This window comes from Pelodiscus sinensis, chromosome 12 (genome assembly GCF_049634645.1).
Source record: "Pelodiscus sinensis isolate JC-2024 chromosome 12, ASM4963464v1, whole genome shotgun sequence".
NCBI classification, from domain to species: Eukaryota; Metazoa; Chordata; order Testudines; family Trionychidae; genus Pelodiscus; species Pelodiscus sinensis.
The window spans coordinates 30,378,683-30,450,589 of NC_134722.1; the positions used below are offsets into that span (position 1 = coordinate 30,378,683).

A 71,907-nucleotide genomic window follows, 5' to 3' on the forward strand; every position below is an offset into this window, starting at 1 on the left:
ACTTTGTTATAGAAGATGCACGCCGGCACATTTTTCCTCTGACTGCACCATCGGGGTCAGGGACGTGGACATGGACAGACCAATGTGCATCATGGAGGATGTAGCCCATCCTTTGCTGATGAACCCCCACACGTGTAGTCCTGAAATTTTGTAACTAATAAGTCAGTTAGTTATAATGAATGTATGTTATAGCAAAAGGTTTGAATTAAACTTAAATACAAGATGTAGTTCTCAGACAGGCCAGGCAGCTTTGTTAAATTAGCTCCAGCTCTGTTTGATGTTAGCATGTTCTGATGTTAAAGTGAAGGATGGAATATTTGTAATGAATAGTGATGTCAGCATTAGATAAAACCTTGGAGTAGACAGAAAGAAGTTTAATGTTGAAAAACTTTGTAACTTTGTTAAAGTGACTAGAAGTACCCCTTTGTTCTATGCTGCAATTCTGTAAACGTATTGTTTGTGTGAATGAGAGAGAGAATATTTTAGGAGAGATGTGTGAAGGCCACTCCATGCTCAAATGGTCAGAGGAGGGGCTGGAGACTCAGAAGCACCAAATAATTATCAACTAAGCTAAAGCACACTGAAGACGCAAATTGGACATAGGCAGATTGACCAACCCTGAAGTTAGTGGGTCAGCAGCATATGGATATCAAATGACTGAGAACAATTTCTTCCTGATAAACACATGTAGGAAGATTGAGTGTGATTCTGAATGACTGATAAAGGCCTGACAAGGCAAAATGCATAAACTTGCATGGAAGGAAAATCCTATAAAGGATGGGGTGTCTTGTATGGTTCTTCAGGTTCCCGTCCTGCCAAGTGGAGCACCAGTTCAGACTGACAAGAACCGGGCTCCTTCCTCGCACCCGAACTATCTGGCCAATAGGTTGGGCCGAGCAACAGACAGGTAACTATTCCATCAGCAGGATGTGTGTGTGTGTATGTGTGTGTGCGCGCGCGCATGTGCATGTGAGAGTGAAGGCATATGCTACTTTGTTATATTATCACTAAATGTGGCCTGTTGCCTTATCCTCCTGGAAAAGATCCCGTGTGCTTCTTTTAAGCATAACACCCCACCATCCGGACCCCACCAAGGAAAGTTTCAATGGCAGGCTCAGCAGGGTCTGCATCATGGTGGAGGACACCTTTGGCCATTTGAAGAGAGGTTCTACTGTCTCCTCACTCACCTGGGTGAAGTCCTGGGAGGAGGGTACTGGCTTCAGGGACAGGATGACCTCCTGGCTGGTGCATCATGTCCACGCTGGCCTCATCTTCCTCCTCAACTTTCTCTTTCTACTTGTCCACTGTCCCACCCTCTGAGATGCTGATGATGGGTGTCTCCATCCAGAGTCCAGAACAAGGAGGGAGAGGAAGGGACTGACTCGCCTCCCTCCTAGGATGCAGTGAAGCTGCTGCACTCCAGAGCAGGAGCTCCACTCCCTCGCCTTTGTGTAGGCCTGCCTGGGTTCTTTAACTTTCATGCACACCTGCTCCTGGGTGTGCATGCGGTTCTTTTGGCCCAGGCTGTTGGCCATCTGGCTGTAGATGTCCTCATTCCTGTGCCTGGTGTGGAGATCCTGGAGTTTTGCCTCCTCTCCCCAGACCTCAATAAGATCCAGGATCTCTGCACCAGAATAGCATGGTGCCCGCCTCTTCCACCCTCGGGCAGGGTCTCGGGAGCTGGCTGCTGGCTCAATTGCAGCCATGAAGGGCTCGCTGGAAGTATGGGGGTCTGCCATGGCACCACAAATGTGTCCTGCTGCATTGCTCAGTGCTGGCATGGCCTTCCTTCTGCCACAAGCAGTTTCCCCTGAAAGAGGTAGCCTGAAGAGGAAGGGGAACTATAGAGTTATGATGGGTGTGGGCAGAGCGGCCACCAGCTCAGCTGTGAGAAGCCCTAGAGGCCACTTCTTCTGAAATAACCACAGCTTCACCATCTACACACACACACACACACACACACTTTCAAAATAGCTATATTGAAATAGGCATTATTCCTCATGAAATGAGGATTTATTATTCCAGAATAAGAAGCCTGTTATTTTAAAAATTATTTCAAAATAATGGGTTTGCTGTGTAAACGTTCACCTTGTTATTTTGAAATAATGCTGCAGTGTAGACATGCCCACAGATGGCAAGATACCTTAAATTGATGTTCCTGCTTTTATTATTTTCAGAATCTGCCATTTGGTCTAAGATCTACCACTGAAGTGTAAATACACTATATGCAGAATATGAAAGCAAACATTTGAGTGATTACTTATAAGTGAAGTAATATTAAGAAGACAAGATATCAAACAGTTTAAGTATTAAGCCACTAATTTACATAATTTCATTCATGATAGACCTGAGAATGAAAATCCCTTTTCCCCCCCAAACACATTCCTTAAATGCAGTGTTATAGTAATAGTAAGTAGTATAAAAGGTTGCAAAAATAAAGCAATACCAAAGAAAAATATGCAATAAAATATTTACTTTTACAAACATCAGAAAGTGTACAATACACTGATTAATACTAAAAAAGCATACGGACTTTGCGTTCACACCATTTAGCTTATCTACAGCCTTAAAAAATAAATCAAGCAACATGCAACATAACTAATTTTGTGTGACAAGTGGAAATACCATGCAGGATCTTCATGCAGTTTTTCCATTTTAAAAAGCACTCATGGTTAACTACAAGCTTTTTTTTAAACTAAGCAAAAAAAAAAAAAAAAAAAAGTAGTTTGTACAAAAGGCCCATAAACTTAGTGACTACTACAAATAATTTCCATAAAACTCTTTGGGGACAAATGATAGAATTAGTGAAATATTTAAGAAGAAGGAGTTACTCACCTTGTGCAGTAACGATGGTTCTTTGAGATGCATGTCCCAGGGGTGCTCCACTGTAGTTGTCGACCTTGTCCTGGTGCCGCAGATCGGAGATCTTTTCCAGCCGTAGTCTGCCGGACTGCACATTCGCAATGGGCATCTCGTGCCTTTCGCACCACCTGTGTGTGCATGCTCTTACTCCCGCCACTTCCTTCTGATCCTCTATGGTCTGAAAAACATAAGAAACAAGGTACTCTGAAGAGAGGAGGAGGGCACCCACGGGCCATGCATCTCGAAGAACCATCGTTACTGCACAAGGTGAGTAACTTCTTCTTCGAGCAGTGTACCATGGGTGCTCCACTGTAGGTGAATTCACAACAGTTGCTTGTGTAACGGAGGACGGATTTTGAACTATTGTGCTGCAGCAGTGGAGAGGACAGGTGAGGCAACCGCTGTATTGGCTATAAGGAGATTGGGTATGGCGTAATGTTTAGCGAATGTGAAGCCGGAGGACCATGTAGCTGACCTGCAAATGTCTTGTAAGGGGATCCCTATGATGAAGGCAGTTGATGTTGCCATCGCTCGCATTGAGCGGGCCTCCGGCGTGTGAGGAAGAGGCTTATTATGGAAGGTCATTTTATACAGGAGACGATGATTGTGGAAACACGTTGCGCCAATAAAGGATGGCCCCTAGAGCGCTTTGCTGTGGACACTAGGAGGCTTCTGAGATTTGTGAAAGCATCTTGTCCTATCGATGCAGAACGCCAACACTCGACGGACATCCAAGGTATGGAGGCATGCCTGTTGTGCTGAGGAGTGGAGTTTGGGATAGAACATGGGAAGAACAATTGGTTCATTTATGTGGAATTCCAAATTTACTGTCAGTAGAAAGGCAGGCTAAGGACACAGTATCACTCCTTTAGGGGTAAATATTGTGTAGGGCGGTGACGCTGAGAGGGCAGACAACTCCCTGACCCTTCAGGCTCAGGTTATTGCCAACAGAAAAATGACTTTAATTGTTACGGTGTGTAGATCGCACGTCACCAGAGGCTCGAAGGGGGGTTGCATTAGGGCACTCAAAAGTAGCTCCAGGTTCCAAGGGTACGTGGGCTGCCTGTGGTGTGGGAAAACGTTAGCCAACCCTTTCATAAATCTTTTAGTCATTGGATGGGAAAAACACAGAATAGCCATCCACCTAGTGTCAGAAAGCAGTGATAGCCACTATATGCACCTTGAGGGAGGAGCAGGTGAGGCCAGAATTTTTACGATATAAAAGATAGTACAAAATGTGATGAATAGGTGCTGAATATGGATCTAAGGCTGTGTCAAAACACCATGAAGAAAAGCAGCTCCACTTATGGAGGTAAGTAGTCCATGTATTACGTTTTCTGCTATGTAGCAGAATGTGTTTGACAGCTTGAGAACCTATCATTTCTGTTTGTTGGAACCAGCCAGGTACCAGGCTGTCAGAGCAAGATGGTCGAGTTGAGGATGCATCAATCGCCCGTGGTTCTGCGTCAGCAAGTCATAGCATCTGGGTAGGTGATATGGAGAGTGGATCGACATGTGAGACAGGTAAGGGAATCACGTCTGTCGTGGCCAGAAGGGGGCTATTAGTATTATTGTGGCTCCCTCGATTGCTATTTTCTCTAAAACTCTTGGAATGAGGGGAGTAGGCGGGAAGGCGTACCGAAGATGGTAACTCCAATCACATAGGAAGGCGTCCCCCATGGAGTTCCGTCTGATCCTGGCTCTCGAGCAGTATCAAGGACATTTCATGTTGCAATGCGTGGCAAAGAGATCTACTGATGGGAACCCCCAGTGATCAAATATGGGATGGAGTACCTCTGGGTGTAGCTCCCATTTGTAGTTAGTGGAGAAATGTCTGCTTAGTGCATCAGCGGTGGAGTTCTGTTCACTAGGGAGGTATGCTACGATGAGCGTAATATTGTGCTGATTGCACCAATTCCATAAATGTATTGCTTCAGCGCAAAGTGAGAACAGGCTCCTCCCTGTCTGGTTACATAGTATACCGTGGTTGTATTGTCAGTAAGGACTCAAATAACTCGACCACGGATCAGAGGGAGGAAGTACCGACATGTGTTGAAGACCGCCTGCAACTCGAGGAGGTTGATGTGTAGTAGTGATTCTTGGGGGTACCATAGTCCTTGGGTTTGTTGGTCCTGTAGATGGTGTCAGCCAACGGTCAGGGCAGTGAGTGGTGTGTGTGTGTGTGTACTATACACCCAAGACTTCAACTGCTGAGACCGGGGTCCCTTGCAGTGGGCAGCCTGGAAGAGGCTGAAAGGCGCCCCAATAAGTGTACAGGGAGAGCTTATTACGCTTCAGATTTCAGCTGCTAGAATTTCATAATTCCTTCGCAGCGGGCAGCCTCGGGGAGACTGAGAAGCGCCCCAACTGAATTTTGCCACCTGGGTGTGACACAAATCCAAACGCCCAGGCTCTCCCTATATCTGTCCCTTTATGACTGGCTGAAGTTCTTTTAAATTGTGCTTGGTTCTATTACAGCAACTGAAGGAGTCAGGTTAAAGCTTAAACAGTTACAGGTTTATTTGAGGAAGCTTATAAATCATGTGGTTGCAATGGCTATTGTTCTATTTCTTAACTGCTGGCAAATTAGATAGATAGATAGATAGATAGATAGATAGATAGATAGATAGATAGATAGATAGATAGATAGATAGATCTTTAAAAAAATGGTTACAAGGAAAATAAAGATAGGAAATAGAAAATAATGGTACCAAATGACAGTTTAATCTTTAAAGAGCTCTATTCTATGCATGCACTAAAACAAAAGGACACATACAGGTACAATTTTTACCCCTTTCTGCGTCACTCGGTCCCAGCGTGTCAGGCCAGGATCGGTCCCTCAATTCCTCGGAAAGACGAAAATACGAGGTGGGCGTCCCCGTGGACCTCGGGAGGTCAAACACCTAACCCGACCAGCAGGTAAATGGTAGTTTGACACTCAAAGTGAGTGTGTGCTGGGCCCATCTTATATACCCATTGGGTCACGTATTTTCTCTTTCTTATCTGTAATGCCAATTGATGCTGGTCTGTCTGCTGTGAGACCAGTTCTCACAAGGAAGTTGTGAACTTAATTTACACTTGTAAGAGAGAATTGAGATGATTAAATTTTGAAGTACTGGACATTGTTTTCTCAGTGGGAAATTCCTCTTCCTGGGACTGTGTGTTCGAATCAACATAGGTGCCAGCTGACACTTCTTGCAGCCTCGAGCTTAGCTTATTTCCTTAATCGTTACTCAGAGTCAGAAACTTGCATATCCTGGTCAAAGCAGATCAAAGCTTAATGGCTATGCTGATCTTCTTATTGTTCCTTCTCTGCTCTGTATACAGACGACATCTCAGAGGGCAAGCAAGATTGTTTGAGAAAGGGTTGGGCTGCCTGGCTGCAGATGGGTGTCCCAACCTTGGAGTGATGCATAGGGGGTAAGTTGCATTGTTGGTTGAGGGCGATGAAAGAGAATCCAATTGTCCATCCAATTGTCAGAGATGGTCCACCAGAGCAATGATTTTCTTACGTGAGAAGGTATCGTAACTCTCCTGTGGACGTCTTAGCTGTTTGGGATATATATCGTAGCCATCCAATGCTGAAGACATCGGAAGCGTAATCTTGCGCATGCTACAACATACTTTGTGGACGCCATATGGCCATGAGCTACAGGCAGGTGAGTACAGGTGTCCTGGGACTGGCAGAGAAAACTTGTACTAAGTCCTGGATCTCCTGGAATCTGTTCATGGGTAAGAACGCACACACCTTGGTCGAGTTGAGGCGTGCGCCAATGAACTCTATCAATTGTTGCGGTATCATGAACGACTTCGGGACATTGAATATAAGCCCAAGTGTCCCAAATACACATCTCGTGGTGTTGGTGGCGTGAAGCGCTTTGGTGAACAAAGGTGCTCTCATTAGGCAGTCGTCGAGATAGGGGAATATAATGATTCCCAGTTTTCACAGGTATGCTGTGACTACTGCCAGTGTCTTTGAGAAGACCCTGGGAGCCGACGAGAGACCAAAAGGCAGGACCTTGTACTGGAAATGGTCTTTGCCTATTTGGAAACTTAGGAATCGTCTGTGGGCCGGGTGAATGGCCACATGAAAGTAGGAATCCTGTAGATTCGGGGACGTGAACCAATCTCCGCTGTGCAGTGCTAGTATGATAGTCGCCAGGGTCACCATCTTGAAGCGTTGTTTACGAAGGTACTGATTTAAAAGTCAAAGGTCCAGAATGGGTCTCTAGCCTCCCGACTTCTTCCGGGTCAAGAAATAGTGGGAATAAAAGCCTCTGCCACCTTCTCTATTGCTCCGATGGTCAGGAGACGAAGTGCTTCTTGTTTTAAGAGAGGCTTGTGAGATGGGTCCCTGAAGAGGAACGGGGTGGGAAGAGGCAATGAAATGAAGGGGATGGTGTGGGAGGGGTGGGAGGAGGCAATGAAATGAAGGAGATGGTGTAACCTAATGCAATCAGCTGTAGGACTCATCTGTCGGTGATAATATGGTCCCATTGGCGGTGGAATGGCCTTAGATGGTGATGGAACAGTGTATTGGCAGCGCAAGTATGGTTGTCTAGCGGTGTGGTCCGCAGTCCATCGACTGAGACATCAAACTTGCTGTCTGGTGTTTTGCTGGCCAGATGCTTTGGGTTGAGGTCACCTTCTCTGCTGTCTCTGTCTGTTGCGTTGGTGGTCCTGCTGTCTATAGTGGGTCATTGGATGCGAGCACGGTCTCTCCCTCTGGTAGGGTGTGTACCTCTTGTGCTAGTAAGGCGGGGTGTACATGCCTAGAGTTTTCAGTGTGATTCTCAAGTCCTTGCCCGAATGGAGAACTTGATCCATCTTTTCTGCAGGAAGCCTGTCAAAGGGGAGATCTTTGACTTTGGACAGGAGGTCCTTTGGTACTGCTGCTTGTTGCAGCCATGATGTCCAATGCATGACCACCGAGGTGGCGGTGGTCTGCGCTGCAGTGTATGCTGCATCAAGGGCTATGTGCAGGGCTGTTCTGGAAGCTGCATACCCTTCTTGTACCACCGCCTTGAGAACGTCGCGTTTGTTGTCTGGCAAGTGTTCAGTGAGTGGAACCAGTTTTGAGTAATTATCAAAATTATAATTGGCCATCTGTAGGGTTAATGTCGCGAAAGAGTAGACTTTTTGGCTGAAGAGATCCAGGCGCTTACTCTCCTTGTCTCCGCTGTTGGCTTTGAGCTGCGGAGCTTTTGCCCTCTGCTGTGCTACATCCACAACGAGAGAATTTGGTTGTGGATGTGTGAAAAGGAATTCCATGCTTTTCGTGGGAATGAAATACTTTTTATCTGCTTTCTTGTTAATAGCAGGAGTTGATGCTGACATTTGCCATATGTCATCTGCTATTTCTAAAATTGTGTCATTGATTGGTAGTGCCACTTTGGATTGTTGTGATGGTGGGAGGTTTCTGAGAAGATGGTGCTGTTTCTGTTGTACCTCAGAAAGTTGAACCCGTCGGCTACCCTTTTGAACAACTCCTGAAATTGGCAGAGGTCATCAGTTGGTGATGCATCGCCTGGAAAGACTGTGTCATCTGGTGATGATGAAGGCTGGTTAGTGGGTGAGTGCCCCTGTGGTTCTTCACATTCGGATGACTGCTGTTGTTGCAGATCTCTATGAGGTGGCACGGACGGGTCAATTCCCATCGGGGTAGGTGGTCTTCTTGTGGTCAGAACAGATGAATGAGCCCTGGTACATGAAGGTTGAGACGGATGATGGGACGGTGATGGTAATGTGTCCTGGCAAGTGTGAGCGATATCTATCGTAACAGTAGGGCCTCGAAGAGCAATCGTAATAGTGCATGCTGTATGGGAACCTGGAGAAGTATCTGCGCCTATGTGTCCCATGGTGTCCTGAATAGTTGGAGACTGTAGGGGATCTACATGATCATGACTTTCCCCTTGAGTGTGTGGACAATGCTGGTGAGAGCTGGCGCCAATGGTGATAATAAGGTGAGGCATAAGGAGAATAATGACTTCGCCTTGTGGTGTGATGTCCCAGTGAGTGCCTTGACAAAAATGAATGAGCTGGAAATGGCGAAGGCGGTTCTGGAGAGAAGTGCATTTGCTGTGGGCTCTGAGAAGGTGTGGGTAACTTATGGGGCTTTTGGCGAGTCTTAATCTGCACCTGAGATTGCTCGGGTGAAGATGAACCCTGGGTTGAAATGTTCCTGGGTGCGGGCTGCACTGCAGCGTGAAGAGGTGGTGCCGCTAGTGAGCTGTACTGCGGTGCCGAGTGTGTTGGCAGTGCCAGCTGTGCTGGTAGTGCCGATGTCAGTTGGTGCACTTATGCCAGTTGTATGGCCGGTGCCAAGGTGGTTGTTGGCGCTGAGATGGCTGTTAGTTCTGATGCTTCTATTGGTGCCGGCTCAGGGCTCAGTGCCAGGTGAGCTACTGTCAACATTTTCGGTGCCACATGCCTCGATGACAGCGGATTCAGTGTCAATATGCTGCAGCCCTACTTCATTTTATTGGGTCCGTGCGTGGGAAACGTACCCAAGGTGCCTGGCTTATCCCCTGTGCTAACGTGCGTCAGTGGTAAGGAGCGTGAAGGAGAAGGCCTCCTCTTTGCATGGGTATGCTTAAGTGACGAGGGCCGGCGTCTACTGGTTTTCATGGGTTCCGTTAGGCAGGAGGAGACGGTCTCTTGTAATGCCTTGTAAACACGAGCATTTTAAGCCGCATCTCCCTGTCCCGTATAGCTCGCGCTGTAAGCTTAGAACAATGGGGACATTTCTGGGGGATGTGAAGACTAGGACTATAACAGAGTTTAAAGAGAAGCTAGATAATTTCATGGAAGTTAGGTCCATAAAAGGCTATTAGCCAGGGGATAGAAATGGTGTCCCTGACCTCTGTTTGTCAGAGGCTGGAGAAGGACGGCACGAGACAAATCACTTGACTATTGTCTGCAGTCCACCCCCTCTGGGGAACCTAGTGCTGGCCACTGTCGACAGACAGGCTACTGGGCTAGATGGACCTTTGGTCTGACCCCGTATGGCCATTCTTACGTTCTTATGTGTCCCTCGCTGAGGCACCGTATGCATAGAGCATGCCCCTCTGAGGAGGGTATTGGCTCACAGCATGCACCGCACTTTTTAAATCCAGGTGATCCCGGCATGACTCATCGGCGTCTCTTGTAGTCTACAGCGGACTAGACGTGTTTGAAATTAAAAAAACAATGACTAATGTGTCGCCTCAGAAAAACACTAACTATAACAATTTTTTTTTAAATAACTATATCAACTGGAACAGTAAAACTAAGGAGGATTACGACTATGTAAACAACTATTATAACTAACTAACTAACCACAATTTTTCTGTGTCTGTTCACTCCATCCACTGCTGGTCAGGAGGAACTGGCAGGAGCGGGATCACGCGCACGCAAACAGCATGAAAGGTACGACATGCGCATTGTGTATGCATGGTCCGGTGGACTACGGCTGGGAAAGATTTCTGATCCTCGGTACCGGGACAAGCCTGACCCCTACAATGGAGCACCCACAGTACACTGCTCGAAGAAAAAACCTATATTATAAAAGCATTAAAATGCTTATTTACCAAAATGTCAAGAGGCAATCATAAATAAAAGTGTTCATCTTCTCATAACAAGTACTATAATTAAAATATTAAGCTTCATTTACATTTTTCAGCATACACTTGTGAAGGTTTCATGGGTATAGACATAAATTTATTGCCTTGATAAGCTGAATAAAAGTAGTCAAGCTCCTGGTCTGCATGCCTTGCTTTTAAAATAGTTTGCAAAGAAAAAAAAAAGAAACTTGCCCTTTTCTTCTTTTTTATGAGCCACACATTTACCCTCTATGGGTGTGTCTAGACTACAGGATTTTGTCGACAAAAATAGACTTGTCGTCAACAAAATTATACCTGTATCTACACTACCGCTGAGTTCTGTCGACATAACGGCAGGCGGTAAACCTCATTCTACGAGGAATAACACCTTTTGTTGACAGAGTTCCGTCGACAGAAGGCGTTATTGCATGTACACTGTCCTTTGTGTCTACTCTCATGTCCACAAAGTGGCTTGCTTTGTCGACCGAACTGGACGTAGTCTAGATGCTCTTTGTCGACAGAAGCTTTGTTGACAAAGCCTCTGTCAACAAAAGTCTGTAGTCTAGACATACCCTATGATTGGGAGTTTGTGTACACACATCTTAAGAGGTTTTTTCGCCCCTAATGTAACAGAAACATTACAATTTTTGCTCTTTAAAAAAAGCTGCATCTCCTTTCTGCATTACAAGGAAGCAGCAAATGGGCACTAAAACACTTCCCCCTACCTTTTTCCAATTATAGTTAAACAACCTGTTCAGAACTAAACCAGCTGTGCTAATTCATGGATTAGTCTGACCGTAGACATGTATCAAGAAACAGCCATTTTACCAAATGATGCCTTTCCTCCTATACAAAGACAGCATCATGGCTCAGTGTTGGCTGCTATTACAAAGCTGCTGAAGCTATGGGAAAGTGTTACAAGCTAGTTTGTGTTTCTTCCCCTCTGCTAAAGCGCTCTCACAGAGTTCTGCAGAGGGGAATGAGACTAGCCCTAAATGCTAATGTCACTGAACCTTAAGGTTTCCCTTTGCTGTGCTGACTCACTGTGCAATAGAGCTGAGCCCTGCACCGCAGATGAGTGCAGAGCCCGGTGCCCTATACCAAGTCCAGCTACATCTCCAGCCAACCACTCAATACAGCCACTGAACTCCCCTGCATCCCTGCTCAGCCACCCTGACACACTAATAGAAGGCTTTTCCCGCCTCTTCAGCCATAATCTTGCTCTCCATCTACCGATTGTCCCTTCCACCCAGTCTGCCTCTAGGAATGATGCTACATGTAGAAAACTATCAAAAATAAAATCTCTAAATATCAGTTTAATTTAATGTGGGGCTGAAAAAGTGAACATACATTAATCCTAAAGGCTACTGCACCGTCTCACTAAGGGAAGAATGAGGCTTGTTTGAGAGCCTACATTGTGTATTTCTTCAGCGTAACAGAACGCGCTGGTTTTGGGAATCATTTCAACACGTATTAGGTGCATACTCATGTTTTACAGATATTTATGCTCAACTTTAACTCCCTGGTCATTTTTCTGTTTGGGAATTCATATAGAATCCTTGGGAACTAGTCCAAGGTATTGCATTCTCTCCCCTGCAGCCTTTGGATAATGCACATTTCTCTCCCCACATCCCACCTCCTGCTATCAACCATTCCTTACACTGTTATGCTGTCAAATAATTTGGTAAAAAACTAGCTGGTGGGGTCTATGCTTAGTCTCAGCTCATTCCAGCTGTTTTCTGATTGAGTTTACAAGAAAAGATCTTTTAGCTGCTAGTCCTGCAAACTCAGCCTGGAATGTGAAGGACCAGTTCTTTGGCTTTGCTTACATGGGGTGACACACAAAAATTCATCAGGCCTTAATTCTTCGTTTTCTTCTTTGAGAGGATATGGGGGCAGAAGGAATTTAGTTAAAAATTCTGCTTGCGATGTACAAATGGACTAGAATCCAGCATGCTCAACCCCAGCTCTAGTGAACGAGCAGCTATACAAGAATAAAATGCTTTGTAAAGAATGGGATTTAATAAGTTGGTAAGTGATTAGTCATGGTCTGTTTAACATTTTAAGCGATTAATTTAGCTCAGTTGAGGGCTTTATACCCAATTTCTTGTTTTCCAGAGTAGGTATGTTAGTTATGACAACAGCACCTGCCTGCAGACAACCAGCTGCTGCTCACAGCAACAGATGGCTGCTTGGGCATGCATGTGCATGTGTTTAATATAGCAACTGCTCCCTTCTCTCTTCACCTTGGGTGGGGGAGGAGAGGAGAAAGGGAGAAACCAGCATCATGACTCTTTTATGCCTCTCAAAATAAATGGGAAGCTGAGGGAAGGAAGTGATCTGCTTACTCACACTTGTCCAGCTGAGACTGCAGCAACTCTAGATGCCTGGTAGCCGTTAGATCAGCTAGTGCAAGAGAAGCCCCCAAAACCTCTCTCACTCTCTAGCCTGTGTGTAAATTCCAAATTCATAGTGAGGAGCTAGAAGATAGGTTTGGGAGTCTGACCTTTTTGTGTCAGCCCTTTAAAAACTGAAGTGTCCATAGCACACCCTAATGCCTTTCAAAGTGCTCACAGGTGGCTTCTCTTTTTCATGGATTTTGCAGGGCAGACCCATGGTTCTTGCTCCTCCCCCTCCAAGGTCTTCCAGCTGATGTTGCTATTACCAGAAACACTTCAGTCTAATGCTTTCAAAGACACTCCTGTATTGAGTTGCAAAAAAGAAAACGAATAAAGTGTCCTAGAAGGTGATCACATGTCCCAGTATTAAGGGCTTTGTCTTACATAGGCAAATATTATTCATCACCCTATCCCACAGAGACCTATTCAAAAAACAAAGAAAACATGGTCATTAAGTCACCAATATCTTCCCTTTTCAAAATGGGAGGTCAAGTAAACAAAGCAATAATATTTTCACCCAGACTCAGTGTTATTTGCAGAACAGGATCATTGCTGAACAAGAGACTTTTCTTTGTCAACAGGATGTTTTTACTACTTTCCTAGATGTACAATACTGAGTTCAGAAGCAGACAGGTATCCACTGGAAAACTAGTGAAAAAAAATCAAGACATACTACCAGAAAAGCTAATTAGAATATACAGGGGGGAAGGACAAGAAACTAAATACAGTTTTGTGGAACTATGATATTCAACAACTAAGGGTACATCTAACATTGCATGGCTATTTTGGGATACAGGTGGCATCCCAAAATAGCTACCCTGTGCCTACACAAGCCACCCGTTATTTCAAAATATTTTTCAAACTAACATTCCATGAGGGCTAAGGGATACCTCAAAATAGCACGTTATTTCAAAATTTGGTGCTGTGTAGATGTGCCAGATTTCAAATTAAGCTATTTTGAAACAGATTCGAAATAATATACGCAATTTGCACTACACAAATTGTGTATCTTATTTCAAGTTTAGGGTGCTGTGTAGATGCACCCTAAAGGACAGAAGTCAACTGAAGTCTTATTGGTGCTAGAAGTGTTTAACAATTCAAGCCCCCTGGTCCATACTAGCTTCAAGTTTACAGAGAGTAGATCTTCACTTGAGCACCAAATCAAGTTTATGGTTAAGATCTCCCGCCTTACTTGTTAAACAAAATTAAATATTATAAATCACTAGAAAGTACAAAGTAACAGTACTAAGCCAATCATTTCAGAGTATATTGTAAGGATGGAAAAATTCATATCCATTTATACCTTCAACATACAAACTTTCACAGTACCGGAGGAAGAATATTTATTAATTGGAAAAACTTGAAAGTGTATCAAATAAAAGTTAAAGCTATTATTCCTCTTTAAAAAAAAAAGAGTACAAGCTGCAGATTTGATGCAACAATCTGTAATTAGGTATCTGCGAGGTGATGCAAAGGTTTTTGAAAAAGCCTTCCAAAACCCATTGGTAGGCTTACAAATTTACCTGCAGCACTTGCACCCACCTCCATGGATTGCTTCAGTGCTTTGGGAAGTCAGCCTGCACTGGCCCTGGCAGACAAGTTATTTTTTGCCCTTCTACTAGGAAGCCTTTCATTTGTGCATTTCAATGATGAAGTCTCAGCTACCTACCATCAGAATTTAGAGCATGAATGATTGGCAAGTTGAGTCTATGTCCCTAGCCAAACCAGTAACAGAGCACATCAGGTCTGTCAGAGCAGTAACTCAACTCCACTTGCTAAGACTATGTTGTCATTGCAATCAATCCACCAAGGAAAAGAAAGGTCCTCCACCCAGGCACTTCTTGATACAGAATCCTAATGGAGACAAAGCAATGTAGATTATACCTTGATGCAGGAAGCTAAAGTAAACTCAAGGCCTTGTATCCACTATAATTTATATTATGATTGCTACCTAGATGAAAAAAATCCACATACTTTGACGTAAAGACATAGTTTCACTCCCATGGGCTTTCATGCCTGTAGGATCAGGCTCTTTATGAATACAAACTATATTCATCTTTAAACCCTTCTTTTAAGGAGAAGGAATTCTGTGATTAAGGCATTACACTGAGGTTCAGATCTATGTTCAAGTCCTAGCACTGAGACAGACTTCCAGGAAAGTCCTTCAATCTGTACTTAAGGTCCTCATCTTTAAAATGGAGACAATACTTCTGTACTTCACAAGGGTGAAGATACATATACAGTAAAAGTCCTTTTAACTAGCACTTCACCAACCAACAAGCTCAATAAACCAGCATTTCTGATCTGCACAGAAAGTCTAGTTTATAGTGCTATCAGTATGGGGCCAACAGTGGGCTGGTGTGTAGGAAGGACTGCAGGGTGCACTTTGGGAGGTAATTTGGGTCCTGGATGGTGCTTGGGGCAGAGATTGGAGCACAGAAGGTGATGGGGCTGCAGATGTGAGAGGGCGCTCACATCCACCAGCCCCCACAAGTAGCTCTCTGTCCTGGCTGTTGTTGACAGAGGCCTGGCTAGGCGGCTCTGCAAAACACAGTGCCTCCAACTTCCCATTTCTGCGTACTGACTCTGCAGCTTCCAGCCCATTGGCCAAGAACTACAGCCAATGGGAGCGGCAGAGCACAGCATCTACAGATGGAGGCAACATGACTCCCGGCCTGCAGAAGAGCTGCCTGGCCACGCCTCTGGTCGGAACAGCAGGGATGGGGAGCCGTTTGCAGGCACCACTAGAGATGGATATCCTCTGACCCAGCATTCTGAGGCCTCATGTACCCCACCTCCCTAACCCAGCCTATGCCCCACAGGTCATCTCCCATCAATCCCACACTCCAAACCCCTTTGTCTTCATTAACCGGCATCTTTAATTTACTGGGGTGCACACACATTCCCCCAGCATGCTGCATAAAATGGCTTTTACTGTATTAATGTTCAAAGCTCCATGTTAGCAGGCAGATAAACACACAGGTAGAAACTATATGGCCTACAGTTATTTCAGATGACCTGTGATAGCAGCTTGCTTACTGACAAGAGCTTTGAAACCCATAGCTATTCAGAAAAAACAAACAAGTTAGGGTAAGATTTGGTTAAAGAATAAGTTACAGGCAGACACACAATTTAGTTTTGAATAAAGGTTTGTTATCTGACAACTAGTTCTTAATTCAGGGTGATCAAAAAATTAGCTCACGTGGAGCCACCTCCTCCATCCCTTTGCTGCCTCCCACAGAGCCGGTTCAAGGGGCAAAGCCCATTGAAAAACCTGCTGCCCACTGGCACCAGCTTCACAGAGCTGCCTTCCCCCCATGCTGCTGCCACTCCCAGAGGCAGCAATGTGGAGGCAGCTGCACGGGGTACAGGGAGCTCCCTGGGAGTGAACTGGCTACCAACCCTGTCACCAGTGACTATAGAATAATTGTGTAACCAATAATATTGGGTGTGGTTACATGATTATTCAATTAAACGATATAGAAAATCCCTAGTTTGTGTTGCAGACTGTACTTTGCAGTGGCTTTGCTGAACGGAGACTTATAGGTGGGAACTTAACTAAAGTTAAATAAAAGTATTTGTTGAAAAGCAAATTATGACAGAGCTGACCCACTAAATTCTGTCTACTATGGTAAGAAAATTGTACTGTAGTTTTGCAAGGTTCTAATTGAGCAAATGCTCCGCACTCTGACATGGAGTAAAAACACTCAAAAGTCACTACAAATATGCCAGTGAAATGCCTACAAAAAGATTACAGAACTATTATGTTAATAAAACATGCACATTAGTCAGAGTCGCTTTAGCACAATGCGTTAAGACTTGAAAATCTTGCATCCATAGAAAGATTAAGAAACATTATAACACACATCTGACAAAGTTTACATAAAAGAAAGAATTCTCCAGGTTAATTCCTATTCTTAGAAAGGCACACCAATTCATAAAGTCATGTTTCTATCTGAAAAAGCATTTTTGTCATCATCACGAGTGATACTTATGATTAGTATATAACTGAAATGTTAAAGAAGTCTTTTCAGTTCTAACCTGCATATGTCCGAAATTTAGCTCCTGAGCTAGCTGATTGTTTTTACTGTATTGCTGTTTTTACTGTATTGCTATTTTCTCCTTTTGTTTGTGTTTTCTCCTGTTTGTTTGTTTGTGTTTTTCATAAAGGTGAGAAAAAATAAACCCACAACTAAAAAACAAAAACATGGGGATAGTATTGTAATTCAGAACTTACACACTAGGTGGGTAACTGGATGCTGAACAGTTTTTGGCAAGTCAGTTATTTTCTGAGACAACTTACATGGAGAATGGCTGTACACAATTTTTTAAAACGTTTTACAAAATGGAACTGCATAGCAGTAAATTAAGGAGTTAAATCTGGTACATTACTGGTTTGTGTAGAACATTAATGTCCTTAATTGTACCTGGCAGAGTACAATTAGTACAGCATTTTTCTTAATCCTTTCACATTTTATCATTAACTTTAAGTTACAATAGAAATTGAAAGACTCACATTCCAACACATTAAAGACATAAGATATCACAGCATAATATAGTAATCAACACAAGCTCTCATTTCAAAAATATTAGAAGTCAGCTAAGCAAGTGACATACTGAATAAGAGTTGAGATATGGCCATGGTGTATTCACCTTTGCTCAAAGATGCAAGGAGAGTAGAAGCAACACTTCTGTATTAGTGAAAAATACAAAATCCTAACAATCTATGGACAGCTCACATTTAAAAAAAAAAAAAAAAAAAAAAAAAAAACACACACCTATCTACGCCTTCCCAGCACCATACTGATATTACGTCTGACTGGGTCTACTTATCTTTCTAAAATAATTATATGGAAGATTTAGGCAAAACTTAACCACAAAAGAATCAGTGATGAGTTGTATAAAACAAGTAGTTTATTTTGTGACAATATTTATTTAAACAACTTCTAATTTATACGATCATGAATCTACAACACTGACTTTCCACAAATACATATTGTGTTTGAACAGAAGAGCCTCCTGAAATTTAAAAAAGTTCCCATAGGAATGTGTATAACAGAAAATGAGATACATTGAAGTTTCTCTGGGTGTACAGACACTAGCAATACAAGTTTTTCATGCTCTCTGCCATCTTGGAAGAGGAATGCCACCATCATGTTTAGTGTGTTCCATTATTAGTCATGGCTTCTCTGATGTCTTCTCAGTTAAGCAAAGGCTTTGGTTTAGTTGCCCGTTGGTGCTGCACAGGTTTAACATGAACAGCTGTTACAAAAATAAAAATAAAAAGAGTAAGTCTGTTTTCTAAGTTACTGTAAAGAACTTCAGAGGGGTAGATGCATTAGTCTGTAACCGGAAAAACTTAACAATGAATCGTTAAGCCGCCAATTGGTTAGGACTAGCCCTGCCTCTAACTTTCCCACTACTAAGGCATCTGCTCTCAGATTTAAGATCAACTGTTCATACCCTTGAAGTCACATCAGACTCCAGGCTAAAAATCTCAGCCAAAAACCACTTCTTCCACATGTGACTCGTCAGAAGAGATTGCACCCCAACCCTTTGAATATGGCCACAGAGATCAATATATTGATCTTGCTTTATTATTTACATTCCTATACAGGAACAAAACCCACTCCTGAATGAAAAGGCTCTAACACAGGGGTGGGCAAAAGGGCCTCCGCGGGCCAAATCCAGCCCGCCAAGCGGGTTGATCTGGCCCAAGGAGGCCCTGCTGCTTCCCCGCTCCCAGACCTCAGGAAAGAGGCTTCACATGCTCCCCCCAACCTTAGGCCCTGATTGGCCTGGGAAGCGCAAAGCCTCTTCCTGCCCTACCCCCACCCTGTGAGGAGCATGTGGCACTCTGAAGTGCCGTATGCTGCTCGCAGGGCGGGAGGAGACACCACACGCTCCCCCGCCCCCAAGCCCTGATTGGCCTGGGAGCAGGAGAAGAGCGCAAAGAGTACATATTTAAAAGGAATCTCTACTATGGCATCTTTTAAAAGTTTCCACGCGGCTTGTGTAGTGCTTGCTTTTGGCATTATACCTTTTAATTTCTCTTCAACTAACTTCATTTTTGTGTAGCTCCCCTTTCTGAAATTAACATCTACCATGATGGTGGACTTCTGCAGCGTCTTCACTGCTCCCAGAGATGTTAAATTTTTGTGTTATGGTCACTATTACCAAGCAGTTCAGCTATATTGACTTCTTGGATCAGATCATGTGATCCACTTGGTACAAACAAATGGAAACGTTGTATTAAAACACAATCTAATTAGTACCAAGTTTTCCTGATTCTTTGTGTTGCTCTCACACTAATTTGCAATCATATATACAAAACAAACATATTCTTCATTAGCTTTTTAAAGGAAGATCATTGCATTTTTCATTGGAAATGTCAAATAAGTCTTTTAGTTAGGAGAGAAAATCTGGCTGGATAGCATCAGAAAGCTTTTAGCTACAAGTGTTATATAAACTACAGATTTAAACTTTTCCAAAAAAAGCAAAGTGACTGGTCTCAAAATATTAGTGATTCTAAGATTCTACAAAGCTTGCCCATTCTCACCAGGTGTTGGCAAAAGGCCAGGTTTTTCCCCAAGCAGTGGCCGTTTTGCAGGCAGATGCGGAGAGTATCCTAGAAGACCAGGTCTTTTAGCAGGTGCTGCTAGAAGAGGTGGAGGTTTACCCTTTGCACTGGATATCCCTGTTTGGAAATTAGAGGCTTTTTATTTTTAATAAGAACAACATATAATTTCTTTGAGCAAGATACCCACATTTTCTATGTAAACAGATTTTAAATAACAATATCTGATCATAACTTAAAGCAAGGTAAGAATTTGGTTGTGCCAGGAAAATGGGATATGCCTGGAATGGGATTGCTTCTCATAAAACCATACAGAAAAAGACTCACCAGGCATGTACAAAGGGGGTGGCTGGGGGTGTCCCCCCTCCTCTCTGGGACTGTCCCAGCCCTGAAACTCCCATCCCCTACACACCCTTGAGAGAGGTATGGGGAGAGGGGGTCTAAAGCTCCTTCGCCCAGATTTGCTAACTGTTCCCCCTCGTCAGGAGAAGAGCACAGTTTGCTGAATTCCTCACTCTGGATGGGGAGCGCAGGGCATAGGTGAACTGTGGATTAGCTCTTGCCCCCTGAAGGGACAGGAAGGGAAAGAGCCAGAAGACCTGGCATGAATCTTGGAAGGGAGGCCTGCCACCCCGTCACCCTCCTTCCCGCCCCACACAGTCACCTCCTCATCCACCAGCCTTGACTCCTGCACCCCTTACACCTCCAGCCTCCTGTCCTGAGCCCCTCCTTAAGGGCCCGAGCAACACCAGATAAGTGTGCTAGTCAAATATATTTGACAAAACCCTAGGCAGACTCAACTTCTTTAACATAGCACTTCAAGACACCAGTTGCAATGCAAATTTGTACCTAGCATCAGGCCTGTGGCTGAAGACTCAGATCATGTACGCATCAAATTATGAATATATAAAAATTCTGTCTAATGCTAACATTAAGCTAACCTGAATTCCCAATAACTGTTAATAAGCACCCCAATTTCAATTTAAAAACAACAAGCATTTAATTTTAAATTAACACAACATAGGCTTACGCAACAGTCTTAAGCATCTAGGGGTACATCTATGCTGCACACTTATATCGGAATTAGCTATTTCAGAAGAAATACTCTGAAATAGCATCTTTTGAAATAGCGCGTCTACATGACAGGGAATCCTTGAAATTAGTCCGAGGCAGGCTCCCCTAATGTGAATTCATTACATTGATTTAGAGCCCCCAGAAGCAGTAGGGAGTAATTACTTTGAATGGCCCTGGGGAGAAGCTATTTTGAAATAGAAGTAGTGGAACGTCCACACTACGGCTATTTCAAAATAATTTCAGAAGAGGTGTTATTCCTCATGGAATGAGGGTTCCAGAACTCAGAACTCGGAAGCCATCCATTATTTCGAATTTCTTTCAAAATAATGGATTTGCTGTATAGACGCTCACATTGTTATTTTGAAATAATGGACATTATTCCAAAATAAGGCTGTTGTACAGACGCACCCTAGGAGAATTCATTGTTGAAAACCTGAACTGCTCTCACTGTCCCAGATGCCCTTTAATATTCTATAAGCTTTTGTAAATTAAATTAATTCTTTCACTAGAGCTTAACTTTGGCAATTGACGGGGGGGGGGGGGGGGGGGGAAGAGAGGGAAAAAAGCCTTCCCAATGGAAAAAAGCTTTTGGTCAGGTGTTTGCCTCAATCCACATCAGCTTCAAAGGCTACAAGGACAGTAAGAGAATTTAATTAAGATTAAAAGCATGAAAGATCCTAACACCCTTAAGTATCTATGCTTCTATAATATTACAGAAGATTCATTTTTGACAGGAATAGAACAATTGTTTTTCTCTACCTTCCTATCACATCCTGGAAAGTTTGCTATAAAAGGCAATAAAGGTTAAAAACATCCAACTTGAACTATTGTGGCTTTTTTTATTTAATACTAAATTCAATATAAACTCCCATGGATTCAGTTTCTGGTACTATAGTTTCAAGCTCAAAGTAAAAAATCACTACATGTGCTTTTCACCAATGTGGAGACTCTAGGAACACAAGATGACCAGGGACAGTAGCCACAGACAATCACAAGTACGACGTTTTATCTGCACTACAAGTTTTATTAAAGCAATAAGTTACCTATGCATATATAAATCCCACAAAATCCATGCAATGACTAAGACTGTCGTCATACTCACACCCTAGATATTCTAGGGTCCAACGCACTTTTTAACAGATGATCATTGAGGGTCTTTCAACTTTTACCCAACCAGGAAACATCTTTTATAGAATTGTTCCACATGCATATCCATGAGGGTTTCAAACCTCTTTTTCCTTATATGTACATGAATATCTCATGAATATCAGGGTGCCCCATTTTACATAGATTATTTCTAAGTTCTTCTTACTCTCATTAGCATCTACACACAACATACAACTTGTGATCAGGACATGATGTTCCATGATGTTACAATCAGATATTTTATGGACTTGACCAATACACTGTAGTCTATTTCAGTTTGCTGTAACATCGCCTATTGTTGCATCTGCTGCAGTAATCTTGTGACCTTATGGCATTGGGTTATTCCTACATCACCCATTCATGTCAACGATTCTGAAGCGAATTACAGCCCTCAGCCTATAGGCCTTCCATTCCAGCCTTGTTTTACTTATCACACTTCTATAACTCTACAATTTAGGTCAATTTAGCATACATTGATTATACGTGAAGTACTATATGAACTGACCATAAAAACCAAATCACACCATAATGATACATGGATGACAAAATAAATTAATTGGCTACACTATTTAATTACCACCCTCAATATTTGTAAAGGAGCTAAAAAAATTAGTCAATCTCACTCACATTATTTTACTTTCCATAATGATTATAATATTGCTGTTACATTTTTATGAGCAAATCAGTCATGAAAAAGTTCAAAGTAGTAAATTAGGCTTCAAAATATAAAATTTGACACAGGAGGAAGTTACAACAATTGTTACTAACCCGGTGTTGGAAGAAGAGCTCCTGACGGCCTATCACCCAACAATGAAGGTTTAGCTGGAGAAAGGAGCGACTGGCCTAAAAGAACATTCCTGTTGGGTGTTGGCAGAAGAGGTGGAGGTTTACTTAAGGTATGTGTGGCAGTGCTTGTACTTGGCATCATGTTTCCTTGATACAATGAGTCTTCAACTTGAGTTGAAGGATCACTTCGTTCAACAAGGGCTAGTTTAAGAAAACAACAAACAACAACGTAAGTAATTCTTAAGAGCACAGCTTTATGAAGACTGCATAACCTATAATGGCAAGATTATTTCTAATTATCAACCCCTTAGCCTAGAGGTTCAAGAAGTCTCTGTAGGACTGCTCCTATGGATCCAGAGAACACCAGAATATCTTTCCAAAATACATGTTTTCTGCAATTTATGCAAGTTTGTTGGTTTGTTTTATCTGTTAAAATTGTTCTGCTGAATTTCTCTTGAATACTTTGCAAAATTTATATAATGGTTGAAATAATGTTTATCATCAAACCAGATGTGAAATTCTGCACAATGGCTTCTTCTATGTGACTTTAATTTAGAATGCTTTTATACGTGTATGTTATTATCAAAACTTAAAGGTGTAATGTTAAAAGAAGTGCTACAAAAATTTACTTGTAACAATGAAGCTTAAGGGAGAGTGATTACCCAGTAGGGGGCTTGGATATAAATATTTAAGTGTTGGATGTGTAACCATATCTAGAGGGAATATATATATGACTTTAGGATAAATATACACGTGCTTTAATATACATTGACATGTACAAGTGGGCTTTTGACCTTCATCTATATTAATAGACTATTTATGTGGAATGTACCTGAGAGCTAGATTTGTAACAGTTCGATTTAAAAATATGTGTAAAGCTGTATTTTTTTGGGGAAAAAAGCATGAATACCTTCAAGCTCATCTTTCCTCGTCTTCAGGTAGTCACTTACTGAGTTCAACTCCTCACGATATAAATATTTTCCCTCACTTAACAGAAAGAGGAGATGTCTAATGGCTAGAGGCACACTGTAACTCCCATTGAGCTCCCGTTCTATGTAGTCATCCGCCAGATCAGCTGCTTTGTGTGAAACTGCGGTACGCTCCTGCTGCTCACGCTCAGCAAAAATTTTCCCAAATGCTTTAACTACGAGAGCCAATGCATCCTCCATGGGCATATTACGGTGTACTACAGAGAAGAGAGATAGCTTGCTTTATCAGTCTTGTGTTCCCATCTACTTGACACATTTATAAAAAGACAAAAACAGTGCTATTAAGTCTGTGTGTAATTCAATAGGATGAAATTTAAATGGTTTCTGTTTCAGGATTAACAGGGTTACCCTGTAATTACAAAGGTTAGTTTGATTCAACACAACTATGTGCAATGTTACTTAACTACAAATTAAATTTAAAAAGTTGCCCAATTAAAAGATACTGCGCACTTGTCAACTTAATTTAAGCTTGGGCTATAAAGATTCTTGATTTTACCCTTGAACAGTAAAGTAAGAGGAAAAGTAGTATTAGCACAGACTTACTACTTGAATTCAAAACAAATTTTACCTGAATGGAGGAACAGGACAGTTAGATATTTTTAATTTAAAGAGAAAGTACCTTTATAATAATGTCTAGAACACTTGTGTTTTTGTTAAAAGGGAAAGATGTGACATATGAAGATAAATGTTTGAAAACCGAAGACTTAAAATAGATGGATTTTAACTTGATCCATCTATATAGCTGTAAGAGAAGAATGTGAACTGTAATCATGTTATTTATATATAATGCCTTACTATTACTTACTATGCTTAACAGCTTTTGTTGCCTATGTCATGCCATTTATGAAAAAAATTCAGGGCAGATGGATGTGTGTTTTGTGAATTATTGGAAATTAATTCAATGAAGTATTTACAAATCAACACATCTTAACTTGGTAAAAAAATCTGACCTAGAAGTGTAATGTGTCAGTATTAAATATTTTAACATGTTCAAAGAAAATTAAATTGCAGTTTTGAATGGGGACTATTTTAAGTGACATTTCTACATGAAGCTAAACTTACTTTTGATAGACTCATGAAGCATGATTACGGTGCAAGAGGAAAGTGCTACATTTGACTGTTCAACAAGAATACAAAATGGGGAACCATCATTTTTAACTTCTTGGAGGGCGCGTGTGAGACCCAACTCAGATGTAAGGTATATCATTTCCACCACAAGGCCATGATCCTGCAACCGATGGCCTATGACTGTTGCATATTCCCTTAAAGAAAAAAAAGAGGCTGGTTATTTTACAAATAAAAGTCTGTGTCATTGTTGTTGCCATGCTGTAGTTCATGTTTTGTATGTTCTCAGTTACAGGTAACAATTCTAGTTATGTGACGTGTAAGAAAGAAACAGTTTTCGTTCCACAAATGGAATGTTCCCTAAATCAGATAAGCTCTTTTAGATGACAAAAATGCAGATTAAGAAGTACATATACCAACAATTTTAGAAAAAAAGTCTCGGTGTTCTATTGTTTAGAAATGTGATCCTTTCATAGAGGGACATTTTTAATTGAGGATCCCTATGTGGTCATGTATTTAGTGCTATTTTTGGAAAGTATGTGCATATATTATTACACTAGTGATTGAAAGTATTTATATTTAGTTTTTATTTATTCTAATTCATCTATATATCACAGATAGTCAAATACATTCAATTAAAATTTGACTTTTTTTAGCATAAATTGTTATGACTGGTATTAGTGTAAGCCTTTTAATTGCATTAACTAGTTGGCTTTTTAAAAAGAAAAAAGTGTGAGGAAAAAAAGGAAAGGCGTTGAGAATTAGGCTTAAAGGGCATTTATGCTTAGCAAATGTATAGCACACATTATACTACATGTACTCTGCTCTATGTGTAACTTCTGAGGGCTTGTCTACATTAGCAAGTTATTGCATTGTAACTGTCTTGGTCAAGGGTGATAAAACACACATGCACACACACCCCTGAGCACAGCAAGTTACAGCACTATAAACAACAATGTAAACAGGCCCCTCGTGGAAGTGGTTTACCCAGAGCACGGGTGCTGTTACCACACTGTCATGCTTGGCAATGTAGACAAAACCTGAGTCTTATCTGTTTATTTTACAGTTGAAAGTTTATTAGTGTTAACACCAGGGAAGCAATAGGACAGGGGAAGCCTTGTTCATTCTGGCTTCATCAGAATTGTTAGCTTACATTCAATAACATAATATACATAAGAGAAAAACACAGATAACTTTGTACCATGTGGTACAGACTATTTTGGCAGTTAGGAAGATGTTACTTTAATATGTAAATTAAGTATTGATGTGAAAGCAAGTGAAGAAAAATGGAGAGCAAGATGTCAATTTTACACAGTTATTTTTAACTGAATCAAAAGTATACTTTTACAAACTGCTTACAGAATCAAGTGTTATCACTGCGCGATATAACCAGTATTATCTGGTGACTCAACAAGCCAATCTAAGTTGTTCCTTCAGACAAAGCTATAGTTATGGCAGTGTTTTCACCATAATTGCAAGTCTTTCCACTACTGAATACAGAACATCCATTTCACTGAGCACTGACTCTTGACATGTTATGCAGGGTACTGACAGTGCATTTGCCAAGTGCATTTGAAGTGATCACCTATTATAACATCTTTCAGATGGTGTCACGAATTAAGAGATGATGAAAACCTCTACTGTAATTCAAGTAACATCTGAATATCAAAAGACTAACATGTCAGATGGAGGGAAGAAAGAAAGGGGATTAAGGTAACATTTATAGCTACAGAATCCAATATTCAAAAGAGAGCAGCAGTATCAGCACTGCTTTAGACTGATGAATTTGTTGATTCACTTACTAGACGTTGTATAAAAGTGTAAAAAGTATAATAAATCATCCACAAGTAGTCTCTAAGGTGCTGAAAGACTATTCGTTGTTTAAGTTTTCCAAGTTTCCATGCAGTTAGTCCATTTGAAAACAAGCGTATTGGTAATTAATTTTGTACTAGACACTAAATATAAGTACATTTATTTTCTTATTGAAACAGAGGGAAGGGAGAAAGGAAATAAATAGCATTTAATTGGTGATACTGACCATTAATGAAACATCAATACTAAATTTAAGCTTTCTTGAACCAATCCTCCTTCCTCCCCTCAAATAAAATCTATTCTGAATGCATCAATGATTGCCAAGACCTCCATAATGAAGTTGATCCTGGTCATCTCTATGAGATGGACAATTGTGATATGAAAGTTAATAGTGTATGATAACCAAGAAGAAATCTCTCTGCATTCTACTTCATGTAATGTTCCTGTGTTGCCAAATATGTAATTTCAAGCCTTTATACAGTTGTTAGAAAATTACATTGAATCTTTAAATAGAAAGTGTAAGGTTTCACTATGCAGATTTCACTACTCACAAGGATTAATCTGGAAGAAAACAAAAGTTACTTAACATGAAAAAAGCCTAAAAGGTTTGCTTTCAGTTTAAAGGGAGGCTACACTTAAAATTTTTAGAACGGTTTAGTGTTTGTTTTTTTGCTGTAATCACCATTTAACAGACCAAAAGATTAAAGAAAAAACATACTTGAGTTTGTGCATTTGATAGTGCCTTATATTATAGCTAGTTCCCCTATTGTATATGTGGATCTTTCATTTGGCAGCTACAGAGAAAAATGTAAAATACTAAAAATTGTTGAGATGACTCAAGGACAGGTGTAGGATCTGAACTTACTTTTAACATTTTATATAGATTAGATTTCATGGTTTCTAAAAAAGTGTTTCTACTACTAAATGTTAAAATATAAGCAACAGTAAGAGTTAACTAAGAGTTAATTTGCTTTAGAAATATCTTAAAGTTCTTCTGTGTGCCCCCATGTATACTTAATATACTCACTGGCCTGGGAGATGCATAACAATTTTAAATACTTAAGCAAAAACTAAATAGAATTATGTTAAGGAACTTCAGAGAGAAAAAAGTAGGCTTAACATTCAAATATTACCTACATCCTCAGTTCTGAGAGAATATCATCGTCAACTGAGTATCTTAACTGAAAACATAAAACATCTCATTTTTTAATTAGAAACCTACGTTTGTTCCTTGCTGATGGCTACAATGATACAGTCAGAAGGTCTTTCTTTATCATACTCTTTTTGTATCTGCTGGTAAAACTGCATGTATAGCTTCTCCCTGCGACCATCCCTGGTATAGTCATCCTCTAAAATCAAAGAACAAATTGATTAAAAAGTAACAGTGACTGGTACCATTACTGGAGCATCAGGTTTCTTTCCCATTCTATTTCCACAATACTTAATTGAGAAGTCCACTAAAAACTGAATTGATCTTGGACACATAGCAAGACACAAGGAATGTGATTTAACTAGGAAGCAACTTAACTAACAACTGAGAATTATCCAGTAATAACTCATTTTTTGTATGTCACCCTTCCTTCCTAAATCTGTTCTACATGATAAAGACTGTCTTGAGACCTCTACTTCAAACCTGATCCCAGTCCACTGTTAGGATCCTATTACCACCCCTCATAAAACGCTGGGGAGGAAAGGGGGCTGATTTCTCACTCTATGAAGTATTTGGGGGCCCAACCCTATTCCACACCTTCTTTAGGTTACTTTCCCTAAATCTACTTCCAACTCTGGTTCATTAAAGAACCAGACTTCTATTAAAAAAGTACCTGCACTGGAAACACGCTACCAGGAGGAGACAGCAATTAGCTGGGCTACTTCCCCTCATCCCCAACCAGGTTCCCATATGTTAACAACTCCTTCCCTAATATTGGCCAAAAATATATTCAGTCTCTGTCAGGGTATTTCCTGAGGAGCCCAGATAACCCATTTTATTGTGTAAGTGTGATCAGTTCTGATTTACACATTTTCTAGCCTCATGAACATGCAGCAGCCTAGTGACTCTCTACTATAATCTCTGCTGAAAGACTTCAAATTGCAATTGCTCATAGGAAAAGGTTCTGCCCTCTCTTTGCCCTAGTTATTAAAGCAATCTTCTCACAAGATTCCCAAATTGTTTTTGCCTCGTCCTTTGTTACCAAAAATGGTAAGTAGATATCAGCTAATCTTGGAGCATGTGTCTTCTTCCATGCAGTTATCCCCTCACCACTGTGAGCCTTCTGGGCAACTGGCTTCCCACTTCTAAGCCCAGTGAACAATATTTGGGCCCACAGATCCAAACATCATCTCTTGTAACCCGCTTCCTTGATACAGAAAACTAGGTATGCAGCAAAACATAGAACATCCACACCAGCAGCCTCTACTTCTCAACTGGAGGCCTTGAATGCACATCAACCAACTGTATCCCTCAGACTCCTATTACTGTACCCGTTTCACTGCAGGAGTTGCAGCCCTGATGCTGAAAGAATGGCACCCAAATTCGCCAGCACACCACAAACTGGAATTTTCTGGAGCAACTCCTATCAACAGGAAGAAAGAGTGGCCCAGCATTAGCCAGTCTCAGCAATATGTAGGTCCTTAATGCTCTGACTGGGTAAGTCCCTGCCTTCCCATACTCTTGCATTACTATAAACTTTTTTGCCCCTCCCTGGTCCATTGACATTGTAAGAATCAAAACGACTGATTATTCCCCCAAATGTAAGTCCCCAAATTCCAAAGCTCTACCTGAAATACTGCCATGCTGATCTCGGCACAAGTGCTTCGATTAAATGCTTAAAAAACCCTCCTTGCGGCAGCTGCCTCGTTCAAATTTGCATACTGGTGATATTAACTTGTGATGAAGAATTCATACCACATTCCAAAGCATCTGAATAATGAAAGGCTTATCAGGGATGTGTTATAGGACCTGTGAGGTGAGACGACCCATCTGCAGCCTCCTAACTAAATATCTGCCACAACAATCCAGATAGCCCAATTTTCTACAGGCTGAGCCTCTCTAAACCAGCCTCTCTTGGCTGGCAACAGCCGTGCTCTGGCAGGACCGTGGATGTTCCAGGACCAGAAAGTCTTGGTGGAGTGCTGTTGGCTGGAGCCCAGTAGTGGGGGTGCCCTGTGGCAGGGAAACTGGGAGACCAATAGCAGGGCTGCTGCCTGGCAGCAAAACTGTCCAGGACACCAGGAGGCAGCAGGGCTACCACCTGATGGTGAAACCAGGAACTAGGAGTACGGCTGCCATCTGGCAGCAAAATCTGGAGGACCAGTAGTAAGGGAGCACAACCAGCAGCCTTGCAGCCCAATAGAGGGGCTGCCTGGTAGCAAAGCTGCCACAACAAAAAGCCCAGCAGCCGTGCTGCTGCCCAGCGGCGCAACTGGACCCTAGCAGCAGGGCTGCCATGCCAGGGCTGTCCGGCAGGGGGGAGCCATCTGAGAGGCTGGCAGATAGGCTGTGGCAGGGGCAGAGGGAAGAGGGGGGAAAAATCAGTGCCAGGGAAGAAGAAATGACTTCTCCTGGTCCAGCAAAATCCCTCGTTCAGGACTAGTCAGGTCCCAGATCAAGGAGGTCCAACTGGTACTACAACAGGTCGAGGCTGATAGACGGAGACCGTCATTGATGCCAGCCAATAGCATATCAGACACCACGTACTTCAGGAACTGGCCAAATCCATCTATCCCAAAAATGAATCAGTTCCCTAAATCCCTAAGCATTCATTGGGGTACTGATCTCCACATTAATCCAAACACAATCAGAAGCCAACGCTCCAAAAGGCCAGCATCATGTGCTCAGGCTCCTTGTTAGCTGTTAGTTCCAAGTCCCAAAATCCATTCATCTGAAATCAAGACAGCGTGGTCAATGCCATTATGAATTGCAGGGACATGTTAGCAGTAAATCAAATTTTACAAATTAAGCACTTCAGGACAAGTGCCCTCATCAACCTCGTAATTCTGAGCGATTTGGATTAGTGGGTGTCAAACTGTCACTATAGAATTTAACTTGTTTGTGAGCTCATGCCCTCCCCCGCAAGTCACTTCAACCAAAATAGGGGGAAACACCCAGTAATGTTATATACTTTACTAGCTCTCTGACTATAGGATTCCTAATTGCCTCCAAATACACTACCCATTCTGATTTAAAAAAAACACAACCTGGTGTCTCCAGTGAATGAGTGAATTTTCAGGTCTGACTATCTACCCCAGCTAGGCATCGAGGCAGCAAAAGACATTACTTTTTCCAAAAAGTAACACAATTGAAGTGATTTAGGAACTGAGCAGTTCCCATGCCCATAAATTCACCTTCATTTCTTTACACACACTTATAAAATGGCTGGGCTTAGCTATCCCTGACATGGCAACTGATGGCAGGGCACAAAATGCCAATCCATGGACTACCAGTCTGCATATAAAACCAAAAAAGGCAAAAAACAAACTGTAGTCCACACAATGTAATCTACTTGGTTCCTCTGTTCTTGTTAATCTGAAAATTCTGCCAGTTTATGCGCAGGAAGCCTAGAGATTCCAGTCTCTATATCTAACTTGATCCCTCAACAAGTCTTTAAGTGAGCACCCCTTTCTCTTCTGCTAGCAGTAATCACATGCACCAGCTAAGAGATGATCTACAGGCTGCCACGGTTTAGAATTTATCCTGCTGATAAATAAAGTGGCATCCAGGTAGTATGCTACTTGCTGTAAGCCTGATTCCCATACCACTGATCTCCAGCTTTGGGCTAAGGACAGTACTGAGCACCCCACTGATATGGCCATTTGAAAATAGAAGTTGACCTACCAAATAAAACCCCAGAAGTCTGAAATCTGAAGGTTTACCGGTAGCAGTTAAAAGCCAATCTAATGTTGCACTTCACTAATATTGCCCGGGGGCTGCAAGCCCTCATCATATCCACAATGAAACAAATGACAGAACTATGTAGCACTTTAAAGACTAACAAGATGGTTAATTAGGTGATGAGCTTTCGTGGGCCAGACCCACTTCCTCAGATCAATTTGTGGAATTTTCTTCCACAAATTGATCTGAGGAAGTGGGTCTGACCCACGAAAGCTTATCAACTAATAAACCATCTTGTCAGTCTTTAAAGTGCTACATAGTTCTGTCTTTTGTTTCAGCTAGACCAGACAAACACGGTTGCATCTCTATCACATATCCACAATGGTATCAAAAGAAGAGTAACATATTGAACATTACTCCCTGAACATTACTCCTGGTCTGTTGCATCATACATGGAGCTTCCTCATGGATACAATAGGTGGTAGATCAAGCAATACTCCTTGGTGCCATTTTGGGGACCAAACACATAGGATAAATTTGCAGTCAGTCATAGATCAGAGATGTAAAAGCCCATTTAATTAGTTAACTGGTTAAATGTTCCCAAAGAAATACCTAAACCACCTTGAGCTGGAGATAAAGTTCCTTTCTTCATTCCTGCTACAGGCAGTCCCCGAGTTACGCGGATCCGACTTACGTCAGAGCCGCACTTACGAACGGGGCTCTCTCATCCCGGAGCTCGCAGGCAGCGGAACCGCCCAGAACACAGCGGTCCCACCACCTCGACCTCCAGGGCGAGAAAAGCTACTCCGGGTGCCCCTGGTCTGCTGGGGACCGTCTCCAGCAGACCAGGGACACCGGGAGCAAAGCCGGGGAGGTGGAGGGGTCCCGCGCCTCTGAGGCTTTGCTGAGGCAAAGCCTCAGAGGCGCGGCACCCCGCCGCCGCTGCCGCTTTGCTCTCGGTGCCTCTGGTCTGCTGGGGACCGTCTCTAGCAGACCAGGGACACCGGGAGCAAAGCCGCAGCGGCGGCGGCGTCCCACGCCTCTGAGGCTTTGCCACAGCAAAGCCTCAGAGGCGCGGCACCCCGCCGCCTCCCCGGCTTTGCTCCGGGTGTCCCTGGTCTGCTGTTGGGGGGGGGGGCACAGCTAGTGCACCCCCCCCCCCCCAGCAGACCAGGCTTTTGTTGTGGACCCTGGGGTAGAGCATCTGGGGTGCTGCCGGGTTGGTCCTGCAGGGACCTACCTGGCAGCCCAGCTGTTCTGTCCCAGGCTGGAGATTCAGCCGCTGTTGAAACTGATCAGTGGCTGATTCCAGGAAGCTGGGGGCAGAGCAATTCTGCCTCCAGCTTCCTGTATTCAGCCCCTGGTCAGTTTCAGCAGCAGCGGCTGAATCTGGAGCCAGTTCCAACTTACATACAAATTCAACTTAAGAACAAACCTATAGTCCCTATCTTGTACGTAGCCCGGGGACTGCCTGTACTTCGTCCTGTGTTTAGGGACAGAGGGAGCATCTGACTGATCTCTCCTTCTACTGGTCTGGAACTTTCCACAAATGCTGTGGCAAATGAGTGCCCCACGAATACCAAAACACTTCTCTCAAATGATTTTTTATTTGCATCAGTTCCAGAAACATCCAGGGAAGTCCCAGTATACTTAACTGCAAGAATCAGATATCTGGTTAGCCTGCTGTAGAAACAAACTGCTGTTGGTATGTACAAATGGCACTGATTAAGCCAACGTCATTTGCTCTAAACATCGGTCATTATGAATCCTGTCATACCTAATTTGTGGACATACCTGCAACTTAAATTCCTTGTCTTAATGGGCCCATGTTATATACTCAAACATACTGTGTGCATTTGTACAACGCTTAGCCTCTTCCACTATGTACCATACTTCACATCTGCATATATCACAAAGGCAGGATGCCTGTTTTCCCAGATTCAAGTCACCATTTGATCTCTCACATTCTTAGCAGACTCTTCTGCATTCTGCCTTCCCTCATTGCTACCCTGCACACTGAGAATATTTCTCGAAAGACAGTTAAAAATACAGAAAGTGTATTTGTGACCCTTGATTAAAGATGACACTCCTGTGTAAGCATGTCTTATTTTCACCTGAAAAACAAAAAACTGACAACTGCACTGGAACCCATCACATTACCTGCTCCTCCCCACCCTGTCATGTACCCATTTCGATAGCCTTGACACCTATCCCTATGTTCCAAGCCTAAGTAAGATACAGCACCTGCATTCCTATCCCTCCTTGACTGTTAGCTCTTTCTCTGCTGATGAGACTAGAATCAATCTGGCTGCTGCCATTACCCCAAACTGAAGACCATTGGGTGAGCAATGGTTCCCATGTTAGATTTTCCTAAAGGAAGTTAGGGGATAAAAAGAATAAACTTACTTAAACTTGAGGTCCCAAGAATACACAACAGTGTTAAGTTTGGCCACCTGATTGGAAGAATTTCTCCTGCAGCCAGTACCCCAGACTGCCTGGGGACACCCTTCCCCCCAAAATGGGATAGAACCCTCTGTGGAAGCACACCCAGTCTCTCAAAGACGAGCGCCAGTGACACTCTCCACCTCAGACACCCCCTCCATTGTCCCGGTGGGAAGATCTGCTGCCCCAACTAATTCTGTGATTCTGTCCCTGGAAGAGGCACAGCCCTTCACATTGTAACTTCCTGTTCCCCCAGCACCACCACCGCCAGTCCAGAGGTGCAGCTTCAAAAGTATATGCCCTTGGCACTCCCAAGAGTCAAAACTCACCCACTACCGGCAAAGGAGATACCCCAGCCGGGGGAGCCACACTTGTAGCACTTGCTGTTCTCCACTTGTCCCGGGAGCAAGGGGTGGTTGGGCCAGCTTCCATTGCTGAAGATTCATGCTCCAGATCCTGTCGCCTGGAAGAACCTGGCTGCTGGGCTGCCACTGCTGACTCTTGTCTTCTGGGGATCCCTGGGGTCTCATGCAGACTGGGACCTGCTGGGACCACCGCCATCAACTTGATGTATCTTGGGATTCCCTCACACCAGAAGGCACCCCATGCTCCCATTCTGCTAAGCTACTTCCCTGCCAGCGTGTAAGCTACTTTTTTGAGAATATAAGGATCTCTCAGCCGGATGGAAAGGGCTTGGATGCATATGAGTTCATGGGCTTCCACCACGCTGCTCAGACCAGACAACATCCCAGATAAAACCAATCATCTCTTCCAAACCCAAGAGGAAGCTAAATTCCTAAGGGGGTGGGAGACCCTAAAGACCCGTCTCCCCAACTAGGAAGGACTGACATACCTAGTAAGGATGTTAAATAACAAGTAATTTAGCTGAATAGTTGATGGAAATTCCATCGACTAATCGTTGATAGGCACTTCTGCGTTCCTCTTTGAAAAACGTACAAGAGCCCCGCTGGGAGGAAGGAGGAATGCGGAACTCCGCATGCAGCCCGGGGCCAGTGGGAAGTGCATTTCAAAGCAGAAGCGCCCTCATGGAGTCTTGAGTCAGCGGGACTTCTCACTGGTCCAAGGCTACACACAGCGTGCCAGCTTTGAAATGTCCATTTCAAAGCGGAAGCACCCTCATGGAGCCTGGGGTCAGCAGCAGACTCAGAGACCCCTGCTGACCCAGGACTCCATGCTGTGCTGCTGCTTTAAAATGCCATGTGGAGCCCAGGGTCAGCTGGGGCATCTCCAGCTGATCCCAGGCTCTGCGCAGCATTTCTCCAGAACCCGGGGTCAGCTGGGGATTCCCCAGATCACCCCGAGCTCTGCGCACTTTGAAATGCCATGCTGGAGCCTGAGATCAGCTGAGGACACCCCAGCTGACTCCAGGTTCTGCGGAAATGCTGTAGGGAGTCCCTAGATGATCAAGGGCTCTATGCGGCACTGATGCTTTGAAATGCCAAAGCAGCATTTCAAAGGGGCAGTGCCGCACAGCTGATCCCAAACTATGTGCAGTACTGCCCCTTTGAAACATCACCCCAGCGTTTCAAAGGGGCAGCACTGCATGGAACCTGGGGTCAGCTCCATGCCATGCTGCTGCTTTGAAGTAACCTCTCTTCCCCCGCTTTGCTGCCTCTATCTAATACAGGCAGCAAGGGGGGAGAAAAATCAACTAGTCAACTCGACTATCTGATAAGCATTTGCTTATCAGATAATCAACTAGTCCTTAACATCCTTAATACCTAGAGTGGGATTTGGACCCTCTCTCAGATTTCAGCTTTATCTTTCCCACATAAACCAATTATACTTGACATGTCTCTGCCTCTCAATGCAAAATCTTTTGGAGAAGCCTAGTGATTCCTTACAAGATTCATTTTTCCTTGCCCTTTGCCAAAGTATTTTGCCTCAGGGCCTGCGTAAGTCAACCACCACCTTCCTATAGCTCCCCATATAACCCAGGCATTTCCTACAAGAGCTTCCTTGCTCTGGGCCTGCCACGGAGACATCTGCTGGATTTAACAGTAACATGATCCCTAGCTGACTGGTCATAGATGAGGTTGGGTCAGCCACTGAGCTCCTTTTTTCCCCCATGCAAAGGCTGCTGATGTTATAGTCTAACAAAGGAACATTAACTAATTACAGATTCTTACCTTTTTGGGAATACTGATATCTCTCATAGTAATCTTCATTCCCTGTTGAATAGTCATACTGTTGTCCAAATAGCTCTTCAAAACTAAGGAGGAAATAATATTTTGTGGGGGAAAAAAATACACTCAAAACAGGATAGGTGAATTCATACAAATATCCACACAAACTAGGATGATAAAAGTTTGTAGCAGTTGTAGTGTAAATTACTGTTATGGAGTTTCAGAGCTAATGACTTTAAGCTATGGAGAAGTGATGTGTGTTAGTCTTTCCATTCTTAAAGCTATGCTAATTTTTCATTAAAAAGTGTTTGACATCCCAAGTAGCTTCACTAAAACAAAACTGATATGTCTGACTTCTTAAAATATATCTGATGTGATGCCACAGTTGCTTTTAAAATAGTTTGAGGCAAATCAAATAAGTTCTTTCAAAGGTGAGTATTATAAGAGTTAGGTATTTTCAAGTACAGGACTGACTGCGCTGCGCGGCTGTGCCGGCTTGTAATCTACTCGCTCGTGGCGAGTAGATTACACTAATTGTCAAGCCCTGTTCATGTATTGCAAATTTTAACAGCCACCTCAGAAACAAGTTTTTTCCCCTATGTTGGTACATTTATGTAGCTTGTAGATTTTAGCAATTTAATTACATGCAGTTTACATAAATATTGCAGTTATCCATTTGGTCTAATGTGATGCATGATAGTGATCTACATTTTCAATGCTCAGCCTTAAATCTCGGCACAGGCAACTCTCCAATCATCTAGGGCCAAAAACTACCTTAAGAACATTAACACAGCCATACTGCATCAGACTAAAGGTCCATCTAGTCCAATATCCTGTCCTCCAACAATGGCCAATGCCAGATGCCCCAAGGGAAGTGAATAGAACAGGCAATCATCAAGCAATCCCTCTCCTGTCATCCATTTCCAGCCCTTGACAGAAAGAGGCAAGTGACATCATTCCTACCTTTTCTGGCTAATAAGTATTGATGGACTTAACCTCCATGTGTTTATCTAGTAGTTTTTTTGAACCCTGTTAATGTCCTGGTCTTCACAACATCCCTGGCAAGGAGTTGCACAGGTTGTGTTTTGTGTGCTGTGTGAAGAAAAGTTTCCTTTTGTTTGTTCTAAACCTGCTACCTATTATTTTCATTTGATGACCCCTAGTTCTTATGCTATGGGAACAAGTAAATAACTTTTCCTTATTCACTTTCTCCATGCCGGTCATGATTTTATAAACCTCTATCATATCCCCGCTTAGTCTCCTCTTTTGTAAGATGAAAGGTCCCAGCCTTTTTAATCTCTCTTCATATAGCACCCATTCCAAACCCCTAATGATTTTTGTTGCTGTTTTCTGAACCTTTTCCAGTGCCAAGGTATCTTTTTTGAGATGAGGTGACTACATCTGTACACAGAATTCAAGATGTGGGCATACCATGGATTTATATAGCAGCAATAAGTCTGTCTTGTCTATCCTTTTTAATTATTCCTAACATTGTTTGCTTTTTTGACTGCCGATGAATATTGAGTTAATGTTTTCAGAGAACTATCCACAATGACCAAGATATCTCTCCAGTAGTTATAGCTAAATTAGTCCACATCATTTTGTATATATAGTTGGGATTCCCCCCCCCCCCCCCCATGTGCATTACTTCACATATCACCATGAAAATTCATTTGGCATTTTCTTGCCCAATCACCTACTTTTGTGAAATTATTTTGAAGCTCTTCATAGTCTGATTTGTTCTTAACTATTTTGAGCAGTTTTGTATCATCTGCACATTTTGCCACCTCACTGTTTACCTCTTTCTCAAGATCATTTATAAATAGGTTAAACAAGACTGGTCCAATTACGGACCCTTGGAGGACACCACTAGTTAACTTTTTACTTCAGCACAGGAAGGAGAAATATAAAAACACTCTATATACTTCTATATAGCCCTCTGTTGTGTGACAGTAACTGTGAGCTACGATGGGTTTAATATTATCTGCTCTATAACCAGAAAGTTGTGACAAACTATAGCTATGCCCATAAATAGTACTCATTCACGTATTAACTTTATCTTTATAGCAGAAATACCCACTGATGTCTGACTCCTCCCTTCCACAGACATGAGGCTTGACGCTGCAGCAAAGATAGTCTAAGGACTACTGCTATCTATTCATAATTAATTTTGTTCCCGTCTCCATACAATGTACAGGCAGTCCCTAGGTTTGTTCTTAATTTGAATCTGTATGTAAGTCGGAACTGGCGTCCAGATTCAGCCGCTGCTGAAACTGATCAGTTTCAACAGCGGCTGAATCTGGACGCCAGTTCTGACTTACATACAGATTCAACTTAAGAACCCCAGGCATCCCCAAGTCAGCCGCTGCTGAAACTGATCAGCGGCTGATTCCAGGAAGCCCGGGGCAGGGGCTTCCTGTAGTCAGCCACTGGTCAGTTTCAGCAGCGGCTGACTTGGGGATGCCTGGGGCAGAGCAGCTGGGGTGCTGCTGGGTTGGTCCAGCAGCGCCGCCGCTCCTCGGCGCTACTGGACCAACCCAGCAGCACCCAAGCTGCTCTGCCCCAGGCGTCCTGATTCAGCCGCTGCTGAAACTGACCAGCAGTGGCTGAATCAAGACGCCTGGGGCAGAGCATCTGGGGTGCTGCCAGGTTGGTCCAGTAGCGCCCAGAGCAGCGCTACGGGACCAACCGGCAGCGCCCCAGCTGCTGTACCACAGGCATCCGGAGCAACGCCGCGGAGCACGGGGGCAGCAGGACAGCCCAGACGCACCGTGGCTGTCCTGCTGCCCTCGGGCTCCTTGGCTTTGCTCTGCTTTGCTCCTCGTCCCCCTGGTCTGCGTCTGGGCTGTCCGCTGCCTGCATGCTCCGCCGCTTTGCTTCCTCTCCCTGGTCTGCTGGAGACCTGGGAGATGGGCCCCGTTCGTAACTGCGGATCCGACGTAAGTCGGATTCGCGTAACTCGGGGACTGCCTGTAATGGCAACCACTCACTCCTTTTCAACCGTATGTTGTTTGTTTCTGTCCCAGTGACTAACCCTCATTGGCTTCCTTTCCACACAAGAAAACATTCTAAAAATATATTCAAAGCAAGAGAAGAGCAAAGACAAGATAGACCCATTAATGAACAGGGAAAAAAAACAGAAAGTGTAGAAATGGCAGAGGTGTTTAATGATGATTTTGTTTCCATTTTCACCAACATGGTTGGTAGCGATTGCCAGTTAAAATGGGGTAGGTTCAGAAGTAAAATAGGTAAAGAATAAGTTAAAAATTACCAAGGCCATGTCTGCACTACAAGATAAGGTAGAATTTATTAAGGTCTATTTCTTACCACCCGATTTCGTCAAGTCAAAGGTCTGTCTCTCCACAGTGTGCAAGAATTCAATGTAGTTCGAAGCAGCGCATCCCTAGTAGGGAAACTGCTATCAACTTTGAGAGTGATGCACTGTGAGTAGCTCTCCCACAGAGCCTGCACCGCTTTGCATTCTGGGCCATGCTCTTGGGGCATGCTGGGACCAAAATTGTGCAGCAGGTGGTTCTGGATTCACGCCATCAGTGTCCTGTAATGCACTCATCCACTCCCTTCACCCATGCTTGAAATCAACGGGAAACAGTCGTTTTGAACCTTTTTTGGCCCTTGTTACCTGCATGGCTCTCTTCATGAATCTCCTTGTGCATCAAAGCATTGTGATGTTGATGTCCACCTTGGTGTGCTCTTGAATATGCTGCCATGGGGCAGGGAAGCCTCCTCCCCAGGAGCCAGATGGGCAGGGGTTTTAAGCTTTATACTGCAGATCCCCCAGCATATAACCATGTAACTGCCAAGATTTTCAGTGTGATGGGGTGCAGTCACAGAAGACCCCTCGGAGGTGCTTCCCAGGGTGCTGGCAAGGCCACTGCCACTTGCCTTTTTGCTCTCTGGGACTTCTCATCGCTCCATCCCGCTGGGCCAGCTCCCTGGTCTCTCCCAGCCAACGCACAGAGCTGAGATCACTGCCTCCCCGCCCAAGAAATAGTACAGACACTGAAACTCTTCAGGTAAAAGGAAAGTGCAGTTTGGGGCACCACTTCCCAGGATACCATTCCCCAGACAGGATCAGAACCCCACTTGAATTATTTAGGTAAGCCCCCTGTAACAATGAAAGGGGGAATGTACACATTGGTTGTTTCCGCCAGGTAAAAATTATCTACACTGGGTTTGATAGTAAATTAAAGTGTTTTACTAAATACAAGCAGTAGGATTTAAGTGGAAAAAGTGAGAACAGGCAAAGCAAAGCAGATTACAAACTTAAGACAACAAAACTCTTAGCTAATTCTGACATTAAAGCTTCATTACAAACTCAATTAGAAACTCACCCTAAAAGTGTTCCTTCTCCAGCTAAGCCTTCAAAACAGGGCAGCCCCTCAACCTGAGCTCTTTGGTTCCTTCTTTTGGGTGTGTCCAGCAAGCCAAAGACCTGCTAGTTTCCAATTGTTTTCAAGATTTCACTTTGGGCGGGAATTGTGTTTCTACATTCCACCCTTCCATTGCTTGGTCAGCTCCTACCAGTTGGGATGGACATGTGACTTCCTCAGACCAACTGTTGCTAAGACTTAGAGGACAAAGGAGATTGTTTACAGCTGGTCATGTAGACATTGAGGGTAACACCCTTGATGGCTTCGTTTGCACATTTAAAATCATAAACCATTCCATAGTCCATGTATCTAACTTTACACACAAGAATGATACATACACCAAAACGAGATATACAGACCCAGCGGATTAAGACATTAAGAGTAAGAGGTTACATGAAGCCATTTGTCAAAGAATCTTTGAGTTATGCATGCGTGTCCATAATCCATTTTATGGATTTATGGACACAAATATGGGGAAGGCGGGTCACAACACGGTTACCTGTTTTAACTGAATTTTAACATCCCTAGCCTCATCCGGAGTATTATGTCCAGTTCCAAGTGCCACAATTCAGGAAAGATGTGGACAAATTGGAGAAGGTCCAGAGAAGAGCAACAAAAATTATTGAAATTCTAGAAAACATGACCTATGACAGAAAAAAAACCCTGAAAGAATTCTATTTAATTAGTCTGGAAAAAGAGAAAACTGAGGGGGGAATATAATCACAGCTTTCAAGTATTTAAAAAGGTTATTACAAGGAGGAGGGAAAAAATAATTCTTCTTAACCTCTGATGATAGAACAAGCAGCAATGGGCTTAAATAGCAACAAGGGAGGTTTTAGGTTGGAAAAAACGTCCTCACTGCCTAGGTGGTTAAGCACGGAAATAAATTGCTTATGGAGATTGTGGAATCTCCATCACTAGAAATTTTTAAGAGGAGGTTGGACATATACCTGTCAGGGATGTCTAGATCAGGGGGACTCAAACTCCCAGCTCTCAGGTGAGTCCTAGTCAGAGTGAATGTGCAATCTGCTACACCAGTGGTCCCCAACCTTTTTGGGTGGTGGGGGCTGCTAGTGTGCCCGGAGGCGGCACTAGGCAGGCACACATAAATGCCCTGATGGGTTCCATGGTGCCCACGGGCACCACATTGGGAACCACTGTGCTACACTCTGCTTCCCCCATGGCTTCTGCCGCTGCGGGGAACATGTGGGGAGCCACAATCACTGCTGCCTCATGGTACCAGGGCTCCCCAGTGATCCACAAAGCTGCATGCTTGGGGAACAGATGCCATGGGGAGAGGGTTAGGCTATAGCAGAAGGGGTGGAGCTTGGGAGCTAGTAACAATCAGGCCCCCACTGGCCCTCCGGGAGTCCCAGACAAAACTGTGCAATCGCACCAGCAGGGACTGGCTTGCGGGCCGGTACTTTGAGACCCCTGGTATAGACAGTGCTTGCTCCTGCCATGAGTGCAGCGAACTGAACTTTATGACTTCAAGGTTCCGTTTAGTTCTATTATTATTCTACAAGTTCCCTTCAGTTGCCAGGTATCAGAAGAGTCAAATACACGCTGAGAGGGTCCACCCAGGCATGGAGGGTGGAGAGCACAGATGGGGACTCTTGATCGCCACCCCACCTCCACATGTGGGAGGTATACAGGAGTTCACGTTTCACCACTCCCCACGTGTGTGGGAAGGTAGGGGGAGTGTCATCCCTCCCCATGTGAGCACTAAAACCTTAAAGATACGGTAAATAAAAAGGATCCAACTCTGCAGTATTTCTTTTTAACAGGGTCTCAGTCAACAACGTTAATTTGAATATTTGTATCGATTGCTGTTGAACTCACTTGAATAAGAGTAATTTTACCAAGTGTCCCAAACTCAGCATAGAGAAATATGGTCACCCTATGTATAGGGATATTTCTTTTCTGAGTTTCTTCTCTAGAAATACTAGTCCTTTATGTATGTATATTATCACATCTCTATTTATATTGCTATAGCATTTCCTCTTGGTTTACAAGTCACCAGTACTGATGCTGTCTATTTTCAGCACTAAGCTTTTCCCCCTAGTTTGAGATATATGAAAACAAAAAACCCCACTTAGGTACCTTGGCGTGAGGCTCTCTCTCTCTAATACTGCATATATTTGGCAGTCACGGAATCTCAGAACACTAGAACTGGAAGGGACCTCGACAGACCATCACGTCCAGTCCCCTGCTCTCATGGCCGGACCAAGCATAGGCCATATCCCGGATACATCTGTCTAACCAACTCTTAAGTATCTCCAGCGATGGAGATTCCACAGACTCCCTAAGCAATTTATTGCAGTGTTTAACCATCATTATTCAGAAAGAAAGAACTGATATTTACTTCATAAATATACCTAGCACATGGAAAGTACCGTTAACTAAGTCGTATATGTATATGTAAGATTTTCATTCTTAAATAAAAATGTCAAGCAATAACTAAAGGTTTGGGGGAGGGGGTCCCTCAGGAAGGGAGAAAGCAGGGAACAACTGTTTTTCCCCACGTCTTAAAAATATTAGATCAGTAAGTGAACAAGAGCTTAGACACTGCAGGGTTTCAACTCAGAGTTAGGGGTTAGCGACAAGGACCTAGGGAGTGTTGGGTTGCCTCAGGCTATTTGTCCTTAGTTGCAGGCGCAAAATCACCAATAGACCAGTGTTTCTTAAACTATGTTCCGTGAACCACTCGCAAGTGTGCCACGACCTCTTCTTTGTCTTTTTTTTGTCTGATTATTTTTTTTACGAAAATGTTCATAGGTGTGCTGCATAAAAAAAATATTATTGTTTCATGTTCTGTGGTCTCAAAAAGTTTAAGAAACACTGCAATAGACAGTATTGGCCAAAAGAATCTGAACTAGAAGGCACAGCACACACGTACTCCATCAGCGGAATATACATGGACAAGCACCCTAAACTGAGCTACTGGTTCTAGGGAAATGAATGGTTAAATCAGTTAACCTTACCGGCTGATGCTTACTGGTCATGGTTACCCCTCCTACATCCAGAGCAGCCCATCAGTCTGCCAGCCCAGCCCAGCCCAGCCAGGAGCAGCTCACTCCCCATTCCCATTTAAGCAGTTAACTGGTTAATCATAACATAATGGGATTTTACAACCCTAATTGGTTCCCAATGCAGTGGGAGTTACACCTAGTGAGGTACTCAAAATCAGCTTAATTATATTTCACCACCTGGATCGGTCGGTCTTCAGCTATCGTTAAGATTGGGCAGATCACAACACATCCACTAGTCTTCTCGCATTCTTGCCTTTCTTCTCCACATTCGTCCAAAACGTTTAACAATGTCATCTTCCCATCTTCTTAGAGGCCAACCGGGAGGTCTTTTCTGTTCTCATGGGTACCACTCCGCAATAATTGAGGTCCACCTATTGTCCGTGAGCCATGCTGTGTGGCCTGCCCATCGCATTTGGTTATGTCTGCTTTCCACAATGATATCTTTCACACCGCTGCGTTCTCTGCTCATTTCATAGGATTTTGCAGCTGCGAAATCCTACCTCAATGCCTCATTGTGGTGTAGCGGTGACCCTGGCCGTCTGACAGCTATGGTAGTGGGGCGTATACCCTAACAGGTCTAACCATGCTACAAAGGTGTCGGACTATCCAAACCAGGGAGAGGATTGCTCTCTCAGTTTTTCCTTCTCCTTAGAGGAAGGAAGCTAGCTAAGTTTGAGGAGGTACGCACGCCTGCCCACCTAGCCAGTGGGATGGCTTGAAGTCAATGGCTAAAACAACACGATTAATTATATTTATTTTGTCAAATTATTCTGGACCAAAAAGGAAGAGAAAAATTCCAAGAAAGATCAGAAGCAAACTTCTAGCTTTTTCTTATTACACCACGTAAGTTGGGTGCAAGTACTTAAGCTAAATCTATAAAGCCATCAAAGTTCTTGGGTCCAATTACTAGAGTCCAGGCAAGACGGATAGAGGCATTTCCACTCTGATCCATACACTGAACTCAGAGATAAGTGGCAGGGCAACCTCATCAAACAGCTTTCTTGTCCAAAATTTCTTCATCCCATGAAAATTCAAAGTTTGGTATCCAAAGGTACAACCCTGGTAGGCTTTACTACTGGGGTATGACCATCAAATACAAACGATATTATTTTAAAACAACTGTAGGTTGCCCAGGTGCGATAATATTAGACATCATGACCCAACTAGGGTGGTGGTCTCCAACCTTTTTATACCCAAGATCACTTTTTAAATGTCAGAACAAGCCAAGATCTACTGCCCCCATCCTTCCAAGACCCCACCCCCTTCCTTGAAGCCCCGCCCTCTCTAGTCTCCTCCTCTCCATCACTTGCTATCCCCAGCCCTTATACACTCTACAATGCTGCTTTTTTTCCCCAATTCTTCTGTAAGAAGAGGTTTTTCCAACATTTGGCCTGTCTAGACTGGACCAAATGTCAGAAAAACCCCTTCTTTCAGAAGCCCCCTTATTCATTGTTGGACAAGAAATACAGGAGTTACCGAAAGAGCATGTTAGCCCTTCCACTTAAAAAAAAAAAAAAAAAAAAAACACGGAAGAACAAACGTGTCTCTGGACACGCTAGAGTTTTTCCGAGATATCTCTGGAATGCTGGAAAAACTTCTGCAGTCTAGCTGTACCCTTAATGGGTTGAGACAGGATGTGGACTCTGGGGTGGGAATGAGGGATTTTGGTGTGGGAAGGGGTGAGTGGTGTAAGCTCTGGGAGGACATTTGAATGCAGGAGGAGGTGGAGAAGGGGACGCTGGCTCGGGGAGGGGGCTCCAGGTTGTGGACTGTTGGGGTCAGACAGAGGGTTGGGGTACTAAGTAAGCTACAGTCTTGTGGATGTGAAGGTGCAGGAATTTGAGTTGGGATATGTCAGGGGCTCAGAGCAAGGGGTTCCAGTGTATGATAGGCTCGGATCTACAGTCTGGGGATGGGGGGGCGGTGCAGGAGTGTTATGATGCTGCAGTCAGATGGGGGCTTGACGGCCAGTATTTCATTTTTAAATAATAAAAATATTTCATATTTTTAAATGAAATACTATGTCAAACACAAAAAGTTTCTGCACTGACTTTATTTATGAGAAGGGCATGGAACCTGTTTTGAATCAGGGTCACTGACCCACGGAAAAGTCAGTTGGAGCCACACAAGTGAGATGCAATAACTCTTCCAGTCCCCCCCCCCCAAGCCTCACTAATGTGGCTCCAGCTGTGGTGGTGGGAGCAGGGGACATGGTACTAGGGAAGGGTGCTGGGGCAGGGGACAGGGGAGAGGAGACAGGGTGCCGGGGGGGGGGGGGGAAGGGAGTCCCCCACACCCGCCTCCTGCTGGGCAACTCCCTCTCCCCCCTCACAGAGGAGGGAAAGCCCCAGCACACACCTCCTCTGCAGACTTCACCCCGCCATCCCTCCGCAAGTTCCTGGCACACCACAGACCTGGGGGAGGGGGAGCAGGCAGCACACTTCCGGAACCCCTGGAAGTGGCGCGCAGCTGCTGGATTTCCGTCCACCCTGCAGGAAGCTGGCGCTACCTCCATTGTCGCTGGAGGTAGGTAGTGGGGCTTCTTGGAGGTGGGGGGGAAATCAGAGGGGGAGGGGCCCCAAACATCTCGCAATCAACTGATTGGTGACCACAGAACTAGGGGTTTAACACACACACACACACACACACACACACACACACACACTTCTGTTAAATTCCTAGTTATGTAAAAAGGGACAAAATAATTATTACACAAGTGAGCTTGTTTATAGACATAAGTATCTTCCCACAAAAACATGAGTAATTCACAAAGTCTTTAAATAATTTATGAAGTTATCTTATTGAAAAGTGTGTCTTACCTATTCAGGTCTTCAAAGTCCTTTGAATAACCATCTTGGGGAGAATACGGACTTTTCTGGTAGGGTCTGTAAGGATTTATACTAAAAGGCAAGAAATATAAGAATAGGTATGTTCTGTCAAAAGAGCTTTTACATGGCTACAAATAAAAAGCTTTAAGTTTTATATACTGGTACTCTAAAAATACGTAGTACACTCTCCAAATTCCTATTAGTTTTGGTTTTAAAACAAATGACATTATAGAAGAATCTGCATAATGCCAGGGCTGCAGTACTATATTATGGGGACAAACACTTTCCTTTAAGTCAAAGAAAAGACAAAACCGCTCCAAAATTTTTCCTCCACAAATCTTAGGTTCCTGTAAGCAAGTGATATTTTCATATTTCCTTATAACGTTTTGCCAACATTGAGCTAGGATTACACTACAAGCTAGGGGTGCAATTCCTCTGCTCCTTTTGCATACTTACCTTAGCTCTCAAGATAGCTCAGATATAAACAAAAGCCCAGCCACAGTAACATTGGTAGTGACCATGGAGGCATGGCTGAGCCATGCTGAGTGTGTGCTACCTTAAGCCAGCTCAGTTATGCTTCCACAACTATCAGTGCTGATGCAGCTGCACTGCTATTTATACATGCACTCTCTCAAGAGCTAGCATTTATGTAGGAGCAGGAGAAATCCCAACCATGGCTTGAAGAGAAGGCCCGGTATAAGATAAATACTTTGTAATATATAAGGTTGCTATGTTTCATTTTCAGCCAGCTCCTGCTAATGTTTTATTCTTTTTAATGAAATGCTGATGTCACATGAATTGGCATGAAATTTTGCAATCACTGATGAGACATTTAAGGTAAGCACTATTTACATTCTGTTTACATAACCTCTATCTGAAGCTTTGGATGATCCAACAGTTTTCCGTGAACCCATAGTTGCTAGCGAGTTTAGAACAGGAGTAGACAATTTTTGATGGGAAGCCACTCCAAGAATGTGCTAAGTGGTCAAGGGTTACACTTTTCTAGCCTATTAATGGACAGAGTATGCGCCTGGGACGGAGGTTGGATGCAGAGTGAGGGATCTGGGAGGGAGTTGTGACCAGGGTCAGAAGTGCAGGAGGGGGTACAGAGGGTTTGGATTGTGACCAGGGGCAAGGATGCAGGAGTTTAATGGGGTGCGGGTTGAGAGAGGGAATGGGGTGCCAGATTCAGGCTCTGGATGGTAGGTGCTTATTGTAGTAGAACACTCAGGCGGGCTCCCTGCCTGCCACATCTCCACATGTTGCTCCAAGTGGCCAACTACTGGGGCCAGTGGGTGCATCTCTGTGCAGCGTGCACTGTTGGGGGTGTGTCTAGACTACATGCCTCCTTCGACGGAGGCATGTAGATTAGCCAGATCGGAAGAGGGAAATGAAGCCGCGATTAAAATAATCGCGGCTTCATTTAAATTTAAATGGCTGCCCCGATCTGCCGATCAGCTGTTTGTCGGCAGATCGGGGCAGTCTGGACGCGATGCGCCGACAAAGAAGCCTTTCTTCATCGGCACAGGTAAGCCTGGTTTCACGAGGCTTACCTGTGTCGATGAAGAAAGGCTTCTTTGTCGGCGCATCGCGTACAGACTGCCCCGATCTGCCGACAGTCTGGACGCGATGCGCCGACAAAGAAGCCTTTCTTCATCGGCACAGGTAAGCCTGGTTTCACGAGGCTTACCTGTGTCGATGAAGAAAGGCTTCTTTGTCGGCGCATCGCGTCCAGACTGCCCCGATCTGCCGACAAACAGCTGATCGGCAGATCGGGGCAGCCATTTAAATTTAAATGAAGCCGCGATTATTTTAATCGCGGCTTCATTTCCCTCTTCCGATCTGGCTAATCTACATGCCTCCGTCGAAGGAGGCATGTAGTCTAGACACACCCTTGGGGGGGGAGGGGCTGTGAGCTGCCTGTCCCTGCAAACATGACTCAGGCAGTTCCCATTTGTCTGTTTCCAGCCAATGGGAGCTGCAAGGATTATGGGAGCAGTGGCAGTGTGTGGAGGCTCTCTTCCCTTCCCCTCCTCCCCCCAAGAGGCATGCGCTGCGCAGAGACCGAACATTGGTGGCCCCGAGGTGTCCGACAGGACAGATCCAAATGTATGATGGGTTGCTTTTTGCCCACCCCCAGTCTAGAGTCTGAAGCACATGCTGTTAAGCACCAATTAACACAACTGATTTTGAATCTTGCTGTTAATACTTCACTGATTTGTTGCCCACAACAAGAAGTAGATAAATAATTTAAGCAAGAAACTTCTGAATGGTAGTAAACATCAGTTTGCCCATCATTTTAAATATTTGATCTTCTACAAGAATCCAGTCCTATCTACAGGTTCATTTTGTTCTGTGAGACACGCCTATGCTAACAAATCCAAATTTATTTACACAAAGGTCACAGGGGTGTGCTTCACTTTCTTACTCTAATATTTGTATTATGGTGGTAACCAGAAGCCCCAATGAGGATGAAGGTTCCAGAATGCTATGTGCTGTACACACTGTTAGACAAGCTTCCTAATTCAAAGAGCTCAGCAATCTAAAACAAGCAACACAAAAAGGGTGGGAGAAAAGTGAGACAACCTAATGCGTATATTTACACAAACACACGGTTTTAGCGGCCTTGGAGTAGAGACATCATAAATTTACATACAAATTAAAGACAGAGAATGAGTTTAGTTTATCTATTTCATAATTATATTAGTCAGACAAATGAAATTTTTCTGCACTAGCAAAAAGATTGACTAGATATCCTAATATAACTTGATCTCTAAATTCCATCTTTGTTCTACTTCAGAAAGAGCACGATAGGATTTGACATATAGAAAGGACAAAATATACACAAAAGATCACAAGAGTTACTTGGGAAAATGTTCTTACTCTGAGGTGAATAAGAGAAAGCTAGTATGGGATATGCAAGTCAATAACAGACCTGAGTTAATAAGAATTACTCAGGCTTTGGTACAGTTGTATTTCAGGAAGACAGTGCCAAATATGAAGTCCACAGAATAAAAGGAAAAAGCAGATGGCTCAGCATGAACAAATCAAAAGAAAGATGCTTTAAATGGGAATGCAGACCGATTTAGGATGCCTAAAAGCAAAATCAGTAGCCACAAAAAAAGCAGCATAATATTTGGATCCTAACTAACCAATAGGAGAAACAGCGAAGTTAATACAAAGTCTCTTGTCAAGGGATCAGAAATCCTGCAAAACCAGCGGAGACCCAGCTTCATTTGAAATAAACATTGTAGCTGACTTAAGTTATTTGCAAGTTTAACGATGCTGTCAAAGTTACAAATATTTTATCACCTGAAAAATGGAATTGTTAGCTATTCATGGTGAATATAATACCGTGTTGGAAATCCTACATTAAAAAACTATTCAGGAACTAATTAAACATAAGCTAGATGTGCCTAAGGCTTAGTTGCACCACATGTATCTTGATGAGGCAGGGCCAATTTACCACAAGACAAATGGTTACCGGAGCAAGTAATACAGATAACCACATTGCTCAAGTACAGAGGTGCTAACATCTGGGGAGCTGTCAGCCATATGACACTAATGGGAATCCTGCAATACTAGTCTGTTGTACTTGTAGGCAGCATCACTGCTATCAGTGCTTTTCCATGGCTGCTGCTGAGATAGCAAGAAAGAGACAAGGATTAAAAGATGACTGGATAAAGAAAAGTGATGGTCCTAATACTAGTCCAAAAATTCTTCTGAAAAGAATGAGAAGAGGACATTTTCATATCCAAAAGATTAGAAGAACGTTTAGTTTGAAAAACAAAGTTTTTCAATCTAGCTTGTAAGAATTTGGATTCTCCAAGAGTCTTATTTTGAGGATATAATCGGATCAAAGTCAGGAATCTAAAGTGGATAATTGTAAATAAAATATTGTTCCAGAAAACACAAACTTAGTAACTGCTATACATTTTCATCCATTATAAGAAAACTGGAGAAAGCCCGTTTAAAAAAAAGAAAAAAGAAAAGTGAAACTGTAAGGTCAGAGTTCACATTTTAGAACCTCTTAAAAACAGTCATCCTGGAAAGATTATTAGAAGTATCAATGTGCATCTCTGAACAGGGAGAAATTGGCAAAAACCTTAAATCACTCCGTTAGTAGTATGAAACAGAATATGACTGAAAAGGAAATAAAGTGGGAGATAAGAGGCTAGGGAGTCACTACTTGGTAAAATGATAATAGAAGAAACTGGGGAAAAAAATCAAATGCACATTGTAAAAACCTGAAGATTGGTTAAGAGCTGACTTACACTAGTACTAAAAGAATATTAAGGAAAAAGTGAATAAAAACTGCAAGATTGTCCCCTCTAACATTTTGTAAAGGAGCCTTTTTTACTTTGATAGAAGTCTAACTTATGAAGACATCTAGAAGGGAAAACAAGTGTACACTTACAAATAGAACACACAATAGTGTCTTTACACAAAACTGGATGAAGAAAAAGTTCACCTTATTATAATCCATTTAAAAACCTCAATAAATCTGTTACATATTACTTACTCCAGAAGGCGTGGAATCCATCCGGGTCTATGCCTGGACCCAAAATGAAAAGAGCTTGGATTAAGTTATATTGAAGACAAATCGTTTAAAAAAAAAAAAAAACACAGCAGTTAAATCAAGATTAGTAAAATGTTCTGAGTGTTTTCTGCTGCATAGACCTTATGCATCTCATCTTTAGATTATCACAAAATGTTTTAAAGAGTGAAAGAAACTAGAGAAAAAAATGTAAATTATGTTGTGTGTAAAGGAATCTGATTTTTGGAATAGGCGTGTTCCTTGTAGATCTCTTATAGGCCCCACATACCCAAAGGCATATGCAAACCTTATCTCACCTCAATTGTAGAAAAAGAGCAAAGAAAAGAGAATTAGTGATACTGATAAAATGAAATCCAACCACTAAACTGTATTTTATCCCTCAGGCCATGAGCTACACAGCAATTATGAGCCAGATAGCAAGGCATTATATTGTTCAGAAAATTGCCATTTCTAATATAGTATCAAGAGATGTATAAATTAATTATTTTATATGTATTTATACAACATACGCACAAAATGTTTCAGTAGGTTGCTCTGCTACTGGCTAACAAAAGACTTCCCTTTTTCAAGATGCAGTTAGTTGGTAAACCTGACCTTTCCATGACGAACTTCAAAAGGTTTTATAATGCATGTTTCTGTTCACCTGGCAAGAATAATTGTGGGCCAAAATAAGAAGTCATACATTCTGATCTCCTTACCAAAAGACATCAATGGATCTGTGTATTAACAATTTTCTTTAAGGAAATGAAAGTTTGGAAAGAAATAAAAAGGTAATTGCTTGGTAAATATGAAATTTAGAAATCCACTCAGAAAAGAATTAGAAATGGAGTAAGAAATTACCCTTGTGAAATGGAACCAACATTAGGATAATCTTAATCCTCCTGAATTTCTGGATGAAGTAGCTGCAGTAATAAATAAAGGATTTATGAAAAAGTCGAACTGAGAGAAGACCTACTCAACTTCTTTAACAGCTTGAAAATTTTACAGTAGATCTTAAAAGTGACATGGTGCAACAGGAGAGTGGATTGTGCAGAGAAATAATAAGATGACCAGAACAGGGGGAAACTAATGAACAAGTTAGCTATCCTAATTATTTCTACAGTCACTGCTATCAGATGCTCTTGGATTATGCTCCAAGTACCACTATGATATTTTGTAAGAGATACCAGCAGATTGGTACACAATCAGGGAAGCTTTTTCCTCTGTGCACAACAAAGAAAAGATAGTTCATATCTAATTCTGTGCTGAAAATGCAGGAGGTCTTCAGATATTTTATTAATTTAATTACCGAGCAATCAAAATTTACTCTAAGCCTTTCTATTTAGGCTGTTCATTATAAGGCTTCACACACGACAGCAGAAGGTACATCTAGGATTATACCGACAGATGTATTACTTCCAAGAAACAGATTCTTCAAGCTACAATGATAGTATACTGATGAGAGCGGTTTAGTTTTATTTCATTTACCTGGACTATTCTTGAATGAATTGCATTTGACAGGAGAACATAAACTACTTCAATTCTACTGATTTTATGACTTCTATTTAACTGCTTAAGTTAAAAAAAAAAAAAACGCATTTTGAAATATCCTGGGAGTTTAACATTACATCTGAAGATTAAAAAAAAGGTTTTGACTCAGGACATCCTGGGTCAATTATCATTGCTATAAAATAGTTACTTGATATAGGCCAAGCCTTTGAGTATCCCAAAGGGTCAGAAAATTGACAAAATTATTAAAAATATCTACTAGCAGAAGTAAACCTAATAGTCAATGACAGATATAAAAGGTAGGTAGAGAGCCTTCACATCAATGAGCTCTAGGAAAAATCTGTTGTAAACAACACTCTCCTAACATAGGTAATGGAAGTGCAGTGCTAGAATTCATGCACGGGACTCTAGCTTTCATATCACCATCTGGCTACTTGCGATCTGATACATTTGAAGCTTCGCCAACTTCTAATTACTTGAAAGGAAAAGATGCTCTCTGGATACCACAAGAGTAAGGAAAATACGGAAAGTTTTCCAGTTCTTTAATGGGTGGCGGGGGGGAGGAGGGACAGGCAGGGGAAAGTCTGTGAAAAACTCTAGCATTCGATTAATGCTGATGATGATTATGCTGAATGCCAGCAGACAAAAACTAATACAACTATTTCATTGCTGCCCATACGGAACGATTCATCTTGTTAATTTTACATTGCTAGTGGACAAAGCTCAGAGGAAGTGCAGACTCAGGAAAACTCCGCCACCATAGTGGCTTCTATGCAGTAGGTTATGTTCAGAACAGAACTGGCTAGAAATAGCCTTTTTTTTTTTTTTTTTTTTTTTAAATTAAGACTTAATTCTGCAAAGAATTGATAGCTAGGCATCCTCATGCAGAGAAGGCTGCCCACTAGTGAGCAGACAATATGATTTTTTTCAATCTCTACTTTTGATGTGGTAATGCTTTGATGTGTGTGTTACCCTGGATAAGTTTTTCCAAAAGATATTTTAAAGATAATCCATCTTTTCTATTTTAATCTACTTTTAATTTACACAATTAGTAATTTAGTTATATTTTAGTCCTTTATTGGACACCTTAACCCCAATTACAACACTTGAACAAAGTAAAGGAACCTCTATACCTTCCCCACCCCCTTAACCTTTTCTTGAACAGTATTCCACATTGAAAATAAATGGAAGGCCAAAACCTTTCAGGAATTAGCTGGTAATTAGGCACAGTAGTTCCTCTAAAAAAAAAAAAAAAAGCTGTGAATTATTCCTTCTCAATCGTTGGAAGACTAGGCTCCTCAACAGAAGCTGGCTCCCTACTTTCAGTTTATCAGTTAAGCTCGGACTTATTATGCCTATTACTTTGAAATGTTTAACAATAATTACAGAAAAGTGTATGAAATTCTTTGAGTCATAAACTGACCATCCACTAAAATGTCAAATTTATCCTTGTGGATGGGATTTCTGATCAATTTTAGTGCAAGGAAGCTTTCTGTTATGCAAGCACAAAATATTCCTTTTACAATCATCTGCCCCTTTGAAAAACAAAATAAGAAATTTGACTAAACCATTTGTCATAGACTAATCCTTGCTGATATATATGAAAAATTATGTTCATTAAAGTCTTGATCCTGCAATTTACAACATTTAGGCCAACTATTCCACTTTCAGAACCCCAGTAAGTGTCCTCCGAGTATGTTCAAATTGTACAGTACTACCAATACAACCAGATAGAGTAATTCCTTATTCCTCTGTAAATTACAGAAATGATGCTAATAAGAACGTACAATATCCATTTCAAAATTTTTACAAATTGTGGTTCTAATTAGGGACATTATGGACTAGTCGACTATCCAATAAGCAAATGCTTATCTGATAGTTGACAGGATAGTAGACTAGTTGCTTCCCCCGGGCTCTTCCCCAACTTGCTGCCTCTATCAGAAAGAGGCAGCAAGGTGGGGGGGGGGGGGGGAGGAGAGGGGAGAAACGGACAAAAAAGGGGTACTTCAAAGTGGCAGCCCAGGGTCAGCTTCTCTGTGTGGTGCTGCCACTTTGAATGCCATGGGCAGCATTTCAAGGCAGCAGCACTGCTTGAAGCAGGGTCAACTGGAGACTCCCTAGCTGATCCCGGGCTCTGTGCAGTGCTGCCCCTTTGAAATGACATGCGGAGCCCGGCATCAAGCTCCTCATGGCATTTCAAAGCAGCAGCGCTGCCCTATAAACTAATCAAATAGTCAATGCAAAAATGCATTGATTACTTGATTAGTCAATTACACAATACTTAACATCCTTAGTTCTAATACTGACTATAAAAGTTCCTTTCAATCTATTGTTCAAAACATATACTGCACATAAAAATAACAATTTTCCAGAAGATACCAAATGTTAGCTAAGCATTTAAAATAATGTTATTTCATTTTCTAGATTAAAGAAACAGAATATAACTGATTCATTTTAAAGGTAGGCTCCAATTTAAAGCATATTATTAACTTAACACAAGTAGGCCCACTCTATTCAATGGAACAACTCACTGCATTAAGTCAATATCCTGAAGTCTTCCCAGGACTAGGGAGGCCTAAAAGAGCATAATTCATGGACTTACAGTAAATAGATTTGGGTGTGACTGTTTCTAGTTTTTTTTTATATATTCTTTATATGTACATTTGTTTTGTTAAAGACATTCAACCCTTTAAAGTGACTGAATTTTAAGAACTGTGACAAATTACCACAACTTTCAGTCTGTTGTATGAAAGTAAGTGTTAATTTTTCTGAAAGCATAGGTAGAAACAATTGTTGAAGTATTTATATTTATTTTACTTTACCTTTTATCTGCAACAGGTTTCTGAACTTGACTCCTGTTAACTTTAACCCAAGATGACATTTTAATTCCTAGGAAAAGATAGGTTGCATTTATTCTCTTCACAAGTGAAAAGAGTCTTAAAACAGCCAGTGCACATTGCAATTTTTTAAACAGTTGATAGCTTGCAACTTGTTAATAATGTAGTTCATAATCAAACTTGTAGATCTTGAATGAGATCCCTTTATATGTTTCTGCTTTGGACTAGGAATGTTAAATTGCCTTTTATCAGCTAATTGAGTAATTGATGGAATTTCCATTGACTACTTGATTAGTCATTAAGGGGGGAAACTGCAGAGCCGCAACAAGGTTAGCCCTGCTGCAGCTCTGCCTTTTAAATAGAGTAAGAGCCACCCGACTCTTACTCCATTTAAAAGGCAGAGGTACATTGGGGGACTGTAGAAGAAAGAGAATGAAAGGAAGAAAGAGAATGCATGAGATCCCCGCCCTGCCAGAGAAGGGGGCCTACTGGCCCACTACGAGCGTTTAAGGACTGGTCCTACAGCCAACTGAATTTGAGACCCCTGCCCTCATACATTTAAGGTGCCACAAGATTTCTCTGTGTTCTGCGGAACGGGAGCAACAGGGCTAGCTGCCTGAATGGTAAACCCTCCTTCCACCCTCGCTAGTTCACCAGCGCAAGCCCCTCGCCCCCCTGACATGGCTGCCTGTGGGAGGTGGCGGGGGCGGAAAGAGCCCGCTCCACACAACACGAAATCGGAGCCGGGAGGTTTCACGCGCGGCGCGGGACAGCGGGCAGGGAAACAGCAGGGCCCAGGCGGGACTCGGCAGCCGCAGACCGTGCTCCCCAGGGGCCGGGGGAGACAGGCCGGCCCTGCAGACCCAGCTCACCGCAGCTCTCCCAGCCGAAGGGGAAGGATTCCCCGAGCAGAGCCCCCGCCAGCCATTCGGGCCTTCGCGCAGCATCCCGAGCCCGGCTGGAGGCAGAGACACTGAACCCTCCCCGAGGCGGCCGCCGCAGGGCGCGCAGACCCCTTCCCGCCGCTCCCGGATAGGCTGCCCGCCTCGGACCCGGACCCCAGGGAAGAGCGGCCAGAGAGCGCCCTTCCCCCGCCCGCCGGGACCCAGCAAGCCCACCCCCCGGCGGCCCGGCACTCACGGCTGGGGGCTTCCGCGCAGCCGCCTCCACTTCGCGCCCACAAAGCAACGGCGGCGGGTTTGACTGAGGCTGCTGGGGTGAAAGGGAAGCACTTCCCCGTCCCCCCTCGGCGCCACAAGAGGGAGCATCGGGGCCGGCAGCGGCCGCAGTCTCCCGCCACAGGGACCCCTTTCGGTAGCACCGGGGAACTGTGCCCCAGCCAAAACCCATTCGGGCAACCCTCTCTCCCCGCCCCTCTGGGAGTTTGGTTACCATGGGGACGGACCCCTCTCCCCCTCTCCGCCGGGTTCAAGGCAGCTCTTCGCTCCCTTCCACTCTACAGAGCTCTGGGTACCAGGAGATACCCCTCAGTTACCTATCTGTCCCCCTGCCCATTCCCTTGCGGGTCTGGTTACTGTGAAGAACCTCTTCCTCCTCCGCACTCTCCCTCTCTTCCCATCCTCTCTCTGACGTCCTGGTTTCTATGCAGGACGATCATACATGTGAATAGCGATCAAATTCATTAATTTGTTGAGGTGCCAGTTTTCTAAAGCTGACAGTTTACAGACTACATTTGCTAAACATTATACCCAGTATTGGAACTGAATTGGATAATTGCTCATTACTGAACCCAGAGAGCTTTAGATTACTAAAGCTAGATTATTTTCAGGCCAGCTTTTACCTTGAACAGTACTTATCAAATCAGGATACTTACCCAGATCCTCAAAGGTATTTAAACTGCCATTAAAATCAACATTTAAATACCTTTGAGGATCTAGATAAGTGACCTGATTACAGTTAGGAACCTAAATACCTCTGGATCTTAGTTACTATTAACCAATCAATATGTTAATTGATCAAGAACCACACTGGTGCATCATCAAGTTTGATTATGTTTAGATATTATCTGGTCTACTCACCTACCACACCCTATCTTGAAGCCAGGCAATGGATAAAGATAGCATTGAGGTCAAGCACAAGCATTTATCCCATAGAACAATAAAAGTAACCAAGAGTTTTAATTATATTTACTTAAAATAATCAGAGGTATAGTCATGTTAGTCTGTAACTTTAAAAAGAATGAGCAATCCTGTGGCACCTTAGAGGGAATGGAAGTGGGGTTGGCAGGATTCCTGTGCAACGGCACAGATGTTAGCAAGGCAGGGGGAGATCTAACCCTGACATCCCCATGTCCTTGTGCTGGGGACTAAGTTTCACGTCTTTTGTAGGATCCTGGTTCCTGCCTGGGCTCCTGAACATGGAGGAAGATACTATCAATTTATATGGTCTTACCAACCCCGAGAGTTCAAAACTCATGAATCGGCCCTCCCACCCCTCAAAAAGAGAATGGCTTCTTGATATCACCAAAAAAAAAATACAGTTTGGGATTTTTTTAGTTGGCATCTGGTGTTTGAGGTCTTTGACTGGACTCAGGGCACATATTTTAGCTTTTCTTCACAAACCATGAGACTTAAAGTCTTGCTTTAAAGAAAAAAAGAAGGCTGGAATTCTCTTTTAATACATGCATCAAGCCATGAGCCTAATCTACTCAGCCAGAGTGATCACAGACAATAGGGCTGTGTCTACACTCGCAGTTTCGTGCGCAAGAACATCTTGCACAAGAAAACGTCCACACTGCCATGTGTGAGCTCTGCTTTTGCACAAGAGCGCCCATGGCAGTGTGGATGCTTTCTTGCGCAAGAAAGCTCTGGTGGCCATTTCACTAGGAGGGTGGTGAAGCACTGGAATGGGTTACCTAGGGAAGTAGTGGAGTCTCCATCCCTAGAGGTGTTTAAGTCTTGGCTTGACAAAGCCCTGGCAAGGTTGATTTAGTTGGAATTGGTCCTGCCTAGAGCAGGGGGCTGGACTTGATGACCTTTTGAGGTCTCTTCCAGTTCTATGATTCTATGAGGAGGAGTTGTGAGACACACAGAAGGGAAGGGAACACCAGAAAGGGGAGCTTGCTGGCCCACTTCTTCAGATGACTGGAGTAATGAGTTTAGGATGTGAACATTCATAATAAATGGGAGAGGGGAAGGGGGGAAGAATAAGGGAGGGGTGTGGGAGACAGAGCATCAGTAAGCATCTCACTTCTTCCTATCCCTATTCTGACTGTATCTGAAGGCTCCTGCAGCAAGCTGTTTCCAGACTGGTAGTCCCTCCTACCCCAAGTGGATCTACTAACTTGAAAGTGAAAAGCCTTCCAGTGTGCCAGCTCTATTAGCCTAACATTGAACCTGTGAAAAAGCCAATAAGTGGTAGTGAAGCCATTTAACAGGCATGTGTAACCCTGAGTTTACTAACAAGAATAGTTGTGCATTATTATGTCTACAGGACATTAACATTTGCTTTAAATATTTCATTAATTTGTTGCTGAAGATTATAAAATCACATCTCTAAAAATCCTTGCATAGATTTTTAGATGCACAATCTATTCAGTTTAAGCCTTAAATGCTTGGGTCACCAGACATGTAGTTTTTAAAATAAACTATTCTAAAGACCATAATGATCTAACATACACATTTTAATTGTAATTAATATAGTACAAAAACTTGCTTACAAAGTCTTCCTGTCCTTTCTATCCATCCTTACTCTCCTTTTACCCCCAACTCCTCTATTAAAGAGCCCTAAAGGGACAACATTCCTGGGACAACATATGTGGACAAATGAATTTCCCCCTTTTTATTTGTCTATTTGGTGAACTAGTTTTAAGAGAATCCTCCACCAAAATCATTACCTTACTAAGATACAAAATTCTTTATTATGCTTAAAATCAGTTGCTGTTAGACACGGTCTTTTCTAAGAAATCAACAAGCCATCTTTTGAGTGTTATATTTAAATAGTAATACAAGTCATCCAAATTAAACTCAGCCATCTTTCATGTCAGGGTAGACGTGGCAACCAAGCATTTTTATAATTTCTCCATGCTTAGGAGGCTCCCTGTCAAGCATACAGCAGCATCTGCAAAGCTTCATTCTATAGATGCAGATGAACATCTGTTCTGGAAAGCTTCATTCTATAGATGCAGATGAACATCTGTAAGCCATTTCAAAGGTCTCCTCTGTGATTTCCTGGGTATCATCCAATTCACCTTTGAATCCACATTTGGGGCACTGCATTATCATTTAATGGGTTAAATGTTATCACAGTTGCACAAAGGGGAGTCTTTGATCTTCCACTATAGAAAAGTAGCTGCATTTCCTATAGCTTGTTCTGATGCAGTTCAATGTGGTCCAAAGTCTTCCTACAGTTCAAAACCAAAAGGGTAGCTTTTTGAGTCTCTAGTCATGTGCTGCTTTGGAACAGTAGATGTGTTCCACACTTCGCTTGTCCTGGCAATGATTAATATTATCTTTTGCAAGAAGATTGAGATAGAAAAAGAATACATCTGTCTGAATTTAAACTTTCTTGGCTTTGGAAAATCAAATCCATACATAAAAAAAATCAGTGATTATCACAAAATCATAGTGTTAGAAGACCACAAGGGTCGTCCAGTCTAACCTCCAGTTTTAGTGATTGTGACTTGTCTTGTAGAACAGATTGGGGCCAGTGTATGCTCCCACCCAGTGGCATAGGAGCAGTATTTGGAGCTGCACCCCTCTTGACCTGTGTCTGTGCCCCTCACCACCCATTAGAGCTGGGGCCAGCAACCAAGACCACACATGTGGGTCAGTGGCCTGGACCCTGCACATGGGGACAAAAGCCAAGAGGGAGTCAAGGCTGGAAGCAGAGTGTCTGGAAAACAGTGGGCCCAGTGCCTGGGTCTCTGCACAACAGCATATGGCTGGGATATCTAAAACCTAGAGATGCTGCAGCACCCCCTGCACTCCTATTTCCAGTTACGGATGTTAGGGTGTTCCTGTTAACACTATTAACCAATAAGCTTGGGCTCATTGGACAGAAGCAGCAAGGTGGGGGAGGCAGGAGCCGATGCTCCTGGGGAAACAGCTTTTAAGCCAGCTCCCAGCATGTGCTGGCTCCTACGTCACCAACTGCCCCCCCCCCCCCAGCTGAGGGGCTGGGGAAGTGGGAACTGGTAGATGCAGGGAGCCAGCTTCAAAGCCAGTTCTCCACGTGCAGTGGCTCCCACTGAGCCAACTACTCTCAAACCCACACTGCTGCTTACGTTTCAGAAGCAGCAGCCTGGGAGCGCAGATAGGAACCAGCTTTTGAGCCGGCTCTCTGTGTAGGCAGCAGCATGGAAAGGTAGGCGGAGCTGGTTCTCAAGGGGAGTTGACTTAAAAATTGACTCCCCACAAGCACTGGTTCCCATGGAGCCACCTGTCCCTCTCCCATTTCTGCCTCTGATAGAGAGGCAGTAATGTGAGGGGTGAGGAGGCAGTCAGTACACGCAGGAAGTCAGCTTCCTGTGCATACCACTCCCAGAGGAAGCAGCATGGGGAGTGAGGGGAGGCAGGCAGGAGCCAGTGCTCCTGAGGAGCCAGCTTTAAAAGCCAGCTCCTGCAAGTGAGCACTCCCATCTGCCCTGCTGCTGTGAATATGTAACAACTAAAAAATTCAGCAGTTACACATTTACAAAAATATATTTTTTAAACATCCCTACTTCCTGTGCCTCTGCTCCCATAGACATAAGAGATACATACAGATACTAAATACTGTGGCAAAGAACTGAGAGAAAATGTGTCTCATTTCTTTTCCACTGTATTCTCCAAGCCAAGCAGTTGTTTTTCTGGCTTTTTATGTTACACATCCCAGAACTGTTGATCTGGATTTAATTTATTTAGATTAACAATTCATAAATATTATTTGGTTTACAATTTCTTTGCCCCCCACAACCCAATGCAGGAATTTCGTATTTAACATGAAAGATGGAAATTACTGAAAGGGGCAAGTATCTTGCACACGTTCTTAAGGGAGTAACTCTAGAATTGCCCCTGGCCTGTGCTGCAAGAAACCCAGACAGGCACCTCAAAGGAAGCTGCTCATTGATTCCATTGCCTTTGAATCAGGCCTCTTGTCGCTCTAATTGTGCGCACGCAGAGCCATGCACTCCCGGCTGCAAACATAGGAGACTAGCCCCAAAGTTCGCCGCACGCACGCACTCTATTCTCCCGCCCCTTTCCTGGGCTCGTCCCACCTGAAGCCACGCCCCTTCCCTCCCCAGCCAATGAGGAAGGGGTTTGCTGAGGCAGCGTGCGAGCCGGAGACATTGTCCAATGGAGTGCAAGGTTGTTGGAGGCGCGGAGGACTGCGGAAGGGGTGGAGAGATGGGACCAGGAGCCGGTGTCGCCCCGGGTCTGTGATGCGACCGGCTCCGAGGCGCTGAGGAGGGGGCGGCTGTGCGTGCTGCCCTCCCTCCCCTGCCCGCCATGAATTCGCTGGAGCAGGCAGAAGGTAATTGGGGGCCCTGTCCCGGGGGAGGCCGGGGGCAGGAGGGGGCTTGTGTGTGCGGCTCCCGCGCCCCGGATCTGTCACTCCGGCCTAGGGGCTGGGTTCAGCTGGAGGCGTCAAAGGACGCTGCCCGGGAGCGCGGCGGTGGCCAATGGCAGCTGGCGGCGAGGAAGGGAGGGGCAGTTGGGAGGGGCGTTCTCCGCTGAGTGGCACAGTGACAGCAGCGCCTCCGAAGTGGGGCGGTGGGGGGAAGGGGAGAGAGGGACGCCCCAGACCGGCGGGGGAGGGGGGCTGCGGTGCGTTGTGCAGACCTGTCGCAGGACAAGGGCCCTGGATCCCGAGCCCCCGTGCTGGGGGGATGGCTCAAAGGCCGGAGGCTGGTGAGTCAAGCAGTTTTGCGAGTGGTTGAGAGTTTAGTTCGCTCCCCTTGGTGGAGGGAGGGGCAAGCTGCTGTTCTGCTAGCGGTGCTTGGAATAGCGAGAGAACGGATTCGGTTTCAAAGGCAAACCCAGTTCTGTCTGTTCATTAAGTTAAGTGATTTGAATGAGAACGTGCGTATCATTTTTCTCCACCGAGAAGAGACCAAAAGGCTCTCGAGTAGTCTACAAAACTTCTTTTTTTGGGTCACCTTTCTTTGGTTGAGTTGTATAGTGTGGCCTGTTAAATTTCTTATTTCTGCCTTGGTAGGAGACTTGCTGTACAAGTTGGAAACCTGTCACACAATATGTACTCATTCCTGTCCTTTTAAAATGTAAGCCATGTATCCAACACAGCTGCAATTCTTTAGTTGTATTCTATATCTAAAATACTTTGAGAGGCACTAATTAACTGAAAAATTATGTTCTTGTTTGCTGAAACAGATCTATGAAATATATTGTTTTACGTTTTGGTATAGCCTTGTAGTGAAGGATATTAGAAGTAACTTACAGCTGTTTTCTTTCTGCAAAAAATCAATACAACAGAGTATTTCGTTGACATACCAGTACTTCTAAATACAGCATTTACTAATCTAAACAAATGTAGATATATTGCCAGAAATATTGGAAAATATGTAATACTGACTTGACTGTCAACACTTACTCTATGTGTGTAGTGTGTATAATATAGGCAATGTAAAATTACTGTTCCAATAAATTGTTTACAAGTTCTAATCAAAGAGATAATTATCTCCATATCCATCAAAATTGTCTCTTTAGTTAGAATGTGGGGACACTATTTTTAACACCAAGACCATCTTTTTTTTAATTGTTTCTTGATAATTTGAGTATTGAAACTTAAATTGTAGTGCAAGCCTTTTTTTGTGTGTACTTTGTTTTTTTAAAAGTTTTCTATTGATTAATAGTTACATTTGTTCCCACAGGGAACATTGAAATAATCTTTGCATATATTTTAGATTAAGTACACACTTCAGTAACAGTTATATATTTTAATAAAAGTATTTTTCTTGTATTTTTTGGAATTGATACCTTTATTAGAGCTTGAGATGCTAATATAATATGAAATTATTTTCAAGAATAGTGGTTGTCACTTGGAGCCAGTTTGAAATTTTTATTAATAAAGTCAAACTTCACATTGTATGATAATGGATAGTTTAAGGCCCAGAGCTTGTCTGGTTCAAAAGGAAATCTTCCCAGAAGTTAAAATGAGTAGTTGACTTTTTTCAAAATCTGAAAATATTTCGAAAGTAGACTTCTCTTCATGTTAAACAATGTTGCAAAGCCAAACATGCTACTTCATTAATCAGATTCTAAAAAAGTTGACAATTTGTGATTGTATTGTATACATGAACGACATGTTAAAAAATAGGTTATTGGAACTGTAAGGAGTGTAAAAATCTTAAATGATTCCAAATGACCTAAGAATTTCAGTAGCGTTACGGTGATCATATTCTAATCCCAAAATACCAATCTCTATTTTAATTACCGCAGATGATAATGGAGATTGTCTATCTCCTAGAACTGGAAGGGACCTTGAAAGGTCATAGAGTCCAGTCCCCTGCCTTCTCAGCAGGACCAATTACCATCCCTGATGTTTTTTGCCCCAAATCCCTAAATGGCATCTGCAAGAATTGAACTGACAACCCTGGGTTTAGCAGGCCAATGCTCAAACCACTGAGCTATCCCTCCCCTGCAATATTTGTTTTAGAGTATTTTAATCCATTAATATTAATGGCTTGCATTTGGACTTACAAAGGGATACTTTATCAAATCATTCTATTCACTTCCATATCGAGATAGATAGATAGATAGATAGATATGGGGCTTTTAGATATATGGAGATGCCTGTCACGTACATTACCTTTTGGTAGAGGGCTTAATTTAAAAAGTATGGTTAGCTTTAAAGCTTACCATACTTTTTAATTAAGCCCTCTACCAAGAAGTAATATACGTGACCGGATTCCATATATGTAAAAGCCCCATATCTATCTAATGTGCTGAGATACAGTGCTATACATCTTTCAATCCATTTAGCTTAATCTTAGATGCAAGTGATTTTTGATGATTTATTACAGCTTTCCTCTGCAAGTTGAGACTAAACTACACGTGGCATAAGTAATATAATAGAATCTGAAGCATTAACTATTAAAAGTTCATCTAATAGATGACGATTTACTAGATTGCACTCTCTCTCTCTCTCTCTCTCTCTTCCTCAGACCTCAAGGCTTTTGAAAGAAGACTTACTGAATATATTGCATGTTTGCAACCAGCTACTGGACGTTGGAGAAGTAAGCTTAATATTTTAAAGGAGAAGTTGGACTGACTCTTTAATATGTTAGTTGGCATTTACCCCTATTTATCCCTATAGATGAATTGTGTTCACAAAAACAAATCGGTGCTTTGAAAATCTCATTGTACGTAATTTGTTTGAGCCTAAAAGTCTCTTAAATATTTGAAGATAACACATACAGACAGTGGTCAAGGCTGTTCCCCGTTCTGGCACTTCAAATGCAAAAGCTGGGAATCCCGTGAGTGACCTTAAAAATACCTTGCCTCTATACGCTTCTGCTTAAAAAAACTCCCAAAGGTCATAGATTCCCTGACCTTGGAAGGGTTGCTGCCACCACCCAAGTGTGAAAAAACTCCTTTCTTCTTGAACCCAGGAAGAAATCTCTGGGGAACTTCTTCCAGAGGGGTACCCCAAGCTCTTTTACCATAAGAGAGCTTGAAAAAACAAATGGTAATCTCAGATAGCTGACCTCTCAGTCTTAGGCATGCATACACAGAACTCCTATTGCCTTCCAGGACACAATAATGTGATCATAGCCTTAAAAAGAAATGATTTTTATTAACAAAACAAAAGATACACTTGGTAAAGCATACTTGGTTTCTAGGTGTTATGGAGCAACTGAGAAAACAGTGAAGCATAAAGAATTTCTTCTCTGGGATTCAGCTTTAAAGTTATGGTGTTTAGGGGGGCACATGGTCTTAACCCAGATAAATTTAACCAAACAACAAAATAAATAACCTGATAGCATCTAAATAAACATTCCCTGTCTACTCGAGTATGTATCCATACTTCCAAAGACCAGTCCATTTCTACAATTGGGGGTATTCTCTTTCTGGGAATGGGGTGCCCCTGCCAATTTTAATTCTTTCCCCCCCAGCTCTTGGCTTAAACTCAGACAAAGAAAAACAGAAAGCAGATTCCCTTTCCATTCAAATCTCAACACTTGCTTCCTATTGGTTCTCCTGCATCCCTGACAACACTTTCTAGCTATGTGGGTTTAATCCTTTAGTTACTGAATGCTGGGATGGTTAGAAAAGGACAGCACTCCTATTCATCACAATAGTAAAAGTAAAATAATGGTTTAATGCTATTGCATCTATACTATGTGCAGAAAATGCTAAAAGCATTTGTACAGTTTCTATTTAAAAGTAGATATAGGCTGACCTCTCTTGTCAAGTCTATCTACCTGAGGACCTGACTGTTGCTAAACCAGAGACTTTGCTGAACCATAGGAGGTCAATATTATCTGGCTGTATTACCAATACCTCCACTGCTTACTGGGCTCCTAGAAGATATTTAGGGATAAATTAGAGCTAAATCATAGCACAGAACACTGAGAACCAGGACTGGTGTCTTGTAAACAAATTTTATAGGATCACAGGAAATTTGGCCACATTCATAAGTGGAAATCCAGCTAACTAAAATCATTCCAGATCATGGATGTTCCTGGCCCAGAGAGCGCTGGACTCGAGAGGTTCAACTTGTATTGGCAAAAACAACACAGCCAGAAGTATAATCAGAAGGAGGACGATTTTGTAAGCAGCCTTAGCAAAGAGGGCAAGGATTGAATGGGCTTTGAAGACTGAATTCAGCTTTTTAAAAGGAACTCTTCATGACACACTGAGGCTTTGTGATTAAGGCCATCTCTACGCTACTGCTTCTGTCACTCACCCCCCATGAGTGACAGAAGTTTTGCTGGCATGTGTGTTAGCAATATATGTGCTTTTCAGCAGGCGAGCTCCCGCCAACATAATTATTGTTTGGTTTGATTTGTCACTGGCAGAGCTCTTTCGTAAGGCTAGAGCATGTACATGAGATCTTATAGGAGCACAGCTGCATAGGTACAGCTGTGCCACTGTGAGCTGTCTAGTGTAGACGTAGTTGAAGCCTGAACTGGGAATGCAAAGGGGAAACATTGCTTTCCTGGCATGCTTACCAGGGTAACCAGTTAACTGGTGCCTGCTCGACCAGAACAGCTCTTTGTGTTATGAGCAGGGGGTTGCTCTAGCCCATCAGGGCCCACCACACCACAGGAAGGGTATACTCCAGCAGCCCACTGCCCATGGCGTGATGTGGTGGGCCGGTTAACATTTTAAACTGAATTTTACATCCCTAGTCTGAACTGCCTTTTTTCAGTCTTGTATCTATTTTGTGGCTGAATAGAGGGGTTTGGTTTCTAAGTTGGACTGTGTTTTCATGATAACGTAAAACAACATGGTTATCGATGACATACTGCCATCCCTTATTATGTTTTTCAGGGTTTCCCTAAAACACAATAAATTTTAAGTTCATTGGTTCTATAATTGATTATTTTAATGGTTGTGTTCACTTTCCAACTGTCTCTTCCAAACCTGTTCAGATATTTATACAACCAGACTAAAGTTTTACTGACTTAAGGCACACTCATGAAGAAGTTTTAAATTAAAATTGGCTGTGGTGTCTATTGACTTCATAATTCTGTTATCTATATAATAATTACTTTATTCCTGGGAAACTGTTATTGATGTGGTTAGATCTTTATTATCTTTCTGTGTAAAGTGGAGAAAGAACTTTTTTATTTTTATAAGGCATAGCTTTTTTTCTATCCCTTTAGAATGTGTCAAATCCAGCCCTTACTTGGACTATTTTTATTTATTAGTATTCTCTGACCCTCAAAATTAAGGTATCACAAGTCTGCTTTACAAGCAATGAGGTTTGAACCTTTAGAGGGTGCATGGTTCACATCTTACAGGCTTTTATCCACAGTTGTGAGCAGAGGGCTTGAAATCAAACTTAAACTTTTAAGATTGTTGCATAATTACTTGTCTCCTGGAGCAGGAGCTTTAAGAAAAGTACAAAATATTGCTACACTTGCAGTAAAACTACAAGAGTTGGCAACACTGCCTGCCTCTATGTACAGAGCAGCTTGCAGGACTGGAACCTTAGTGGTGTTGGCCTTTACTGCAGAGTAATGTGTGTTGTTTGGTTTTGTTGTTTTAGCATATTGCTTAGAGCTAATTCTGTACTATTCCCCAACTTTATAAATCAGTGCCCCAAATCCTTAAGTGGCCCTCTTGAGGACTAAACTCACAATCCTGGGTTTAGCAGGCCAATATTCAAACCACTGAGCTATCCCACCCCCCGCATGAAAGTTGTTCCTTAGGAAGCTTATAAAATTTTCAAAGTACAGTAAAACTCCAATAGTCCGGCACTCCTGATAGTCCGGCATCAAAATGGCAAGAGCCTAGTGAGTGAGCTTCGGCAAAAAATGAGTAACACGATAGCAGCAGCAGCAGCTGAACTGAGCAAAAAGGGTAAAAAAAAAAAGGCTTAAAAACACCTAAAACATTACTGTATATAGTATGTACAATAAAAAGGGTTAAGAACACTTTATATACATTATATAATGTATTGTGTGTGTGTGTGTATATATATATATATATGCCGGATATTAGCTGGTTATTTTTATATATATATATATATATATATATATATATATATATATATATATATATATATATATATATATATATATATCTGATAATCTGGCACCACCTAGGTCCCATAGGTTCTGGATTATTGAAAGTCTACTGTATTGCATTTTTTTTAAACAATAAAACTTTTTTTTACCTCCTTCCACTTGGACTTAAATAGAAAGGTGGAAGTCAAGATAAGAAACCAACATGATATGGAAGTAAAACTCTTCAAAGAAATCTTGCATTTCTTCAGCCATTGTAGTAAAAAATCTGGAGGTGAAACAAAATAGAATGTAATCTCTCTTTCAAGGCTTTTCATGAGACATTGAGTATTTTCTCATGAGTATGAACCAGCTGTGTTTATGACTTCTGTTTTCCATCAGTGATTCTTATAGTGGTATCAGTCTGCACAGCTACTGGTGCTTGGAACTGGTTAATAGATCCTGAGACACAGAAGGTAAGTTACATTTTAAGGTTGAAATACTAAATTCTCATAATATGTGACCTAGATAATAAAAACCGAATGTATGTAGTTGGGAGTTGTGGACTGCCTTGAAGAGTGAAAAAGCTAATTGCAGAGTTATTTACCTAACTGATTGAATCAAGACATTAGTGACTAAGAGCAAATTCAGAGGATCATTTACATCACAAGGATCAGACTTGGATTTGAAGGGGCAACTAAGAATATTTGAGGCATTCCACAGCTGTGCTGAGTAAAGGTGATTTCCCCAGAAGAATAACTTTGTTTTCTCTATCTATAGAGCATAATATGCTGAGGCCACCTTCAACTAAACTGATCGATGATCAAGAAAATTGAACTTGTGAGGACACTAGCAAGCTAATTGGTCCTGAAATTTTTTTTTTCTCCTTACATACCTCTGCACTTTAGAAGTACAGGTTGGACCTCTTTGGTCTAGCACCCTCGGGGTCCCAAATTAAGGATGTTAAATATTGATTAATTTACTAGACGAGTAATTGATGGAATTTCCATTGACTAGTCAATAGGCACTTCCACATTCCTTCTTTGAGATGTACAAGAGCCCTAGCAGGGGCTTGTCTGCATTTCAATGCAGAAATGCCTGCATGAAGCCCGGGATCTGCTGAGGACTCCCCCGCCGACTCTGGGTTTCACAGAAATGCCACACGGAGCCCGGTGTCAGCTAGGTAGCCCCCACATGGAGCCTGGTATCAGCTGTGCAGCGCTGTCTCTTGAAACCTGTGGCAGCATTTCAAAAGCGGCAGCACCGCACGGAGCCTGTGCGGTGCTGCTACTTTGAAGTACTGCCTCTGCTGCCTTTGACAGAAGGGGGTGAAGTGACTAGCTGACTCAACTATGTCGACTAGTCCTTAACATCCTTATCCCAAATAAGGTAATTGGCCAGACCAGGTGTGGTCCCCAGTTACTGGTCTTTCCCAGCTCACTGCCCTTCCCCACTGCTGGCCCCAGCCACTCCCCCTAACTGGCTGCAATGCTGCTGTGGCCCTGGCAGCTCAGACTGCCTCCATCCTGCTGTGCTACAGGGGCTTCAGCCCTGGTCCCAGTCCTGCTGCTGCCAGGCTCCCAGCTCAGCAGGTCTCCCAGCTTGCCACTGGGCTCCCAGCCAGGACTCCCTGGTGCAGGAACATGTTGCTAGACCAGAGAAAGTCTTGGATTTAGGAGGTCCAACCTGTATTTCCTTTTCTCTTTGACATAACTCTGTGCAGCAGTGGCACTGTTTAAAATTTGTCACTGTAGATCTGCATACAGCATCTGTGCACTTACGTTTTTGTTTAATACGAATATCTAAGATGATCACAACTGATTTTTTTTCCCCTAAAGTGTGTGGATGGAGTAGACCAAGATTTGATATTGTAAATTTCAGCCCAAACAAAACATTTTGTGGCGTTTACTGAAATGATGGCAGAGTTTTTGCTACATTATATCTATGAAACTGAATCTGAAGGTGTATTTGTTGAATGATCTTTACATGGATTCTGAGTTTTGTGTGGAATATAAGAAGTTCGCTTTACCATCCAGCAGAAAAAATTGGTAAAGGAGTCTAAACTTATTTTCATTTTTACATCTTTAGCAATAAACTGAGGTAGAGCTATAGCATTTTATTCAGAAGTGGAAGGAAAAATACACAATGAATGATGAACAATTGATTTTTTTTTCTGTGTCAGTAACAGAAAAGTACTCTTTAATTTTAGACTGTTGTTATGGAACCTAAAAAAAGAAACTTAATTGCAGAGATTCAAACAGTTTTACTACAATAAGAAATGAAGTTATCAAATCAGAAAATGAAGATAAAATATCCTAGGGAATCTCATAGTTTTAAAAATCTTTCTTCATGTGTTAACTGGCTATTTGGTTCTGAGTTTAAAAGGGTGCTGTATGGTCCAGGGTAGAAGATCTAAAATGTTACTTGGTGGGTTTTTTTCTTAACTCATCACTTAATAGGGCAGCTTCTCTAATTGGGACATTCCTAGGAAATGGGAGACTATTTTCTCTGTTACCTTCCAAAATATCTGAAAGCAGAAAGGACATTAATAGGGAGGGTGTTTTGGCAGAAGCCCTTTTTGTGAAGAGTAGCAGTGTTAAACACGGGGTAACTTCTGAATAACGAGGGAATTTTAAGTGATCCATTCCAGCTAAGTCTAGTGGCCTAAACATCAGATTTGAAATGCTTGGTCTCCAACTGGATGATGTCCCTTCAGTTATGGATTCTTTTAATAGTGTTTCTTCAAGATAATTTGATTTCTTTCCTAGGTGTCCTTTTTCACATCATTGTGGAATCATCCATTCTTCACAATTAGTTGTATTACTCTAATAGGCTTGTTCTTTGCTGGAATACACAAAAGAGTGGTGGCACCATCAATGTATCCTTTGATAGTTTGTCATTAAAAGCTGAGAATTCTTACTGTATCTTCAGCCCACTCTAAATGTTTAGAACTTTCCTTTGACCAAATCCACACAGTATAGCAGCACGATGTCGAACAGTCTTGGCAGAGTATAATATGTCCTGCGATGATGTAAGTAACTAGTCTCACTGACTACATGTGCATGTTTAAGGCAGAAATAAATGCAAAAAAGGAGGAAATTGCTCTCCATGAGTAGACAGTGCATTCCCTGCTGGCACAAGTATTAATAGCTGTGTAGAGAGTAAGGCAATGTTTAGGTGTGTGGTCTGGCTTACTTACATGAGCTGCTTAAGCAGTGCTTCCCACATCTATACTGTGAGATACTATGCTGCTAAAAATAGTGAAATAATATGCAACTATTGGAGCTTTCCCTGCTGTAGGGAAAGGCTTTGACAGCAGTAAAGGCTTGGAAGCGGGGGGAGCGGTGCATTGTGCTACCTGTGTAGTGTCTATACTATGCTGTTATAGGTAGATAGTCTAAGACCACATATTTACATTTTTTTAAAGCTAATGTATGACCAAAATGTGAAACTACAAGTTACTTAGTGGTTCTTTGGATAGAAACCCTTAGTTCTCACTCCCTGTTGTTGCAGACTAATGACAAATTAACACAGATAACCTGACTATGAGTTGAATGTTATGTTAAATTTTGGGGTTTGTTTGAACTTCAAATTTTTCTTTTGCAGACTGGAAAGCTAATTTTGAAACCTAGGCCCCATGTTCAATGATGGCAGTCTTCTTTCACCTCTGTCTACTACCATGGAAACCAAAAATGACCTTTTCTCAAGGTAGTGTGGCACCAAAAAGCTGAACAGGACTGATTTGCAGTTGCTTAGAAGTGAGAGTCTTAGTCACAGTTGACAGCGAAAGTGTGCAATATTACTGACGGGCATATTTGTCTAAATTCTCTTGACTATCCTGATATCAGTGCTTTTGCTACTTTTGATTACCTCTTTTTTCAGTATTAGTGTCACTTATGTTGGTCAGGTAGAGGAAAACATACAGGTAAAATATGTTAATTGGTTACTAAGTTAAACTTGGAAACCTAACGTCATTTTGTTTTTTATAATGTGTTTTTTGCAGACTCTTGTAAATAGAAAATCAATGCCAATGTTAAGCAAAGAGTAATACAGTTCTGTGATTTCTTGTTTTCATTAACCAGTATTTAAAGGGATGCTTATTTGCCATTCCAACAGATTTTTATTAATATACTTATTAATTACAGTTGTCTTTTTCATTCCTGATTACAATATTTTTGAATCAGCAAACGAGAGACTTAAAAGAAATCTGTGGTGGGGTGGGAGAAAGTCTTATTATGTTTAAGAATATTGCAAATACGTTAGTGTCACATGTTTACCTACATACAGTACTTAGGCCACTTTCTCTGTGGTGATCCTTAGTTCAGTGCTTTCATCTAATTCAGAATTACAACTTGTTTTTAATGTTTTTAGCATTTTAAAATCTCTTAAATATATTTACATCTTTCATATTATAAAAGTTCTGTACTTT

The 71,907-nt window shown here is 42.5% G+C and overlaps 2 protein-coding genes and 1 long non-coding RNA gene across 8 annotated transcripts in view; 2 read left to right on the forward strand and 1 right to left on the reverse strand.

Moving 5' to 3' along the window:
- Positions 1-10,666, forward strand: part of LOC102453500 (uncharacterized) — a 99,613-nt gene extending 88,947 nt beyond the window's left edge. Inside the window, exons 4-8 of the long non-coding RNA XR_331905.4 lie at positions 1-907; positions 3,457-3,598; positions 4,263-4,386; positions 6,190-6,282; positions 10,223-10,666. The exon at positions 1-907 is cut by the window's left edge and continues 259 nt beyond it. This is a non-coding gene — a long non-coding RNA (uncharacterized LOC102453500). The remainder of the gene's footprint in view (positions 908-3,456; positions 3,599-4,262; positions 4,387-6,189; positions 6,283-10,222) is intronic.
- Positions 10,667-17,733: 7,067 nt separating this feature from the next.
- Positions 17,734-56,118, reverse strand: LOC102450862 (uncharacterized). Of its 5 annotated transcripts, none has more exons than XM_075940240.1 (12): positions 55,985-56,118; positions 54,830-54,896; positions 50,484-50,516; positions 45,953-46,033; positions 35,714-35,796; positions 33,893-34,105; positions 27,513-27,639; positions 24,476-24,675; positions 23,335-23,610; positions 22,407-22,625; positions 19,401-19,538; positions 17,734-18,103 (listed from the first exon to the last, which is right to left on the reverse strand). In XM_075940240.1, exons 2-12 carry the CDS (start codon positions 54,886-54,888, stop codon positions 18,042-18,044), a joined length of 1,491 nt encoding a protein of 496 aa, XP_075796355.1. In that variant the 5' UTR covers positions 54,889-54,896; positions 55,985-56,118; the 3' UTR covers positions 17,734-18,041. The 5 variants fall into 5 exon arrangements, with proteins under 5 accessions (XP_075796355.1, XP_075796354.1, XP_075796356.1 ...); XM_075940239.1 differs by having other exon boundaries at positions 33,893-34,108; XM_075940241.1 differs by lacking the exon at positions 50,484-50,516 and having other exon boundaries at positions 33,893-34,108.
- A 5,018-nt stretch (positions 56,119-61,136) lies between these two features.
- The window catches only part of CNEP1R1 (CTD nuclear envelope phosphatase 1 regulatory subunit 1), an 11,297-nt gene continuing 526 nt past the window's right edge, over positions 61,137-71,907 (forward strand). The window contains exons 1-6 of one of the 2 annotated variants that reach the window (XM_006121148.4): positions 61,137-61,318; positions 63,969-64,040; positions 67,881-67,954; positions 70,247-70,356; positions 70,455-70,509; positions 71,085-71,907. The exon at positions 71,085-71,907 is cut by the window's right edge and continues 526 nt beyond it. In XM_006121148.4, the coding sequence (XP_006121210.1) occupies positions 61,294-61,318; positions 63,969-64,040; positions 67,881-67,954; positions 70,247-70,356; positions 70,455-70,509; positions 71,085-71,126 (378 nt within the window). In that variant the 5' untranslated portion in view covers positions 61,137-61,293 and the 3' untranslated portion in view covers positions 71,127-71,907. Of the gene's footprint in view, positions 61,319-61,538; positions 61,696-63,968; positions 64,041-67,880; positions 67,955-70,246; positions 70,357-70,454; positions 70,510-71,084 lie in introns of those variants that run through there. The other variant, XM_006121149.4, reaches the window with a different exon arrangement.

Coding starts and splice junctions, on each gene's coding strand:
- LOC102450862 (XM_075940239.1), bottom strand. CDS start 54,888: ATGTCATCTTGGGTTAAAGTTAACAGGAGTCAAGTTCAGAAACCTGTT. Junction 46,034..50,483: donor TGGATTCCACGCCTTCTGGA/GTAAGTAATATG, acceptor CTTGCCTTTTAG/TATAAATCCTTACAGACCCT. Junction 18,104..19,400: donor TGGCCTTTTGCCAACACCTG/GTGAGAATGGGC, acceptor TTTTTGTAACAG/CTGTTCATGTTAAACCTGTG.